We start from the raw sequence: 54,037 nt of genomic DNA, 5'->3' as shown, positions 1-54,037 counted from the left end.
TCCCACCTGGGACCCTGGCTCCTCTACCTTGCCTGAGCCTCGGACACGACTTCCTGCTTCCCCACTGGAATCGGAACTCTCCCTGCTTTCCCCTTTGCTCGGGGACGGGCTTGAACTCAGGAGGGGAGGGACTTCGCGATATCCCCTGTCCCTCACATCCACCCCCCTCCCAAGCTCTCCTTCACCCCTCCCCAGGCCCCCCCCCATGTGTCGGTGACGACTGGAAGCCTAAAAACTCGGTGCTCTCCGAGCCCGTTGGTGTGAACACCTCCCCCCAGTCCTGCGAGCCCCCCCCTTCCGCCTGGGAGGACGGGAATCCCAAAAAGTCCGTGGCGTCAGAGCTGGTGGGGGTAAAAATGTTTTGCCAAGCTGCTCCTTCCTCTGACTGGGTGGATCTTGGCGACACCCATACCTCATCCTCTGGTTCCTCAAACTCCGCTTCCCAGCGCCATGGTGAGCTGTTCTCCCGTGCCTCCTCCTCCTCCCCCTCCCTTTCCATGTGCCAGGGCTTGGGTCTGTGGGGAAAGAGGGCGTGAAATTCTTCCACCAAGAATTCCTCCTGTATCTGAGTGGCGGGAACCCATTCATTCTGGGACGGTGGAGCATCCTCCCATGCCATGAGGTACTCCAGGCCCCCCACCCCCCACCTTGAATCCAGGATGGCCGTGGCCTCATTGAGTTGCTCCCTGCTTTCCCTCTCCCCCCCTCCCTCGGGGGTTTGTTCGCTGTCTCTGAGCCTGCTGCTTTCCCTGTACGGCGACAGCAGCGATCTATGAAACACTGGATGCACCCTCATGTCCTCTGGCAGTGCCAGCCTGTATGCCACCGGGTTGACCTGTTGCGTGACCGTGAAGGGGCCCAGCCATTTGGGTGCCAGCTTTTTGCACCTCCCTCTGGTGGGAAGGCCCTCCGAGGACAACCACACCTTGTCCCCCACCCTGATGACCTCCCCTTGTCGCCTGTGGCGATCTGCCCCCTTTTTGTACGCTTCCTTGGCCCTCTCCAAGTGTTCTCTGAGCTGCTGGTGCACCGTCTCCAGTTCCTCTGCCCAATCCTCAGCCTGTGGGCCCTCCTCCTCCTCCTCCCTCTCCCTCTCTGGGAAAGATCTGAGGTCGCGCCCGTAATTGGCCTTAAAGGGCGACACCCCTGTGGAGACGTGCACTGCATTGTTGTAGGCAAATTCTGCTAGTGGCAAGCGATCCACCCAGTCCGTTTGCCGCTGGCTGACGTAGCATCTCAGGTACTGCTGCAGAATGGCGTTGACCCTCTCCGCTTGTCCGTTGGTCTGCGGGTGTCTAGCCGTCGACAAGCTGACCTCCACCTGCAGGAGGTTCATGAGCCGCCGCCAGAACCTGGAAACAAATTGGCGGCCACGATCCGAAATAACCCTTAAAGGTAATCCATGCAGTCTGAAAATGTGATCAACAAACAGTTTGGCTGTCTCTTCTGCCGAGACTGCCCTGGCACACGGTATAAAGTGACACATTTTGGACATGAGGTCCACCACCACCAACACTGCAGTCTTACCCCTGGACGAAGGCAGATCTGTGATGAAGTCCATGGACACCACTTCCCACGGCCTGTGTGGTGTGGCTAAGGGCTCCAGCAACCCTGGTGGCGCTGCTCTGACCACCTTCGCCCGCTGGCAGGTGGTACAGCCCCTTACATAGTCTCGAACATCTTCCCTCACCCCTGGCCACCAGAAGTGTCTCATGACTAGGTGAGTGGTCTTGTCCCTTCCAAAATGCCCCGCTGTAGGGTTGTCGTGCATCTGCTTGAGGACCGTACGTCGAAGCTGGGTGGTGGGTAGGTACAGCGCACCCTTGTAGAAAAGCAGCCCTCTGCGTTCTGCAAAGTCTTTTGCCTGCTCCCTCCCCCCTCTCAGTTCTCTGAAGATGCGGTTGGCAAATTCATCCGCTGCCGTCAGTGCTGTGAGTTCTGCCTCGCTCACCACTGCTGCTCCGCAGGACCATGCCGACGGGGGGAAAATGTGCCTTGGGGCTGGTGGCGCCTCCTCCTCCATGTACTCTGGCTTGCGGGAGAGGGCATCCGCCCTGACATTCTGCTCTCCTGGGATGTAGTGTATGGAGAAGTTGAAGTTCGAGAAGAACTCCGCCCACCGTATCTGCCGCTGGTTGAGCACCCTGGCAGTTCTCCAGAACTCCAGGTTCTTGTGGTCTGTGCACACCTGGATGGGGTGCTTGGCGCCCACCAGGAAGTGTCTCCAGTGCTGGAACGCCGCGTGGATCGCAAGAAGTTCCCGATCAAAAACTGTGTAGTTTCGCTCGGGCTGGGTCAACTTCCTGGAGAAGAAGGCACAGGGTCTCCACTCTCTGTTGGCGTCCAGTTGCAACAAAATGGCGCCCACAGCCTTATCAGAAGCATCTGTTTCAATGCGTAGGGGCGCGTCCTGAACCACGTGGAACAGGTTCTGGTCTGAGGCGAACACCCTCTTGAGGCTTTCGAACGCTGCTTGCGCCTCTGGTGTCCACCTGAACTTCTGCTTGCCTCTCAGGCAGTCAGTGATGGGAGCCGTAACTCGAGAGAAGTTCTTGATGAACTTCCTGTAGAAGTTGGCAAAGCCTAGTAGGCGTTGGGCATCTTTGCGCGTCCTGGGGCTGTGCCAGTCCAGGATGGTCTGCACCTTGTCCTTGTCCATTGCCAGCCCCTTGTCTGACAGCTTGTAGCCCAGGAAGTCCACCTCCTTGGTGTGAAACTTGCACTTCTCCAGCTTCACATACAGGTGGTTCTCCTTCAGGCGCTGTAACACCTCCCTGACGTCCTTCACGTGCTGCACTGGGTCGTTGGAGTAAATAAGGATGTCATCCAGAAAGACCAAGCATTTCCTGAAGAGTAGGGACCCCAGGACGTGGTGCATGAAGGCCTGGAAGCATGCTGAGCCCCCTTGCAACCCGAAGGGCATCACCAGATATTCAAAAGAGCCCAGAGGCGTGAACATCGTGGTTTTCCACTCATCGCCTTCCCGGATCCTGATCAAGTTGTACGCCCCCCTCAGGTCTAGCTTGGTGAAAATCTTGCCTCTGCGTGCCGCTGTCAGGAGATCATCCACTCTGGGCATGGGGAAAGCCACTGGCTCTGTCACCGAATTCAGCCGTCTAAAATCCACCACCAGACGGCGCTGTTGCGTGTCTTTCTTGTCCACCCAGAAGACCGGGCTGCCCCCTGCTGCCTTGCTTTCTCTGATGAACCCCCGCTTGAGGTTCTTGTCGATAAAAGCGCGCAGATCCTCCAGTTCCTGGTCTGACATGGCGTACAGCTTGGCTGGGGGTATAGTTGCCCCAGGCACCAGGTTGATCTGGCAGTCAAAAGGCCTGTGTGGGGGCAGGTGGTCGGACTCCGCTTCACTGAAGACCTCCTGCAGGTCCCAGTATGGTTTGGGTATCGCCTCACCCCCTTTGACGTGCATGGTGGCCACCGTGGCTATCGGAGGCCCCTCCCCTGGTTGGTGCTGCATGCAATGTTCCAGGCAAAAGTCCGATCCAAAAGTGATGCATCTCTGATGCCAACTTATGGAGGGGTCGTGGCGCGCCAGCCAGCTCATGCCCAAAACGATTGGGGGGTCTGAGATGGTGGTGACGTTGAATGCCAGTGTCTCTGAGTGCCTTCCAACCGTCATTCTCATGGGGGGGGTTTGATGAGTGATGGCCCCTCCCAGCAGCTCTCTGCCGTCAATGGTTGCCACGTGCAGAGGAAAATCCAGCTGCAGAAGCTGGATCTGGTGCTCTTCTGCAAAGTTTCTCGAGAAGAAGTTGGCTGAGGCACCACTGTCAATTAGGGCGAGGACCGTCAATGGATAGCCATTTGGGAGCGTGAGCGTCACTTCTAGAACCACTCCTGCTCTGGGAGGGGTGGGCTGGCTCTGCTCCTCTCTGTGCGGGTGGGTGGGCTGGGGCTGTTGTCTGCTGACTGTGCCTGGCTGCCGCCCCTTGTCTCCTGCAGCCAGGCTTTCCCGTTTCCCTGCTGTGGTGCTGCGTCAGTGGGGGAGGGCACAACCGTTCCCGCCTTTCCTTGCCACTCCCTGCGATGTGGGCAGTCTCTGACGAGATGCTGGGGGGAGTTGCAGAGAAAGCAATTCCCACCCCTTCCCTCCTTGCGTCTTGGCGCCGCTGGGGTTTGAAAAGCCCGCGCGCGCGCGCTATCAATCTGCATGGGTTCCTGGTCCTGACTGGCCCCAGGCGTGGCTTGAAAGGGTTGTTGAGGGAGTGGCTTCTCCTGCGACCGTGGGAACCAAGCCCGCTTTGCGCGCGTTGCTTGCTTGTCGCTCCATCTGGATTCCTGCCTCACCCCCACCGCCAGAGCCGCTTTGCTCAGTTGATCCATATTACTGGGCTTTGGACCTCTCGAGAGCTCATCCTTCACCTCCTCATGCAACCCCAAGTAAAACGCCGCTTGCATTGGGGCAGACTCCAGATCCCACCCCAATCTGTGCACCAGCATGGTGAATTTCGCCCAATACGCGCGAACTGTCATATTTCCTTGGCGTAAATTATGAAGTTCCTCCTTAGTCTGGTCCATATGACTATCGGACGAATACATCGTTTTCAAACCTTCTAGAAATAGTTTGACATTCTTCATGCAAGGATTCCTTGTTGCAATTAACGGTCTTAGCCACTCCCTGGCCGCCCCTGTAAGGTGCTCCACAATAAACGCTACTCTGTGCTCATCATCAGGGAACTCATCGTGGTGCAGCTCAAGAGCATACACAATCTCAGTCTCAAAGCCCTGAAACTCCTTCGGGTCTCCATTGAACTTGCTTACTAGGGTCCCGGCTCTCCTTCCTGGCAGCACTTGGACTTGGGGTGCCCCTCCCGCCTTGTTTTTCTCTGCATCCAGCTTGTTTTGGAGGTCTACCGCCACCGCCCTTAAATGCTGCTCTTTTTCCTGGAGCTCTCTCACCTGTTCCGCAAGTTGTAGCCGGTCGTCCTGGACCTTCTTAGTCTCCTCTTTAGCTGCCTTCAATTCTCCCTGCGCCTGCAGCGACAGCTGTTGCAGTTCTAGCTGGGCTTGCTCAGCGATCTGCCGCCACTTCTCCGCCTCTGACACGCTCATCCCGGCAACTCCAAAGTAGCCCAAAAATGATTAGGAGGTTGCTGTCACAGTGGCCGGAGTGGACTACTTCAGAGTAACGACGCTACGCAGCTCTGCATTTTATTCTTTTATTGGTGCTGCGTATTTACAGTGCTCAAGTCATTGCTATTTACACGGAGCGATGTTGTCAGTCGGTTTCAGAACCTCCTAATGGCTTTTGGCGCGTCTTTCTCCAACACAAAAGCTTTGGCAGACCCATCCTCTTGCCCCTCCTCTTCCTGCGTAATTCTGGAGTTGGGGGGATGGGTCTTCCCCCCTTACTTGCCCCTTCCTGTCCCACCTGGGACCCTGGCTCCTCTACCTTGCCTGAGCCTCGGACACGACTTCCTGCTTCCCCACTGGAATCGGAACTCTCCCTGCTTTCCCCTTTGCTCGGGGACGGGCTTGAACTCAGGAGGGGAGGGACTTCGCGATATCCCCTGTCCCTCACAATAACATTGAATGCCTTTGTCAAACACAGGGCTGGCAGGACCTTGATACTCACATGCTGTACATATACCCCCTAAGTCTGATTTTTTTAAAAAACAGCAGCAACAACAACAAAAAGAATCTATGCAGTTGTGTTGTATTGTAGGAAATGTTTCATTTGTGTATGTATATATATATATTGTAAATAAATAGGATGCTTCTATTTTTGCAGTTGTGTATTCCGTAAAATGAAAGTGCTGAGGTAGTCTGTCCATAAGAGTTATTTAAAAAACAAAAAATGTGTTTGTAGCCAAATCTGAATAGTAGCATCAAAGCCTTAGCTCTCGACTTCACTGAATTTGTCCTCTCCCACTTTTACTCTGTCCAGCTCTATTATACCATGTATTGAAGTTGCCTAAAGCAAATCCTAAGCTTATATAATGGTGTTGTTTACTGTAGCACATTTCTAAGAGCACAACTCAATGAACTGCCATACTTTGCTACTGTCTGCCATATAGTTCTCTTTGTTAACTGGAAGTAAAATGTAATCCTTTTGCAGTGCCCTCTAACCTTCTATGAATCTATGCTGTGATACAGAGCTTCATGTGTGCTTGGATGTGTCCATAAACAAAGAAACTACCTTATATCAGCTCAAACCATTGGGCCATGTTAACCCATTTCTGTCTGCTCCAAACTGGCAGCCATTCTGCAAAGTCCAAGGAAGAGGTCTTCCTCTGCTGCCTGAGATCCTTCAATTAGAAGTGAACCTGAAGCAATATGCTTGTGGTTCATCCATCCCCTACATACAACACTTCCAGTCCCCACTAGACACTTTAGCTATACATTGGGAAGGGAGGCTGCTTGCAGACTCAACCACAGCAGATCTTCAAATCAGGATGCTTGAGTGGAATACATCAAGTTCTGCTGTTGACCAGATTCCCATTTTAAATACTCTTGTATAAGAAACAAATAAAGGATATTAACAGCAATGGATGCAAATGGAAAAACTTGCAGGTTGCATAGTGATTTGTGGCCAACAGTGCAACCCCTAAGCTGGAATCCTAAAGGATCCTCAAATTATGAAATTCTAAGGACACCATAAGAAGTAGCAGGGTGGGTAGGTGGGTGTGAAGGCAGCCCCTATACAGAGCAGGCAATTTTATATAAAATGTCAACACTGCTTATTGACTGGCACTGGGTTCAGTACACTATTTTGGGAGCAAATGAACTGCAGGGAGCGGGGAGTGGCATTTCTTTGTTGTTGCTTTTGCCAGCATTCAAGGGGGTGTAATCACTGTTCTTCAATTATGGGAGTTGTGTGCTCCCTTCTCCATGTTAAGGAACACTCCTCAACCCACCCCAAAAAAGCACCATAGACCTGTGTTTGTGAGTGTGCATACATACCATAGCCCTCTTAAGCTCTGAATCACAGCCTAAAAGTGGGATCAGTTCTGTGAATGATAGTTTTGTATGAGAGCCCAAGGAAATTATGCACCATGTTCAAAGAAGCACTGAAGGGCATTTTGCTAGCAGCATTGTTTGTTTGTTTGGTCTGCTTGCTGGGACATAAGCCAGGCCTTAAGTAGAACTGTGTTATGTGGCAAGCTGACTGTGTGCTCTCAGCACAGAGATGAATCTTACCAGCTGAATTGGTCCTTCATTTAAATCAAAATTGTAGTCACAAATATCTTGCGTAACATATTTTTAAAGCTGGAGTACCTTGTTATTCAGTATTTCAATGTTGTCCTACTGATTTCCAATGGATCGTCATACATTTACCAGGCTTATTTTGTGAGTATGAAATGGCAGGACCTGAAGCAGCACAATTTTCAAATGAGCACAAATATCAAATGTAGGGGTGGAGGTATCTAAGCTCTTGCTTTTTAAATTATGGCATTGTTTATTCTCTGGTGCTGCAGATAATCCAACAAATTCGGTTTAAAAAGTGAAAAATATCCCATTAAGAACTGAATGTACATTGTTTACATTAAATCAGTTTTCTAAAGTCCTAAGCAATGTTTTAAGCTGAGTGGTGTCCACTCAGGTTATTAAAAAAATACTATTAGAAACATTTTCCTCTGGCTTCTGTGTCATTGTTATCTGTGTTGTTCATATTTAATGATATAAATGTAAATGATGATCTGTGTAAATAAAAACAATGTAATTCTGGAATTTTCTGTTCTCATTATAATTTTTAAACATAAAAGTATGGTCTGAAACAATTAGATGCATTAATTTTAAGAGAAGATTTAGGTCCATTAACCACACTTTGGGTGTTAATGCCCTAGTGTTCCTCAACATGGGAGTGAGGACACAACACCTAGTCTTCGTAAGAAAAGTGCAACCATTTGTAGTAGCAGTCCCCAACCTGTTGTCTTGTAGACATTTTGGACTACAAGTCCCATCATACCCAGCAGGAGTTGTAGTCCAAAATGTCTAGAAGGCAACAGGTTGTGGAAGTCTGGTCTACAATAATTGGGTCTTCACTCACACAGCTGTACACAAAAGTGCTTTGCTGAAATGCTGTTTGAATGAAAAGCAGGGAGCAAGGTGACTTGACATATCCCAGATTCTTTCCTCATGTTGACCAACAAGAGAGCATTAGCTTCAAAACAGAGCTTCAGGTGGACAAGCTGAAGTAGCAGTATTAATGCTAGGGTTCTCCTCTGCCCTGGGTCAAGAGGGAAAATGCAGGAAATGTATGCTGCAGAGTTTTGTCAAGTTTAACCTACATCCTGAACCAGCTCTGAAATGGATAACAAACCGGGTATCCAGGAAGGATATGATGTATGATGGCAGATCAACAACTGGCCATTTGCAACCTTTAGGATGGTGACTAAGGTCTTTGTATTCCAGGGGGTGTTTGAGATGACAGGAATTGCTGTCTGCTTCAGCTGAAGCTTTTGTGGCTCCTCCTCTGGGAATCTTTGATCAGGTTTGCTATTCTGAAACTTCAGCCTTCATTTTAGCAGGCCTGGCATCATATTTGGGCAGCTACTGAGTCCCAGGCTGTCTAGTGGGTCCTGCCTGCCTGCCTCTCCTCCCTCCATCCAGTGGCACTGCCACCAGTAGTACTACCACTAGGACTCACTGCACCTACAAAAATGGCAATAATAAGAGAAAACTGATACACAAAATCATTGACATCTCAATGTTGGTGCACAAGTTATTTAGATATCCAAAGGTGCCCAGTGGCTGAATACGCTTACAAACAATAATCAGTTTTGATTGTGGGAGAAAGCTAGATAATTAATCCTCCAGCTCTCCTCAGCCCTGCTCTCATCAGTTTTAACCAAAACATACCCCACCTCCCCTCCCCGTTGCTTAAAAACAGTCACTAACAGCATGATCCTAAACATATCTATGCATAAGTACATCCCATTTAGTTCAATGGGGCTTGTTCTCAGGTGAATTTGCTAAACCATGGCTCTGTGGATGTTGTTGGGCTACAGCTCCTGTTATCTCTGACTATTGGTTATGCTGGCAGAGACTGATGGAAATTGGAAGTCCAACAATATCCAGAGAACCGCAGGTTCCCTACCTACCCCTGGTGTATAGGATTGCAGCTTAAAGGAGCTGGTTGGGGGTCCTCTGACTGGCAGCAGCTCTCCAGCATTTTAGAAAGGGTTTTCTCCCAGTCTGATCTGGAAGGATTGAAACTAGGACCTTCTGATCTGTTGCCCTTCCCCTTAAAGAAAGGGTATCTTTAAGGAAAAGCCTTATCTAGTTCCATGGCAGCCTCCAGAGGCAAGTCTGGCAGCTTCCTAAAGGTACTCGGATCTACAGCTCCAAGAAGGTAATGGGGCTGAGCAATGGATTTTCTACTAGCAATATCTAGGCATTTTCCCATAGCACTGAAGCCACAGTTCTGATCCTAAGGACAATTATAAGGTAAATATGTGGACAAATGGACATATTAATGGACCAATCCATGTTTAACTTAATCATTGAAGTTGTAGTCTTAACTCCACATACCTGGGAGAAAGTCCCATGAAATGTAGTCAGACTTCTGAATATGTGGTTTGAATTGTGCTATGAGGTTGAACTCCTTGCATTTATTTTTGTTTGTGAACTTCCATTGGTCATGTGCAGGCACAGGCAAACTCGGCCCTCCAGATGTTTTGAGACTACAATTTCCATCATCCCTGACCACTGGTCCTGTTAGCTAGGGATGATGGGAGTTGTAGTCCCAAAACATCTGGAGGGCCGAGTTTGTCTATGCCTGGTCATGTGCAATAACTCTAAAGAACTGGTTTCTTCCAACCCTTCACAATACAGCCTTTCAAAGCTTAGTTTAACCAAGACTTTTCAAAGTAGACTGCTGAAATGCATGATATCTACTTTGATTAATCTTCCCCTTCCAGCTTTTCTGCTGTTGTTTACTTTGATTGGGTGGAGTGCTGAATACCTCATCTATTCTAATTAGCACAGTGTGGATGGCTTAGGTTAGCAGAGATGATTCACTGGAGCAATGCCCTATTTTTCATGGACTTCTGCTTTCATTGAGGCTGTGTTTCATGGATATTCACACACACACACAACATTCACATTTGTCTTCTAGTTTTCCTCACTGCAAGAGTGTAACGAAAAGCATTCTCCCATCCAATGCCAATCTTTAATTACACTTTGCAAGTCTTAAAATGGATTTTCTCCCCTTACTTAGTCATGAGGCTCTATGCTTCCTCTAAGCCTACAAAGACAGAATTTTCTTCTTTGTTGCTTTTTATTTTATAAAATCATTTGTATTCTGCCTCTCTTAACATAGCCCACACTGAGCAGCAAACATATAAAAAATAAGAACATCATCTTAGATAGCATCTTAGGCCTCATGAGGCTGGAAATTTATTCTGGTGAAATGTCAAAATGGTTATTTCTGCAAAGTTAACTACGGTAAGTTCATTTATTTGTCTGCAAAGCTATTTTGATTGCAAGAGCTGCTGTTCTATGTCTGATTGAGTGCAGGGAAATAACTTTGCTTCCATGGAAACAAATCTTGCCTCCTGGTGGTGAGTAGATAGGACCATACTTTATGCTACCAAAATCTGTGGCTAGCAAAGTTTTCCCATACATTTTTTGCTATACAGATCAGCCTTACCCCATCCAGTGTCCTTCATATGTTTGGATCTAGGACTCCCATCTTCTCCAGCCATAATTACCAATGGTCAACGTTGGTTAGTTTTAGTCTTAAAACACCTGAAAGGCACTACAGTGGTACCTCGGGTTAAGAACTTAATTCGTTCTGGAGGTCCATTCTTAACCTGAAACTTTTCTTAACCTGAGTTACCACTTTAGCTAATGGGGCCTCCTGCTGCTGCTGCTGCGCCGCAGTGGTGCGATTTTTGTTCACATCCTGAAGTAAAGTTCTTAACCCGAGGTACTATTTCTGGGTTAGCGGAGTCTGTAACCTGAAGTGTCTGTAACCTGAAGCATCTGTAACTCGAGGTACCACTCTGGATGGTGGAAGCCTGATATAGACAAATACCATATTTTTCTGTGTATAAGACTGGGTTTTTTTCATTTACCAAAAATTAGGTTTAAAATTGGGGCTTGTCTTATACATGGGTAGTGCTGAGGGGTGTTTACTTAATTTGGAGCCCCCCAAAATAGGGGGCGTCTTATACATAGGGGCATCTTATACATAGAAAATAAACATAAAATCGCTACCTCCTTTGAGAGCCCTAGCCTTAAGCATCATGGAACAATCACTAACTCGGTTTCTCTTTTAGTAGCCCCACAATTTCCTCATGTGTGACTAAGGATATCTGAATTCTGGTGTTGTTATATTTATTTTCCCAATGGGTCATTACTTTCCCCCACCCTGCGAGTTGCAGTTTCTAAAAAAAGCAGCTGCAATAGCTTTTCAGTTGTAGTATTAGATAAAGAACTTGAGAATTGTTTGTTCTCTTTCTAGAGACAAATTATGTTGTGTATATCGATATCTTTGCGGTAACTGAACAGGCGTCATTACATACGTCAAACTACATCCTTTAATTGCAATGAGTAAACTGCAGCATGAACTCCAGGTAGGAAATGTTCACTTCTCTAGGAGAACAAACTTGCCCTTTGCCAAAAGAAGGAACGGAATATGTAAAACATTTCTAATACTTGATCTCCAAAGTTATTTAACAGCATTCTGGTCACATCACTCTACTGTATAAATGTGTTGTGCAGAACTTTGTTGTTGCATCTTATTAAAGAACTGAGTCAAGAAATCCAGAAATGTTAAATATCACATAGCCTGCTGTTTCATCAATGTTTGGTCAAACAGGAGAAATGGTGCGTCCAACTACAAAAAAAAAGTATAGCAGAAAGGACAATGAAAATAGGAAAAAAAGTTTTATATGCACATATATACTGGTACATAGGCAAGGATAAAAACTAAAAATTAATAATCTAACTAAAACATATATTTTGCAGTAAACACTGTGCAGTCTGCACTTGACCTGAACTGGGTCTCACTTGCCACCAGTGATGTTTGGAAGCTTACGGACAGACCTAATGAAATGTTGCTACAAATTATAGTTATTTCTTTGCAGATATATGACCACAATGTAACAATTGTGTAGTCATTAAGTATATATTTATCATCTCATGTCTGGTTTAAAGTCTGTTTTCCTTGTTTCCTTTATTTTTAAGCAATTATGTAAAGATTTAGAAAATTGTTTTACTTAGGGGTCCCTCATAATCTGTAACTTACTGTAGCTGTCCAGCAGCATCATAAGCAATAAAAATGCTGTCCTTAGGCTGCAATCCCATACAGCTGTATCTGGGAGTAAGTCCCATTGAACTCATTGGGTCTAACTTCTGAGCAGATATGTATAGGAATGCACTATTAGTCTGCATTCAAACTAGTGGGAGCAGTTTATTTTCTTTGAATTACCTTGAGTGTCTTCTTAAGAAAGTTGGACTGCTCTCATTTAAATTAATAAGCAATATTCTCAGGAAACATGATAAACTGATTGCTGATTGTTGTTGGGCTTTGATCTCAGTGAGCAATTAACTGGCATGCTTCTGGCATTGACACCATAGGGCCATGTTCTTCATGCAAGAAGATAATCCAAAATGTTCCCATCTGATGCAATAAGATCCAGAGATATTGACATAAGAGGGAAACAGTATTTGCTTTATTACAACATCCTCCTTAGCATTTTTTTAAAAGAGAAAAGCATTCTTTTCACATCAGCCAAACAAAGGTTATCTTGGGGAAACGTAAATAAGAAGCTACACGGTAGTTTAGAGTTTCAATTATATGCATGACAATTAATCAGAAAATAGGACTAAACTTGTTTAGAGAACCAGTGTGGCTGACAAATGCGCAAAGTGTGACACAGTCCTTTTGTGAATTGCCTGGTTTTTGGGGGGTGGGGATGGCAGAGGGCTCTTTGTAAAAAGTTCTTTTTTAAAAATAATTTTTATTGAATTTTACATAGAGAAAAAAAGAAAAGAAAAAAGAGAAAAATTTAAAAAAGAAATACAAGAATACAAAGAACAAAAATAACAATATTTATCACCTCTTATTCTTCAAACTTCTTCACTTCCCCTTCTTACAGCCCTTATTAATAATTAACTCTTACCATTTCCAAATCTTAGCTAGACATCATGAAATTACGTCTTATCTCCCATTTAATAACCTTATTCTTAAATAATTCTTATTCATTTTGTATAGAAGAGTGAAGGAAAAATAGAAAAACCCAAAATAAAAATAAAAATAAAAAGACATAAGACATAACCTGCTCTGTCCCAATCTAAATTTTGCTCAACCCTTCCCCCCCTGCTGTATTCCCAACATTTTATCTTCAATCTCATTCTCTTTCTGCCCCCCACCTGCTTCCTTCTCCCCCTCTCTCACTGGGGTAACAACCTTTTTGTTTTTCCCCTTTTTGGGGGACTTTTGGAGTCCCTTCCCTGTTCCACCCCTCCCACCGGTGAAACTGGTTTCTTCTTCATCCTCTTCTGTCTCAAAAATCAGTTCTGTTGAATCAGCAGTCTTCTCTCCCGTAGTTATTGCGTTTCCTTCAGGATTGCGGTTCTCCTCTGTCATTTCCAGAATTTTCCCTACAGTCAAATCACAGCATGCGTCTTCTTCTAGTCCTTCCCCTAGTCCTTCTTCCTCTTCTCCCTCTTCTTCCTCTCTGAATTCATATGGATCATCCATTTCAAAATTCAGTTATATTAATTCATCAATCCTCTCATCCATGCTTGTTGCAACACCTTTAGGATTGCGAATCTCCTCTGTCATTTCCATAATTGTTATCAAAATCAAGTCCCACTGTGTACCATTCTTCTCACAGTTCAGAACCTTCTCTTCCTTCTTATTGGTGCTCTCCGCCTCCATAATTGTGGCAGAGCAGGAAGTGGTGTTATTGTTTTATATTTTCCAAATTCAAAAAGAATATAAAGTCCTGTCTGAACTGGATCCAACCTCTATTTTTTAACTTTTTCTCTTATTATTCAGTCTCAAATTTAACACTGAGTAGCCTTGAGGTCTATTTTTTAAAACTTCCTCTTTTACTTGTCTGCAGCTCTCAGCCTCAGACTTGTACAAACAATCACATTCTTTTCTATTGTGACATCACAAAGACGGCTAGCCAATCCTTCCTTTGACCCGACTCCAAGTTCAGGGGGGGGGGGTAATCCCCTTTTTGTAAAAATTTCATGACTGATCTGAGTGCCACTTCCTGTTTTACAATGAGATTTCCCAGTTCAAATCTCATCTTCAGCATAAACACACACACTAAGCAGTCATAAGGGGGAACTACACACAACCTTAAATACATCCTTGCATCCAAAGTGTGTGTGTGGGGGGGTATTCCATTGTATGCTTAACCCCTTAGATAGAATTCCCCTCCCTCAGTGGCCATTTTGTGGTTGTGTGAAAGAAGTTGTATGAATCTGCCACTAATTAACCCTCTTGTGTGTGTGTGTGTCCGTCCCCCCCATCCCAAAGAACATTGCCGTTCAATGGAAAATGAAGTCATGCTAGAGGGAATAAGGGCAGGTTTTGTTTACAACACTAGATATCACTTGATTTGCCTCTCTTTTTTCAAATTTATTTATAGCTACCATACATAGCTTTTCATTCAAATGGTGGCCCCAGTGTGAAATAATATGGCAGGCTTTATATCTGTAACAACGCACACAGAGGCATGCCAGAAAGAAAGCAGCTAAACTAAGCAGGATATGGTAGAATTTAAAGAAATAGCCCTGATATAATACACAGATGTGCATTGTGCCATTAAATAGTAATCAGTGTAATTTCTGGCTGTGCTCATTTTGGAGCTTCAGAAAGGTGTGAAGAATCTCTCTGCAGTTACAGTCTATTAATATTAGGCAGGCAGCTTAGTTGTACTGTTTTCGATGCCTGCTGAAATCTTTGGCTAGGTTTTCCCTTGGCTTTTAAATGCAGAATTTGGCTAAAGAATTTCATTAACTGGCTTACATTGATTACAGCCTATTACTAAACACGTAACATCTCTGACTGCAAAAAAGAATAAGCCTGTTTCATATTTTGTGACACTGTTTTGGTGCATGAGTTGGTCCATCCCATGGCAAGATGATTTTATGACCCACAAACTTACTCCCTCACTAAATTTTAAATATGTTTGTGATTCATATTTGCAAGGTTTGTAAGAGAGAAACCCATAGAAAGTATATTGTTAAATGTGTGATGTACTGCCATCTTGTGGCAGCATTTCTACAACAGAGCTTCAGGATTCTACAGTGTGAAAATCACATAAGAAATTTCACTGAACAAGGGACCGCAATAAAACAAGGATATATATCCAACTAGCACAGTACTGAATGTTTCTTTTATCCCAGTGGAGCCAGAAATTTTTCCAGTGTGTAGCATACACAGACATTTTATTTTTATTTTCATTGTCTCAACTTTATCTAGGACTGGCATATTTGACTGTGATTTTCAGATTACACTGAGATGAAGCTAATTAACACAACTTTAATACTTAGAATTATTTTATCATTAGGAAAATGAATGCTGTGCCACAGACCTTTCCTATTCCCTATTGTACTTCCTGCCACTCTCATTTTTCCTTTGCGTCATGCACTTTTAACTCCAAGGGATGTTTTAGTGCTATGAATTACTTCCTTTTGATATAATTTCACCATTAGTATTTCTACTCCTTTTATTCCTTGCTCTCCTTGTTATTCCATAGATGCATACATCCAATTGTCTTGCTGCTGTGAATATAAGGATAAGAGCTTATCTTTAGCCCCTCCTATTTCCCTGGCACTTTTTCACTTTCTTGAAGAAGACTTCCCTCAGCATCAGCTTATAATCATTTCTAATGAAATACATTTTTAGGCATATATTGGAATGTGCTGTGAAATTAGGGACATCATCACCAGCAAGAGCCCCTGATCAGTGTTCATTGGCAGTGCTTCCATGGATGCCAGACACATGATTGCCATTTGTGGTGTGTTGCTAGTGTGGTGTAGCATTGAGACTTGGGAGATGCTAGCATTCAAATCCTCACTCAAACATGCAGCCTTGGGCCAGTCATAGTCTCTTAGCCTAACATACCTCTCAGGGTTGTGAGGATAAAACAGGAAGACGGAGAACCATGTACGCCACTTTGAGCTCTTTGGGTGAAAGGTGGGATACAAATGCAATAATAAAACAAAGAAACCAAGAAACCAAATAATACATTCTTGTGCTGTTTTGAGATTTTCAGGACACTGTGTTTTCCCCTTCCTTCCTGGGCTGAGTGGACATAGGATATGGGTGCATATGTCCTCATGCCTCACATAAACACACTCTGTCACTGGAATATAGGGTTGCTCAGTTATAATTCCCCTTATCTTAAGTGTTTTGAATGGACAACAACAATTTTATATAAGGCATGAAGGGCAAGGACATCTATTCCCAAGGAGACAGCACAATCAGTACAAATAACATGACACAGATTAGTGCCTGAATGACAATCTGCATTCTTGTTGGGAGACTGATGTCTCCCGAGGAGTTAACACAATCTCATCCCCCCCTCCACAAGTTTATAAATATAACATAAATCGTAGATAATTATTTCACATCCTGTTTCTTTGCTGTCCTAAACACAGGAAAGCTTTCTCTTCACAGCAATTATTCATGCTTGTTAATAATAAGAGTGTGCTTTTGTCCCCAAGGCTTCACAGCTATATGTATCCAGCACTACTGAGCAGCAGTTATTAACATCCATGAAAACCTATACAATTTATCCAGTGACACCACAGATTCTGAACCCCCCCCCCCAAAAAAAGTGCAAAGCAAAATAGAAACCTGCTATCTCCTGAGATTACACAGACTTATTAAATGAGAAGTCTTCTCAAAAATCACTCCACAGTTGGCCATTTAATGTCATTGTCAGTTTTGGTGCAATTCAAACACCCTATCAGCTGGGATGAAGGAGGTTAGGACATACGGTAGTGCAACAGGCCCCACCCTAGAAGAGGGGAGCTCATTCAGAAACCCCCCTCTGCCACCAACACAAGTCCATCCACCAGTGCACAGACAGTGCATAAGAGCCACACCTGCCACATCCCAAAAAAGGGATGACCTGGGATGGGGGCAGGACATACTGGGAAGAAGCCAGCAATCTACCACATCCAAACCCTCTTCAGACCATATATATATAAGATGCACTAAGCATCTTCAATCTTTTCAGACCCACAACCTATTTTAACCCAAACATGTATTTGGAGACCATTTCTTAACATTTAACCATATAACTGGGTGTTGATAGTGCTCCTGTTGTGACCCACATTGAATCAGGCCATGACCCACTCGTGGGCCCCAATGCACCAACTGAAGACCAATGTTCTATATCTATACCATCAAAAGACATGGTACACAGGGCCCCACTTCATAGGAAACAATAGACTAGGGCCATTGTGAGAAAATTGGGGGCCCATCCCACTTGCTAGTCACACCCATGCTGGCATGAGACTTCTCTCCATGCCCAGATGGCACTGGCAGGATATCAACCCAAATGAACCAGCCATAAATCACATGATGCCTCTCGTGGCGTGGAACTGTGCCACACACACTTCTTATGGGGACTTTGAGTGCCAGGAGGGGGCACTATTGTGGAAGGGCACGAACACTGGGCACTTGGTGGAAAAAATACCAGCTTTGGAGCAAGTTTGTTTCTTCAGCACAGGAACAAACACTGCTACCGGTATTGCTGACATTTCCTTCCTAAACTTCACTCCCAAGCCGTCACACGGGCTTCAGCAATGGATGCTGAACACTTGCAGATGTGTGGACATGCTCCATCTCTTCTCTCCTGGTGGAGAGGGAGAACTATGCTGGCTTGCCATGCCAACACCTGGAAATCACTTTTTGCAACCTTCACTCCTGGCTCTGTGCCTGCACCCTCTGCTGCAAGGCTGGGGAACTTGTGCCATGCTTTGGCAAGGCGAGAGACAGGGAATACAGCCTCATGCCACTAGGAGTCACCCTGCAGCACTCTTGTTGCAGAGCCTCACAGCTTGGCAGGAGCAGCCCTTGCTGCAGGATCACATCACCCAGCAGGATGGGAAGTGCAGTCAAGCCAGACCAGAGCAAGGGGACTCCAAACTCAGGCAGCCCCTGCAAGACAAAGGGGACCCCAGCAGAGCACAGAAGAGCAGGAGAGAGGGAGCACTCAAGCCTGAGGGCAAGGAGGGCAGCTCAGCATAAGAGCTCAGCAGAGTAGCAAAAACCGAGAGTGACCTAGGATAAGAAAGCAAATAGAAATCCAGTAGGAATCCACAGCCAGTGGAGTTGGGAACACAGTGGCAGGAAGTGGCTCAGACCATGTGCAGAAGTATGTGTGCAAAGTCAGGCCCAGGTTGTAAGGCTGTGACAACAGCAGGGGGCAGAGGGCTCTGTGATGACCAGGGATGGGGAAACAGAGGGCACTGCAAGCTTGTAATTCAGCATTTGAAGCAAAGTCTCCCAAGGGTTTAGTGGCTACCAGAGGGCATTAGGTTTTGCAAATGCAGGTTCAGAATGATCCTTCAGCTCAGCTGTGAAGTTCCTTGGATGACCTTGCACCAATCAGAATCTCACCATCTTATCCCATTCAGCTGCATGCAGGGGGCAATGCTAATCTTGCTTTCTCAGCTGCCAGCGTGAGAAGCAAAGCCCTCACACCTTGATTACATATATCTATGGTAGGCATGGTTTACGTCTCAGTCTAGAAACCTGGGCAGATATGTATCTTTATGTCGTGAACCGCTGTGAGATCTACCGATGAAGTGTGGTATAAAAATGTAATAAACAAAAATATATACCTGATCTTTTAAAGTTTGGATGCCAGGGACCTTCTGCATGCAAATCATGCACTTTGCCATTGGGCTGCTCCCACCATTCCAGTTATGGGGCAGATTATGTAGGGTTGTCGTACACCCTCTTTTTCCAGGACGCATCCTGTTTTTCATCATATGGTGATCCATAGTTAAAAGTAAAAGTCGGCAAACGTGTGCTCTTTTTTGCTCTTCAGAATACAGCAACCCGGAAGCTGAACATTTTGACATGCAGCCTCTTAAGGCTGCAATCCTATACCTCTGGGTGGGTGGGTAAACTTACAGATGCCCTTGGACTACAACTCCCATCATCTGTGACTGCTGGGGAGGCTGCCTGGGGTGCCAACTTTAATAAAATAGGGGTGGGGGGTAAGCCCAGCCCCACATCATAAGCCTGGGCACACGCACACTATTTGAATGGTAATATTTATCACCTGGGGAGGGGGACAGCCGTCTCAAATATTTTGGTGGCGGGGGGGGGGGGGCGAAGGGACCTCGGCCCCTAGGAATTGGCTCCTATGCTGCGGGCTGATGGGAGCTGGAGTCCCACAACAACCTGGGGGTGAGCAACAGGCTCCTCACTTCTGCTAAGCCCGCAGCGGGGCTTGTTTCCGAATGGACGTGCGTGAGGTGGCGCCGTGACGTATTACGGTCACGTGAACTGTCTCGCGTGAGCCCGTTTCTCACGGTTAACGGCCGTAACCGCCACGGAGCCAAAACCACATATGATGTTGTTGTTGTTGTTGAGCAGGGTGGGAGGGGGGCTGTCAAATCCTTCAAGAGGCCTCCACGTGCATCAACAGCCTACAATGCAACTTTAAAAAATAAAGCCACCTGCGCAGGCCTCACCATGACGCAGCAATAACTCTGCTGCTGGCCCATCACTCACTCACTCACTCTCTCTCTGACTAGCGCCCACTTCCCCAAACGATTCAACTACTGTAAATCTCTAATTCGGGATTACGTAATGCTCCCGTTTGCGCCTGCTCTTTTTTTCTTTTTCTTTTTTTTTGGGAGAAAAATGGTCGTATCGTTTGCGCGTGCGCCTCGCGCCTGCTCTCTTTCAGCCCTCCCCTGCTGGGGAGCTGGAGGACCTTCCCAGAATGCCCTTGGGTGGCGGCAGCGGCCGATCTGCTTTGGGTCTCGTTGGCAAGACAGCGCCGCGCGCCTGCAAGCCCGTCACGCTTAAATCCCCACCCACCGACCCTCTGCGGAGAGAGCTGATTGGGTAGCGCCGCCGTGCTTTCCTCTCTCTACGGGTAGGGAGGGAAAGTGAGGGTGGGGAGAGGAAAGTGGAGGAAAGGTGCGCGCGCGCGCGCGCTCCTCCTGGTCGTCTACCGTTGCCGCGAAGGGACATGTGACCGGGGGAAAGCGGGCTCTAAGCAGAACGCGCTGTGGAAGCGGCCTGCTGCTGCTTCCTCCTCCTCCTCTCCCGCCTTCTGTTGTCGTTGCCGCTGCCGCCGCGGGAGGCCTTTCCTCAGCCCGGCGGAGATCGCGCGCGCGCCACGGAGGCGCCAAAAGGCTCTGAGCCTCCATGTTGGCTCCGCAGTAGCCGGAGTCCCTTGACCGCGCGACCTGCTCCTGCGTCCAAGCCGCTCGGTCCGAGGCGCCGGCAGGTAAGTTGTGTCGGCTTCGTTCGACGCGCGGGGAAGGAGGCGGCGAGGCCGGAGCTGCGTGTGTGTGAGAGAGAAAGAGAGAGCGGAAGGGAAACAAAGAGGAAGGCGCCGACGGCCAGGCCTCGTCCGCTTCTCCTCACAGAAGCTGCCCCGGCCTATTCCCTCGAGGCTCGGCGGGGCCTGGTGGCGAAACGCCCCCCCCATCACCTCGCCTTGGTCCAGATCGTGGCGGCAGGGGCCTTTGGAAGCTGGCGGAGGCGGCTCCGTGGTCGGGCAGCCGGTCATGCGATCGGCTCGTCTCGGCCCCAAGCAGGGGAAGATAGTTTCGCTGCCGGAGGAGGCCAATCCCGAGGTCTCCTCTCGGTGCGCAGGAGGAATTTCTCCTCCAGGAGCGAGGCTTTGCTGACGCTTCTCGTCGTAGCCGAATAGCCAGCCCGTCCCGGACAGTCCTTTGTTTAACAACTTCTCTCTCTCTCTCTCTCTCTCTCTCTCTCTCACACACACACACACACACACACACACACACCTCTTGTTTGTGGGCTGGAGGTCACGGCGAGAAGTTGTTAATCTTTGGCCTCTGGACTCCGCGCGAGCCCGGAGAGAAGTTTGACACTTGCGTTTGAATTTGCCTTTAAAGATAAACGACCCCCCCCTTTGTGTGTATGCCGTTTGTGGGATTACTGAAAGACGCCTTGTGCATCGAGCGTATGGAACAGGCATAGGCAAATCCCGGCCCTCCAGATGTTTGGGACTACAATTCCCATCATCCCTAGCTAACAGGACCAGTGGTCAGGGATGATGAGAATTGTAGTCCCAAACATCTGGAGGAACGAAGTTTGCCTATGTCTTGTACGGAAGATAATACTTGGGAGGGGAAAGTACAGAGAATACTATTAAATTCCGTTACCTGAAAGAGGTGTTGGAACGGTGTTTGCAGTGTTTATGGATACACGAACTGAACTATCTGGCCAAGGGGAAGAAAAAGGCTAGCGAGAATTAACTCTTAGTTGTCTATGGTAGATGTTTATTTAAGGTACCAGAAAACTTTCACTTTCTCTTTCCTGTAATACAAGAATAAGGAGTTTGCTTCTCAAACCTTTTCTGTATTTTCTTTTGGATCATTTTGAGAACCAGACATCTCAAAGGCATTTTGAAGCAGCCAAATCCTGATCATAGGATCCCTTGACACATTTGATGCAAGTTGTGTTTGATATTCCAAATTCCTCTTTGTTGTAGTTGAGTATGTAATGACAATGGTGGTGTCTTCACATTCATGAATGAAAATGCCTATTGGGGTGGATCTTTGTGCGTGTCACAGGCTGTTCTTTTGAACTGAAATGATCACATGATGTGTATGTAGTCTGAAGGATTCTGTACTGGCACAAATGTCTCAAACTTCATTGTCCAATTCACAAACAATGTTGATGCTTTTCTTGTTGGGTCACAACTTTATGCTATTACTATTATCTTCTTGTTATTATGTATTAAATTTATATATTGCCCTTCTTCTGAAGATCACAGGACAGTTGCATGTTTGGCTGCTCAGCTGGTTTTAAGGAAATGTCAGGATTGATATGAACAAGACCTATGATTTATGAATCATTGTCTTATTAGGGTTTCAGCTCTCTGCCTAGAATACCACAGTAGGGGTGAAAATTGAGCCCTCCTAATCAAATGAGAGGAGGGAGGAAGCTGAGCTGGCAGAAGGTGTGTGTCTGTAGGGGCAGGTAAGATGAAGGGCCTGGCCAGCCACAGGTTTCCTGTGCCTGATCTACTGTCCTGTTATGGGTTCTCTAACTGAAGGTTGCATAGCACATGTCACTGGGGAGCAATTCGGTGTCAAAATTTGGAGATGAGATAGATCCTTAATTTCCTTTGCAATCTCACCTGTCTGTCTCTCTTAACTATGTGCTTAATTGTACAAACTGCTTTCTTTGTGAAGGCATAGCAAACAGGATGGATTGAATATCTATAAAGGTGTTGGGGAAGCTGAAGTAGTTGATTGCCAGAAAACCATTGGTTATAAACTGCTAGGAGATATCTAATTATGTCATAAGGCACAAAAGCACACACCTCCTCCCACGTACACCAAAGCCACAGTTAAGCGGTATGTTTTGTTTTCATGGAAAGCAAGGACAGGAAGTGAAGGGAAAGTATGTTATTAAATTCTTAGAAAGTTTGTGAAGAAACTTTCATAAGTAATCCATAGGTAGGAAATGGGGGGGTATGGCTTTTTTTTCCTAAAAAGGTGTCAGTAATCTTTTAAGCTTCATAGCTGGCTCTTTCACTAAAAACTAGTCTTTTCATTCCTTAAGGCAAATGTATTCTTGGTTAAGTCCAGGCTTCCCACCAACTTGTCCTATTTTATGCTATCACAGGAGGGTGGGATTGTGTGAGAGCCTGAGAGGGTAGCCAGGTGGTGACATTATCTGGCTGCTATTTTACCACACTGAGGTGCAAGCTCTTCCCAATAAACTATTCGCTGTTCTCCAAAAGGATGGGGCTTGTGAGGAACCAGCCCTTCTACTCTGCTTCTGGGCTTAAGGTTTCCCCCCAGCATTCAGAATGAGGAATGAGCAAGTAGGATGTTAGAAATCTGGGTCCTTGCCCTATGCCAGGAATGTCCAACGTCCAAGAGACTGCGATCCACTCCCACTAAAAAAGAAAGAAAAAGGCAGTGATCTACCCAATTTTTTTGGGGGGGGGCGATCCATCAGGATCACACGATCAACCAGGGATGCCCCGTGATCTACCGGTAGATCGCAATCGACCAGTTGGACATACCTGCCCTATGCCATGCCCAACTCTTTGTGAGCTGTAGCAATAAAAGTTGTGTCCATTTTAACCCACATGTTGTCTCACAGTTGGTCTTCCTTTCCCATACCACTGCACTCTATGGACACAGAAAGCATTCACATATATTAGCAGAAGATAATAGGGAGTTTGATGGCATTATTGCAAAGGAGAATGGGTTGGTGTGAGAGCATAGTGCTTTACGCAGCTTCATTTGCTTGTTGTTTTTGACTTTAGCTGGAGGGAAACATGTTAAAGTTACTAGAGGCATTTGCAGGACAAAACTGATAGGCTGGTAAAGGGTTAAATGTTTTCTTTTCACTTTCTAATTCGACATGTGTTGACACTACTGTACAGTGAAAATAAGGGATTAGGAACCCCATAATTCCCGTCAAATGTGCCATTGATTCCCCAATTTTTGCATCCTTGTTTAACTTTTGCTACTTACTTAAAGCTGCAAATCTGTTAGGAAGTTTGTCTTATTAATAGTTTTTTTAAAAGAATCTTAAGAGTAAATTGTAGCAGATAGGTGCACTGGAAAACGTATAAAATCCAAACCACCTCCGGACTCCATGAACATTCTGAGTTTGCCTGTACTCAGTAGCAAGTAACATTTTGCTGTTTATATTTCAGTTCAGTTTAGTTTTATTACAGCAAAAGCCAGCAATACAGAATAACATAATTCTGAACAAAAGAAAATCAGCAATAACATCACCAGAAATAAAACAATTACACAAAGGGAATTGCTGTTTATATACTGGTTGGAATCTAGAGTTGCTTTAGGATTGCTCATTGACTTTTGTATAAGTAGGATTTTTTATTTCTAACAGCAGTCTTTCTCTCCCCCTTCCCCCATGACCTGGATCAGAACTCTGGAGGAAGCAGCTAGAGGAAGAAACACATTTTTTCTTTAGACATTTATACCCTAAAACAAAAAGCTTTAAAAAATGCTCAGCATGCATTTCAACATCAAAAAATGTTAGCTGTGTGGCCTATGGTAGAAAGTTCCATGGCCTGGGTGTTATTACAGAGAAGGCTCCCACATACCCCATCAGCCATCCTTAGCAGTGGGTCATGAAGTACCGTAGGCTGTCCTTTATTGATGGATGAAGTTTCAACTTCTTAACCCATATTCATTCTGTTATTGATTGCAGGCTTCAGTTCTTGCTTGTCAAAAGATACATGTTGATGATTGAGAGGGCAGCTGTATTGATGCTAAAATCTTAATCAGTTTACCCCAGTCTGCAGTTCTTCAAGAATTGTTGTTTAGTCGTGTCCGACTCTTCGTGACCCCATGGACCAGAGCACGCCAGACACTCCTGTCTTCCACTGCCTCCCGCAGTTTGGTCAGACTCATGTTCGTAGCTTCGAGAACACTGTCCAACCATCTCATCCTCTGTCGTCCCCTTCTCCTTGTGCCCTCCATCTTTCCCAACATCAGGGTCTTTTCCAGGGAGTCTTCTCTTCTCATGAGGTAGCCAAAGTATTGGAGCCTCAGCTTCAGGATCTGTCCTTCAAGAATAGTCATAAGATAAACAGCACTGTGCATGTGAACCTACACATCCACCTATCATTTAAGAGATTAGAGTTGAATTTAGGAGTGTTCTCTAAAAAAGTAGGGTAAGTTTAGAAAGATGACCCCAAATTGAAAATGTTTTGAGAATCACTGTTTTGATTAACTTCTTGTTAAGGGGAAACTGACAAGGCATTGCATTTTCTCCCAAGATAAGTTGGTGGCTCAAGGAGAATCGGCCTGTGTTTACATTTTTATTTTCTTGTACTCATGATTATTATTCCTACTGTTCTGAGTTTGGGGGAAGGGGAATAACCAGGCCAGCTTGGTAATGATCCACTAATTATGGGGCATTAAGATAGGACCCAGGTGGCACTGTGGGTTAAACCACAGTCTAGGGCTTGCTGATCAGAAGGTCGGCGGTTCGAATCCCTGCATCGGGGTGAGCTCCCATTGCTCGGTCCCAGCTCCTGCCCACCTAGCAGTTCGAAAGCACATTAAAGTGCGCGTAGATAAATAGGGACCGCTCTGGCGGGAAGGTAAACAGTGTTTCCGTGCGCTGCTCTGGTTCGCCAGAAGCAGCTTTGTCATGCTGGCCACATGACCCGGAAGCTGTCTGCAGACAAACGCCGGCTCCCTCGGCCTATAGAGAGAGATGAGCGCTGCAACCCCAGAGTCGGACACAACTGGACCTGATGGTCAGGGGCCCCTTTACCTTTTTAAGATAGCAAAGGGAGTGGCTCTGTGCCACAGGACAAATGAGTGGGCTCAACTGCCTGTTAATTTGAAAGACAAAAGGCCAGAGCAGAGTTGAGTGGTGTGAGCTAGAAGCTGGATGCAAAAGCTGCAGGCTGGAAAGGCAGAATGAGGTAGAGCAAGGCCTGTTTTCTGCTGGAATCCAAGGCTATGGCTATGGGAGAAACAGGACCCTTTGGGGTGTTGATGTTTGAACCCCTCCATTGTAGGCATAGGTTGTATACACAGCACATGTAAAGAAACCAAATATTCCAAAGACACCAGAGTCTCCACTGTGCCTCATTCTGAAGGAAACACAAACTCTATCTGAGTGCCTGCAACTGTACGTTTAAGACAATCTAGTATGAGATACAATGCCCTGGTCCTATGCATTGGGAAATCATAGTTACAGGAAAGAAAATAAAATTCCTTGAATGTATGAGGGCCAAGAAATTGAGACTTGTGGGTATAGGGCATTGGTATAAATTTAATAAATAATAATTTTTAAAATTCGATAAATTGAAGCAATGTCTGATATATATTCTTGTTATAACACTGCCTCTGTTGGAGTTGTAGGGTTGAAATCTATGGCATATTAGGAGGAATATAATCATTATCAATATTTTGCAGGTTGTATTTCCTAAGCAGAAATGAAGAATAAAAAGCAGTGTATACAAAATGCTGAAGATGAAAAACATGAAGACACAGAAGGTAGCTAATATTGGTTGGATATTGTGATAAAGCAGATAAGATAATAATAAACAAAGTGGAACAACATATATCACTTCTTTTTAGCATCCTCCTACCCCAACATTTCCAGATCTAATAGAGAAAATCTAAAGCAGGGGTCCCCATACTGACTGTGCTTCGGGCCGGTGCCCGAAGTGGCGATCGTGTGGCGGGCCGGAGGTTAGGGGAGTGCACGCCAATACAGGTGCGCACACACTATTTCCGGCGCACTTCTGGGTCGCAGGAGCACCAGAAATAGCTTGTGCGCATGTGCACGGGCCTCCAACCCGAAAGTGTGCCGGAAATGATGCATGCAGGCAAACTATTTCCGGTCCTCCTTTGACCCGGAAGTGGGCAGCTGTGCTGCGCCGCACCGCACTGGTAAGAGCGGGTGGTAGCAGTGGGCGGCAGGGCCTGATAAATGAGGCCTTCGGGCCGTATCCGGGCCCCAGGCAGTAATCTGGGGACCCCTGATCTAAATCATCCTTTGTCATTTCTGGTTTTAGCTGATTAGAGATGGTGCCCACATTTCATGGCCACTTCAGAGGGGGCTTCTGAATAGGAGAGTATGTGAAAACTTGGTAAGAGGTCCTTTGTACTTCAGGACATGATGTCTCCTGTTGATGTTGCAAACTTACATTTGAAAGGGCTGATCCACATGGTCTGTTATTCTGGAATAACAACTCATTGAATCTCTTTTAACATCTGATTTGTTTACAATATCTGACAAAATAAGCTGCTCTTACCCCTGTCCTTGACAAAGTTCTTGTGTTGTATGTTATTTTCTGATATGCAAAGGGTTATAGAGTCGGTTCGCTAAGAAACACACATTGAAGATCAAAACTGTAAGGCAGGGATGACTGACCTTTTTCAGATTGCGTTCATAGTTGGCCAACCTGCAGTTCACATCTTGCATACATACACTTTTGCCATGCAGACATATGCATGAAGCTGCAAAGTATCCACCCACAGGCACTCATCACACATAGATACATATACTGCACACTCATTCCCCATCCTCTCAGCCTTGTGCTGTGATGGGCCAATTTCTTCACTGTAAGGCTAGACTGCACGGAGAGGTTTAAACCTCTCAGCTCAGCACTGAGAAAGGTCAATTTCTCCACTGCAGTGCTGAGCTTAGGTGAGAAGTTTAAACCTCTCTATGTAAGTGTTGGAGATTCACCACAGCTTTCCCTCTCATCTCAGTAGTTGAGATATTGCTTCATTACAGCATTGGGCTGTGAGGAGAGGTTTAAATCTTTCCCAAATTAAACATCTACTCGCAGCTCAGTGATGGAGAGGTTGCAGTGCTAAAGAAGGGCATGGCTTTCCCAGACAGTAACTTGGTTGGGTGGGCTGGATTTGGCCTGCGAGCTTGCTATCCCTGATTTGAGGGGATGTTTCTGCAGCATCCAGGAATTTAATGCCCATGTACAGGTGTGGTATCATCTCAAGACTACTGTTTTTGATTTTTTTATATTATACATTGTGTCCCAGGTGAATTATTATCTATTCTAGACACTTGCAGGCTAGCCAGGAAAAGGTATTGTCTATTTGGCATTTGTTGGTTTTTAAACGGTCTTAATAGGGTTTTAAGAAATTATAAAGTCAACTTTATTTTTTAAAACTTGAAAAAAAGGCCTAGAAGATTTCGTTTTAATCATAGGAAAATTATTGCACTGTTTTTGAGAAAGCTATTTACAAAAAAAGAAGATATTTGAACAAAATTGCACCTTACAATTTTATATGCATGTAGATCACATTGATATCACAGTGATTTATAATTAACCTGTGAAACTAGTTGACATATAGTGGTACCTCGACTTACGAACGACTCAACAACCGAATTTTTCGACTTACGAGTGGGGCAAATGGCCGCACGCTTACGAATTTAGTTTCCAATGCATTCCTATGGGAAATCGCGTTTCCAATGGCACTTTTCGACTTACGAATTTTTCGACTTACGAAGGTGCCTTCGGAACGGATTAAATTCATAAGTCGAGGCACCACTGTATATGTGGTAGTGACTACTGTCATAGTAACTTGTTTAAAAGCTTCAGTAATTCCATGTTGTGGATGGTTTGTTGTTGGCCACTGCCAATAATAGGCCAGAGCAGTTTTCATATTCACATCTAAAGGCGCGCACACACACTCCCCCTAAATCTTGGCCTGACCTGCTCATTACCTGGTGGTTGGTAAGGACGAAATGTTGGCTAGAGGGGATTATGATAATCGCAATATTCAAAATTCAACATTTGCATTCTTGTTGGCTTCAGTGATACATAATGAACATAACTGTATTTCAGACCTAGCTGACAATATTAAGACATTTTACTGTTAACTTACAAAGCATTTGGGAGTCAACTTTTTAGATCCGCAAGTTTGAACAAAATTGCATATCAGTAATTATTATGTGGCATGTTATTTAAGTGGATATTGCTACTACAGACTTCACAGAGCTTTTACATTTTATAACAGGTGAAGAGAATGAAGAAAACTGCTCCTGTTCTTCTAGCTTTCTCTCTGATGAAGATGACAGGTGTCCAATCTGTCTAAACTGCCTGGCAGAGCAGGAGGTTGGTTTTCCTGAAAACTGCAGTCACATCTTCTGCATGACCTGCATCCTTAAATGGGCTGAAGTAAGTATAGGTGGTTCATGGGAAACTTGTAAACTGGCTACTTAAATGCTTAAAATCTTTTTAAAGGGCAATATTTCTCCTGTCTGTTGGAAGTTAATGTTGTGAGTTCTTGATAAATGGTTTGTCTATTTTTCTTCCCAAATTCTATAGGTAATTATTGTGTCTCCTTTCCAAAGTTCTTACTGTTGCTTTCCAGGGAAATCTGCTAAATGATGATCACATAGTACTGACCTATTTTCTTGCAACTTTGTAATATTGTGCTTTGTTACTGTAGACTTCTTTCTTTGCCCATGTAGCTAGGCTTATGCAATATAACATTGTTGCTTTCAGCATTTTGCTTATTGTGATGAACAACCCAGATAATTGTAGAGATTGAGAGAACTTCATAAGGACCTAAAGTCTTATCCACATCATATGCAGTATTATAACTGATGCTTATCCAGCTTCTTAGAAATCTTTTTGGAGAACTACTTTTTCTAGGCAACTTTTATTGCTGTGATCACTTATCACTGTGGCAGATATTATAAAGCCCAGAACCTAAATGCATTTATAATATCATGTCCTATTCTAATCAGTAGGACCAAATGTTTCTAAAAGTCAATGCAGTCATACCTCGGGTTACGTTTGCTTCGGGTTACGTACTTTCGGGTTGCGGACTCCGCAAACCCGGAAGTATTTTTCGCTGCACGCACGGTCTACACATGCGCAGAAGCGTTCTGCGCAGTTCATACATGCGCAGAAGTGCGCTTTCGCGCTTGTTTGGGTTACATACTTTTCGGGTTACAAACTGCACCCCGGAGCGAATCTATGTTCATGGCATTCCTTCAAGTATTTGAAGCTAATTATCCTGAATTGTGGGGTGTGGGTGGCGCAGTGGTCTAACCCACAGAGCCTAGGGCTTGCTGATCAGAACGTTGGCGGTTCGAATCCCTGTGACGGGGTGAGCTCCTGTTGTTCGGTCCTAGCTCCTGCCCATCTAGCAGTTCGAAAGCATGGCAAAGTGCAAGTAGATAAATAGGTACCGCTCCGGCGAGAAGGTAAACGGTGTTTCCGTGCACTGGTCTGGTTTGCCAGAAGTGGCTTAGTCATGCTGGCCACATGATCCGGAAGCTGTCTGTGGACAAACGCCGGCTCCCTCGGCCTATAGAGCGAGATGAGCACCACAACTCCAGAGTCGTTCGTGACTGGATCTAATGGTCAGGGATACCTTTACCTTTACATGAATTGTGGTCATGATAAAATCTTTAGGCCCTCTGCTTTCAATACACAAGCCAACAGGCCTCAATGGTAGAAAAACAGTGTGGCAAGCAAAGCCCATGCCAGCAGGCATTGCACTTCTGCACAGGTTGATCTTGTTTAATGAGCAGAATGTGTGACTGGAACCAGGTGGGTTGAGAGGAGGGCTCAGATCTTGCAGTCAGTCTGCATGTCAATACCTAGAAGGGTCTCGTAGGTTGGTTGTAGAAGAACTTCCTAGTTGCTGGATCTGAGTCACTGCTGTGTGGCAGTCTGTGGCCCTTCCCATTCCTCAGGAGGGAATGATATGAATATTACTGCAGTAAGGACACTAGGGAGTCAGAATTCAGTTTCTATTGTGCCCCTGCTTCCACCACTCTTTGGAGACCTGGGTTTACCACTCTGCCTCCACCATGTGACTTCCTGGTTGCTTGCTATCTTATCTAAAGTGCAAGATCACATCTTTATTTTATCACCTGTAGGATTTCCACCACACACACCTGAAATATCAAACATGTCTGCTTTCATAATTCCTTTTATATCTTTGTTGTCATCATTTAATTCCAAAAAAATCATTTATTCACCTTTTACCATCCACACACCAATATGCATGCACACACAGAGGTGTCACATTTGTGTTCTTTAAGAACTCTTGGGTGGATGTCATCTGAACCCAGTCATTTGTTTGTTTTTAACTGGTCAACAAGGCTTACGTCAGCTTTCTTGGTGCTGTGTCTCAACCCAGACTGGTAGTTGTCTTGCTCCAAACAAAACACAAGTTGTAGTTCGTGTTTGTGTCTTACTGCACATGGTTTGTATAAGAGAGACCAACCACGATTCCAGATTCAAATGTAGCACTCAACCAAGCCATGACCCAACTGTAATAGCAGCAGGACCTGGGGAGTGAAGTGGCAGCAATTTGTGCTTGGAGAACCCACAGACTACTTGTTCATTCCTGCTTAGCTATGCTTTGGGTTAGTGTTACATCATAGCTGCCAAGTTTTCCCTTTTCTCGTGAGGAAGCCTATTCAGCATAAGGGAAAATCCCTTTAAAAAAGGGATAACTTGGCAGCTATGGTGTTACATGCAAAGTGGACCAGAATTCTCTTCATACAGGACTGCCACTATTGATTTGAAATAAATGGACATGACTAACTGAGGTCCATTAATTTTCATCATCTTCTCCTGAGTAGAACTGTCATGGACTAGCTGCTGACAATAACTCAGTTGGATGCAACCCTCAGTCCTATGGATTTGGTTGGTTTGAAATTTAAATAAATTTCGTATTATAAACCCTTTGCTACAGGTGCCTTATTGGTTTATGTGAGAACTACGGTAAACCTTTAATCAAAACTGCCTCTCCTAGGAGGAAAGGCTATTATTTCTAAAATATCCTTAAAAATTAAATTGCTGTTGATTTGCAACCCAACAGATCAGCTTGCCCTTGCTGATTGATCAACTAATGCTTTAATTGATTTACTTATTAAGCCAATTACCATCTGGAGTCTTAAAGTCAAAGATTCCAGGGGAATATGCATGCTGGTTGGTTTGAATCAAGAGATTCAAAAACTGGACAGACAATACAGTTGTTCCTTTTTTTAAAAAAACAAACCAACCTATTTCTAATGTTATAAAATAGTGAGATGTGAACAAAATCTTCTTTCAGACCAGAGCATCATGTCCAGTTGACCGCAAACAGTTCCAAGCTGTATATAAACTAAATGCATTAGAAGACTGCATAAAGGTAAATTCCAATGTTTATTTAATTTATATTTTGTGTTTAGAAAATTACCGTCAGAATAAATTAGCATTTTGTTCTTCAAAGATCTGAATACAGTGGTACCTCGGGTTACAAACGCTTCAGGTTACAAACTCCGCTAACCCAGAAATAGTACCTCAGGTTAAGAACTTTGCTTCAGGATGAGAACAGAAATTGTGCTCCGGCGGCGCAGCGGCAGCAGGAGGCCCCATTAGCTAATGTGGTGCTTCAGGTTAAGAACAGTTTCAGGTTAAGAACGGACCTCCGGAACGAATTAAGTTCTTAACCAGAGGTACCACTGTAATTATTTGGTCACTAAGGCAGGTTGGATGCTGTTAATGGCATGTTCTAACTTTGACCAAAACGCATTTGTTTAAACCATTTAACCCTGACAGAAGGAGTTCTTCTCTTTTGTGGAAGATGAAGTCTATATCCAACCCATTTTTTATATACTTCACAATTATTTCTCAGTGTTGGTAAAATCATACCATTTAGCACTCAAATGATTTCATATTTTATTTGTTGGCAAGCTGTAATTCCCAGCACATGTCAAAAAGTTTTAGTGTTTAACTGTGATTGATTTGCAAAGCAGATGCTGATTGTTCTTTTCGATTAATTGCAGATTTGAGCAAGGGGAGAGATTGTTCTCTCTGTTTTGTCTTTGCAGAAGGTAAAAGCAGTGTAATACTTCGGCTGCTTCTGCAAGCATAAGCAAAACCCCATTCTCCTGAGTCTTCTGCCATTTGCAGAAGAGGTGGAGCAGGAGAGAAAAAGAGAAACACACATTATTTTTTATTCAACCTAGGCTTCCCTTTTACTCCATACCCCTGCTTCTCTAAAACCCCATAATGGTGTTCTTATCAGGATTCTTCCAAATACATGATTTCTGGGAAGTAAACAATGTCTAAATTTTAGGACCCATGTTTATTTAATAATAAAAGGCTAAAATCGTATTTGCTCCAAAATGATAAACTAGGAAGACATTAGGAGTGAAATCCATGGCTGTCATGCCATGCACAGAATGGCTTTTGATTTAGCAGAGATGATCACTAACAGTGATTGTTTTAAACTCTGCTGTCCTGCTATATTTCCCTATGCTCCCGAAAACCAGTTATGGAAGTTTAGGGGACCCTTTAAAACTTTGTGGATAGTGGTGTGGGGAGCTACAATAGGAATGGGAAACTGGAAAAAAATACCCCTCCCTCTTACATTAGCAGATTCCTCCACGGTCAAAAGCTGTTCTCTGAGCAGGATGGCAATAGCGGATTTCAGCCTGTTATTCAGTCAATATCTTTGGAACACTTTCATATGGCAAATAATGAGAACTTCATCAATTGTCTACCGTAGTAGCTTATAATAAAAGTTTTATTATTATTACTTTTTTTTGATGTTTTCAGAAAACAGCAAGACAGGTTTTTAGTTTTTTTACTGGTAACTCTACCCAAGCGTGTGCTATTGAGCAAGCTTCTGCTTTGTCTATTTTCCTAGAATGAGAATGTCTTGACCCAGAGTTCCTTTAGAACAAAGCAGTGTGATGCTATAAATCAGCATTGGCATTTTTATATCATGTATTAAGTGAATAATGCTTTAGGCTGAATCACATAACTACTAGGTTATAAATATTAGAGAAAATGATTCGGGAAATTGCTGTACTAATTTTAACATTCCTTACAGGTTCAAATAAAGGAACAAGTAGGCAAAAAAGATGACCTACTTAGCTGTAATGAGGGCAAGTATTGCCCTGCAAATATGAAAAATTGTACAAGGTTAGTAATGAACCATTCCTTTACTGTTGATGTCATGTCTAGTTCGTTCATAAACATTGATTAGATGTGTTTCAGATTGATAAGGATGATACTAATAAGTAATACTCTGAGTACTCCCATAGAGATCAAAAGACTTGCTATTTGAGTCTGTTAATTTGTTCTGGGTTAAGAGTATGACTAATGCTGAATATGATATGACCCTAAATAGGCAATATTTAAGACAATTTGCTGAGAAAGGAGCCATTAGATGGCATTGGTTGCTATCACCCTTTACCAGGATTAATCTTCATATTCTTTGGAGATAAGCAACAGTTTGTTACTGTACATTTAAGTGTCCAGAGTATCATAGCTGTTTCATTCTTTAGATCTTGGATGTTAAAGATCTTTAGGGTGTTTATAGAGTTCATTCCTTTATGGGACACACTAAATTGATTGGGATGTAACTGTTTTGTATGTGTTTGCAGAAAACAGGAAAATGCAGGGAAAGTGCATTTAACGGCAATCTCCTGTAAAGGCTGGAACCAAAAACACAGTAAGTTGGGATTTTTTTGGTCACTAACTTGGCTTCCCTTTGAAATTTCAAAACTAGATGTTGCTAGTGCTTTGGATATATTTGATAAGCTTCTATCAAATTAATGGTTTCTAAGCCAATTTCAGCAGAGCAAAGAAGTCTTGCGATGTTATATCTGATTGTGTTTTTCTTCCAAAGGGCTTTTGCAGTAGTAAAATGTTTGTGAAATTCTTATGTTTAAAATGAAATTTAATCTACGTCTAATTGCCTCAATGCTAATGATTATCAGATTAAAGTGAGATTGTGCATTTTTTAATCATTATAAAGGTTCTTCAAACAAAGAAGAAGATAAAAGTTCTATTTCTATGAAGAAAAATAAGGTTTGTTCAATTATTTTATGTTTAAAGGACTAAAGGTTACTGAATACATTTTTGTTTAAGGCGGCTTTCCCTCAAGTTTGTGCAATGACAGTACAAACTGGGGGTCTCCAGAGTCTTAGGCAGAGGTCTTTCCCATCACCTGCTACCTAACCTTTTAAAGTCTGTGCCTAGATAATTTTTTTGAAGTGCCTAATTACGATGAAAAAAACTTAAGGTTGAACTTGGGACTTTCTAAATGCTCTGAGTCCTTCCCTGCCACTCCATCCTAGTTTGTAGATCTAGCAGTGAAAGTGAGTTTCAAGACCTTGTGAAATGTGTTGCATGAATATATTTCTGTCTGTGTCTCAGTGCAGTTTAGATGGCTTCTGCAGTTATATGACTAGAATATAAATCTTCTTTCAAATGTTCTTACATCTGGAACACTTTGTTTTTTGTTTTATGAATATTAGATGCAGAGGTAACCACAGTGTTTTACATTTAAAACTTTATTTTGTAGCCCAGAAGACAAACCTGCTCAAGCAGATTTCTCAGAAGTAACTTCTGTGGTAGATTTTCTTCTAATAGTAGCTTCAGTGGAGAATCTCCTAATTACCAAAATGAATGGTCAGTATTGAATCTATTCTTTACAAAGACTATTGTAATACTGTAAAATGTTAATATGACTCATTTGACTTCCTGGGAAAATGGTAGATCTAGATTAACTTTCCCCCCTCACATATAAAACCACTGTAGAAGAATCTACTCCAGCAAGAAAAGATAAATATGTAATTGAGCCCATTCTCCCAATATTATCTTTGCACATATTCTAGAGCAATTTTTGTTCCATCTCATTCAGCATTGTCAACCCTGATTGGTAGTGTCTCTCCAAGGTTGCAGTTCTTCCTAGCCTATCAGGAGATACCAGGCATTGAACCTGGGACCTTTGACATGTAAAGCATGATCACTACCACTGAGCTACGGCCCTTCCTCTCCTTATATGCTAAAAGTTGTAAAGAAATAGCTTGATGAGTTCTGGAGCTTTAAGAAATCTTGCATGTGTGCCTCAAATCTGCCGTTTTTAGAATATGAGTGTGTAACTTCTTCTCCATTGTCGTGTAGTGTTGCAGCTTTGTGTATGAGCTGACACTCAGGAATTGCCAATTCAAATATTACATCTCTCTTGAACACTTTAGGTGACCTAAGGAAGCCAGTGGCTGTGTTTTGTCATAATGCTAAACCATTGTGTTGGATTGTATATCAGCCTAGGGGTTGTATGCTCCCTTTTACGGTGTGACAGCAAGGGACAAGATAGGAGGCTTCTGATTTAAGAGTGACTGCAGTTCAGTGTGTTTGACACCTAAGCAGTAGTTAATCTTATCTGTGGCATTTGAAACAAGCCAGCTTTATAAACCATGGTTAAAATGGGCTTAATGAATAGGCTTGTTTTAATGAACTATAGTTAAGATTAACTGCATTTTGTCTGGGGTTTAGATATCATAACAAGCAGCATTTTTAAAAAAATGGAAACAGAAACTACTGAAATCTTCCTTACCGCTCTGCCAGAGCAGGAGATGGGTGGTGGCAGGCTGGAGGGAGGAAGCACATGAGCCTTCAGATAGATCAGTTTGTCCTTGTAATGTTCAACTTTGCTGCAGTTTTCTTTATCTGAATGAGACCAGTATCTGTACCTCAACCCATACAACTGCTGCATAAGGATAATACTGACCCACCCACTTTGTGAGACTATTAAGCGTTATTGAGAATTAATATAAAGTGTACATGAATGTCAATTATCATTTTCCATTCTGGAAATAAGTGCACATTTGTATCTTAAATATATCTGTCACCTTGTTAAGATGCACATCAAGGCCCTAAAATTTATTTCAAATTTATGTTCCAGTATACAGATCAGCAAAATTGACACAATGATCGGGCATAAGAGAAGAGAGCTGGAGTTGTCATGTTCTGTACTAGCTAGTATGGCAAGGTAAAGCAATCAACTGGTTAAGAATTGTTTTGTTTTGTTTTTAAATGCACTTTGTCACTAGTGAAGCTATAGTCACAATATCTAAAGAACAATAACAAATGGGTTAAACTTTCAATAGTATTTGAAATTGTGGTTTTTTTATTTACATATGATTACACAAAATAAAATACTTATATTTTATGTTGTGAACCACCCTGTGATCTTCAGAAGAAAGACGGTATACAAATTTAATACATAATTTTAATTATATTAAAATGTGCTTTGCTATATAATAGTTTGGTTCTGTCTACTATTCTGAATCGATAGAACCTCAGTTAAGCAAAGCGTTTGTCTGGTTTCTTGTTTTGCATTCGGAATGCTTAAAACCTAGGATCATCATATTGCTCATAATAAGATAAGAGGAATGCAGTAATAGGAGTCTGGTTATATTTTTATTTTTTGATTTGTAATGCAGAAACCTAACATTAATGAATATTTGGGACAATGATACTTGCAGGCAAATTCATAATCCAGGTGATTTAAAAGCTAGTAATAGATAGATATAGATCACGGGTGTCAAACACAAGGCCCGGGGGCCAAATCCGGCCCGCCAGACCTCGTCATGTGGCCCGCCGAGCGCCCCAGCCAGCGCGACCCACAAAGCGCCGACAAACAGCTGGGGCCGGGGGGGGGGGGTAGAAAGGCGGCCGGAGCAGTGCCGCATGGAGAGTCCCGAGCCTCTGCGATGCAGCAGTGCTCTGTAGCATTTTGAATCCTCTTCCTCCTGCCACGGCTCGGCGCCTGGAAACAGCTGCTGCTGCTGTTGCTGCTGTTGCTGAAGCACAGACAAAGCACCCAGCAGCGCCGCGTGGAGGAGGAGGAGGATTCAAAGTGATACAGAGCACTGCTGCGTCCCAGAGGCTCGGGACTCTCCGCACGGCACTGCCAGGCACCGACCCAGCAAGCCGCCTCCTCCTCCTCCTCCTCTTGCCTCACCTCCTCCTCCTCCTGCCACCCTTCCTTCCTTTCTTCCTTCTGTCCTTCCCATCTTTCTTCCTCTCCCTCATTCTTATTCTTTCTTTCCCTCTACTTCCTTCCTTCTTTCTCCCTTTCCGTCTTCTCTCCCTCTTTCGTTTTCTTTCCTTCTTTATTCCCTTCCTTATTTCCTACTCTTCTTTCTCCTCCCTCTTTCCTTACTTCCTCTCTCCCTCCCACTCCCTCTTTTCTTCCTTCCTTCCTTCCTTCCTTCCTCCCTCCCTCCCTCCCTCCCTCCCTCCCTCCCTCCCTCCCCTCCCCTCCCTCTCCCTCTCCCTCTCCCTCTCCTCAGAAACATAGGATGCTGCTTTATACTTCTGGCCCTTAAACCCTGGAACCAGGAGAGCAGTTCCAGTGAGTCAACCTCAGCCAGTCCCTTTGGTGAAGGGTGGTGGCTCACTGGCAGAACATCTGTCCTGCATGCAGAAGGACCCCAGTATCTCCAGGTACTAGTAGCTCTGCAAAGGTCCTGCATGAAACCCTAGCGAGCCTCCACCACCCAGTGCAGTTACCAAAAATCATTTTTCAATAAATTGTACAATAATTGTACATTTGAATATCTACTTGCCATTATTCTGACTAGGTTTCTGCTTTCAATGCTAGTTATTACTTACATTATTACAAAAAACAGTAATAATTGAATGCAGTGACAATAATTTATGATAATAAAGAGTGGACACATAGTCCTACAGATACAACCGGCCCTTTGAGGGTGACCAAACTGCTGATGCGGCCCCCGATGAATTTGAGTTTGACACCCCTGATATAGATGGATAGATAGAATTCATTTTGGAAAGCAAAAGCATTTTCTATTTTCCTATTCCACTTCAGACCTTTTAGAGGAGTCCAAATCCTCTAAGCCCAAAAGGACTTTGGCCAAGATAACAAACTTTAAATCCAAGAAGGGAGTCTCAATCCTTCATGTGCTTTTCATTATTATTTATCCAATGGATACAATGTGTTTCTATGTGGCCTTATGTGATTCCCCACCAGCCCCCGGTAGGATTCTTCCTGTAACTCTTGTTTTTATGTGGGTTAATTTTTACAGAATACCTTCCATGGGGTGTGAAACAGAGATGACAACCTGCTGTCTGGTTTCCACTTCTGTAGTGGGAACTCGTTTTTTGAGAAGTTCTTCGCCTTTGGAAAACTTTGGTAAATTTTTTTTGTAAGTTTTATTTATAGTTCATATAAAGCAACATTTCATTAATTCCTCCAACTATATTATGTGATTTCCCCTATTTAAATACAGTGGAACCTCAGTTTATGAACACCTCGGTTTATGAATTTTCGGTTTATGAACGCCGCGGACCCATCTGGAACGGATTAATTCACTTTCCATTACTTTTAATGGGAAAGTTCGCTTCAGTTTATGAACGCTTCAGTTTATGAACAGACTTCCGGAACCAATTACACCCACGTTTCAGTTTATGAACGCTTCAGTTTAAGTACTTCACGATCCCGTCTGGAACGGATTAATCCACTTTCCATTACTTTCAATGGAAAAGTTTGCTTCAGTTTATGAACGGTTACTCCGCGGACCGTCTGGAACGGATTAATCCACTTTTCATTACTTTCAATGGGAAAGTTCGCTTCAGTTTATGAACGCTTCAGTTTATGAACAGACTTCCGGAACCAATTGTGTTCATAAACCGAGGTACCACTGTATACATTTTAAGAGTTAATTGTCACATTGGTATGAAGTATTTTAATTTGAAATGTCTAAAGAATGTTCAGGTGTAAAGTTGGTTTTTTAACATAATATGGGAGGTGGCTAAGGTAAAATGTGCAGACCTATTTTAATCAGGCCCTAATTTCTTCTCTCTCTACCATGCCCCAGGTTATAGAAATTATTTCACTGCCGGTTATAACATTTCCATGCGGATAAGTTAGGGCTGAACAGATCCTAAATTAAGTCATTCTAAGCATGCCTATAAAATGTAGTCTTTTTGAGGTTATCCTGCTGAACAAATAGATACTTGCAGTTCAGAGGGACTTGAGCCACATAGTTCTTTTCAATAGATATATAGATTTCTGTTTATTTTACTACCTTAAACAGAATTCCTGCTTCGTAAAACATTTTCCCTACTAGGAATATACAGAATACATATCTCTGTGTTGCACATATGTGCACACAGAAAGAAAGGAGAGAGGTTATTTTGAGGAATCATAAGTTCTTTTGAGGTAGTGTGTCCGTACAGTGTTCCTCAGTCTACCCTACTTTTTCCTGTTCATAGTGATTCTATGAACCAGAATAGGAATATAGGCATTAGGGTTGACACAAATTGATGAATGATTCTGCACATATTTGAGCTTCATTCTATTTAAGGGTGGGGACCTGAGTTAATGGCTTCATAGAAGAAGTCCGTTTTATTTTAGGCTTTAAAGAATGGGGCAGAGATGGGACCATGAGCATTTGGGGTGAGGATACAAGGGCAAAAAGGGAGAATAGATTTCTAAGGGAGTAGAGCCCCCTTCACACCTGAAGCACATTAATACCAGGGGCATGCTGCTGGCTCTAGCTCCAGCCATGCACATGTTGGCATGGATTTAGCTGCAGTGATCACATAACAGATGGGTCTTTGCCAATGCATGGATGTACAGGGATGGACATGCAAGCTTGGAGTGAGTCACGTATGAAGATTGCTCAGATAGTGAGCAGCAGCCAAGCCAGTGTTCTTGGTGCTTTGTATATAAAGTATGCTAATTTAGAAATTTGATCTGAGTTAATTTATTTGAAAGAATAAACTAAAATAAGACATAACAGGCAAATTGACTCTTGATGAAATGGCAGTAGCCCCAGAATAAAGAAAAAGCCTAGCCAAAGAGGCAAATACTGAATTAAATGTGGACATTTCTAAAATAAGTAATGTTTGCATTCACCTTACCTCAGTACATTAAACATTATTTCCTCCTCTTCCTTTAATATATATATATATATTAGAGTCTTCAGAAAAGGGGCATGTTGTTACACATGTCCAGGAAGGAGAAGAGAAAAAACAAACTTCTGGTGCAGCTGGCACAAGAGGAACAAGAAGGAAGGTCTCGGATACTACACCTATAAGAAGATCTGCCCGGAATGCTAAAACTGAAACCTCGAGTCAGTCTCAGAGTTCACCAAAATCCAGCAATTCTGGATGTGAGGCCAGTGGCGATGGTAGCTCATTTATGAATGCTGCCTCTGCAGAATCTGAGAAACTACCTCCAAAGCGGAAGGCTAAAAGAGGAGCTAAGCAGAAGGAACCTGTGGTTAAAAAGAAGCTCAGAAGTTCTGGACGTTACGGAAAACCATCTAGCGATCTATTAGATGATGAATCTGAGACGGAGGTAACAACAGTACTAGATAAAAGCAATCTACCCGACAGTGAAAATACCGCCACTGGCTTGAGTCACAAAAATGATGTAGAAACAGAGTCTGCTAATGGCTTAGAAAATTCCAAGGACTGTGTGACGTGTCAGGAAGATCCTACAGGAGATGCTGGTGAAGGGCAGGCTACTTTAGACACTGGTTCCTGTGATCAAGATCCTCCTTTGCTCACCCTAGAGGGAGACACTGAAAAATGTGAAGTAAAGGAAGACACTGAGTTTGAAAATAATGGATGTCCTGCTTTTGAAGAAGTAGATAAAATTTATAGTGCTTCTAGAGAAGATACCTGCAATGATACAGGAACACTTACTCATGAGCCTCAGGAATTAGGCAGTCCTATGAAGGAATTGCCGGAGAAATTGGAACCCGTGGCAACAGCAGATCAGCCTTTGGACAGTCCCAGGAATGAAATCCTGGAGAAAGTCGAAAGCGTGGCAATATCAGATGATATGTTGGCTGATCCTGAAAATGAGTTGCTAGGTACAACCGAATCTGTGGCAATAGAAGATGAGCCAGCTCCTGATCCTAGAAATGAATTCCTGGGAGACATTGAACCTTTGTCTGTAGCAGATGAGCCTGTGCCTAGTCCAAGAAATGAATTGTTTGGTGAGTCAGAATCTGAAGCAATAGTAGATGAGATGTTGGAGAGGCATGAAAAGGAAATGCCCGAGAAGACATTAGCTTCTCATTCTTCTGAGGATAAATCACCAGAAGAAATAGGATTTGAGGCAGTAGCCAAGGAGCCATTGGAAAATACCACAAGCACATTACAGAAGCTTCCGGTGTCATTGGAAATGGAAGGTATGAACACTGTAGAAAAAGAAGTCCGTGTACCCACAGAGAATGAAAAAGATAATGATTTATTAATTACAATTTCTTCAGAGAATACGTTCAATCAGTCTTTAGAAGAGGCTAGAGAAGATTCTAGAACCAGTTCATCACCCAAGTTGGAAGACCTTAAACATTTTAGCGAAGACAATAATGAGATAGTAGCTATGGAGTGTGACTCATTTAGCAGTGACCAGAATGAATCTCGGATAGACCAGCCACTAATGAGTGGTAGTGTAGAGCAAGAGGCAACCTCCTTTTCCCATGAAACTGAAAACTCAGTATCCCTTTCAAGCTCTTCTGACAAGAAAGAAGAAACAGAATGCTCCACAGAACTTAAAAAAGATAAAAAGACCAGGACTAGGAGATCAAGATTTCATTCTCCATCAACAACTTGGTCACCAGCCAAAAGAGAGGGGAAAAGATCCCAGTCTCCATCTCCCAAGAGGGAGATTGTGGCTGAAAGCAGGATGTCTCGATCTCCTAAAAGGGATGTTTCTAAAGAAGGGCGCAGATCTCTATCACAGTCTCCGAAAGGAGATCCTCCAAGAGAAGAGAAGAGATCCCCATCCTGTTCTCCTAAAAGAGAAACTCTGAAGGAAGGGGAAAGGTCTACGTCCCAGTCTCCAAAGAGGGATCTTATGAGAGAAGGGAAGAGGTCACCGTCGTCTTCTCCAAAAAGGGATTCTCTCAGGGAAGGAAGGCGATCTTCTCGGACACGAGCTAAGGAATCCTCTCCAAGGCACAAATGCCGATCTCAAAGTAGGGATAGAGATAGTGAAAAAGATGGGCAAAGAAGAGATCATGAAAGAGAGAAGAGTAGGAGGAGACGGTCACAATCACGATCAAGGTCTCGATCTAGGTCAAGATCGAGGACAAGAAGCAAAGGCCCTTCATTCCCTAGAAATGAGAGGGATGGCTATTCACCTCCCAGGTGGAAAGAACGGTGGAGAAATGATAGCTGGAGAAGTCCCAGAGGAAATGACAGATATAAAAGAAATGAGCAAGAGAAGCAGACAGAGAGTATGAAAAGAGAGAGGGACAGTTCAAGCAAAGAGGCTGACAAGCAATCTTATTCTGACCAGCATAGGAAAGATTATCCAGACTGGGTTATGGAAAGGATAAATTCTGTTCCCGAAACAAGGAACAGAGAGGGGGACAATTTTAAAAATCAACCGTGGGATGAAAATAGGCAAAATGATTCAGGGCCTCCATGGAACAGAAGCTTTGGATCAGGTTGGAATTCAAATCGCAGCAGAGGTGGCCGTGGCAGAGGTGGCCGTGGCAGAGGTGGCTTTACGTATGGAGATCAGAGTGAAAATCGCTGGCAAACTAAGAAGCCGCACCCGGGGAATGCAAATAGTTCCGGAATTGAAAGTTCAAGGTTTCCAGAGCACCAACCATACAAACGTAAGATGGAGCAAGACTTCTCTTTTGATACACCTGCTGATAGATCTGGGTGGACTTCTGCATCAAGCTGGGCTGTGAGGAAGACTTTACCAGCAGACGTACAGAATTATTATTCCAGAAGAGGAAGAAATTCGTCAAGCCCACAGTCTGCATGGACAAAGCCAGAAGAAGTAGCACCTGAGCAAGGTATTTATTTTCCCCATATTAACGCATAAATCACTGGTTTGGGATAGAGCGGGCAGACAGTCCCTCTTTTTTTAATTCTAAGAATGCTAGATGGGATGGTTAACTTTAGCTTCTGTGGAACTATCCCACCTTAAATATTCACAGCCTTGCTCAAATGGTGAAGCCGTCAAAATGGTGTATGTTCCACTTTCCTGTTCACCCACTATAGCACACACGCTTCACATTTAATGTTGAATAAAACTTTGATTTTTGGGGTGCCCTGAAAGTTTCAGTATATCTATTCAAAAATTTGTGTTAAGGTATTATAACTATTCATACTGTACAGTGGATAATAATGTAGCTGGAATATATATGCTCAGTACAACTCTGTGGAAAAGAATTTATTTTATGTGGAGCACACAATAATACTTTTAAGAGAACCCTGTATTGTATGTTAAGTGAGTGTCAACGAGAATTGATTTTTCATTGATTGTCCATCCTCTGCAGCCTCCTCTGCTCTCTCTTCCTTCCTCCACTTCCCAAAAACTACTCTAGAGGGCTAGGGAGCTTCTGGAGCAGTATGCTAGGTAGCATTGGACTTACATCCATTCAACTCCCTAGTCCCATATTTTAGCCTACATTGCAGAGACAGCAAAACAAAAGCATATAAAATAACAAGACCAGACTACCACATGTGCTCTTTTTGGGGAGAGAGAGAGAAATCTGGGTTCCAGATTTAAGATGATGATATTAGATACCATGTATGGACTGCATGCCCTCCATTGTGCTCTGTTTTTTGTAATGCTTTATGGAACTACATGTTTTCAAAATGTCTTTCCCCCGTCTGATAGATCCAAACTTCAAAGACCAAGCCAGCCAACAAGGTGAAAGTTCTCAACTACCTATAAACGTGCTGCAGCCACAGATGAATGTAATGACACCCGTAAATACGCAACATCAGCCAATGAATATCTTCCCCTATCCAATGAGCGTCCCTGGTCCTATTGTGAACATTCAGCACAATCCATTTAGCCTTCCTCCACCGGTGCCCATGCATCTTCATACAGGAGTGCCTCTCGTGCAGGTAGCAGCTTCAGCCAATGTGTCTCAGGGACCACCTCCTCCACCACCACCTCCACCACCATCCCAGCAAGTTAACTATGTTGCTTCCCAACTGGATGGAAAGCCGTTGCAGGTATATCCTTTGGTTGTAAAAAAATAAATAAATGTTTTAAAACTGACTTTTGAAACAGGGTTCAGTTCTTGTTATGTAAATATGCATTTGGCTGGAAGTTTTCCTTAAACAAATTAATGCTGTAATTAGATTGACTCAGAAGCCCATTGGGAATTTTTGTTGTTGCTTGAATCATTCTTTAGGAAGTCCATGGAAGGAAAATAACCTGTCCCTTCTGTCACCCTGTACACCATCCACAGTTGTTCAGGATTGCCCTCACCTTAAGCCATAAAATATCTCCAGTTATCCTTTGTTAGTTAACATTTCTCTTCCATCATTCTAATGGGGGAAAGTATTGCTTTACACATTCTTTATACAAAAGGAAGAGAGAAGGAAGAGGAGCTTCAGTTTCTGGCCCTGTTCGTGCATACTGTTGTGTGGCTGTCATCCCATCTGCAGTGGGACAGGGTGATGGTTTATGAGTTTCCACATGAGCAAGAACTGCTCCCAGGTTAGGTGCCTGCCTTGCTGTGGAAACTTAAAACCTTTGTAATCTTCCCAACCCACCTGGTTGCTGGTTGCAGACATTGCTGCTTCAGAGCAGAGTCCCCAGCAGTGTGGATACAGTGACTTTGCAACAATGATAATGCATGAATTTGGCCTAGTTCATATTATTTTTAAAAAACTTATATGTAGTCTGGTGAATTTGTTTCCCCCGTTGTGAAAAAATTCATTGGCAGTAAATTCATATGCAGATGGTTTTTAGGGGGGCAGCAACAAAAATTGTTCACAAAAGCCTAAAATCTGGGTCCAGGATAACAGCCAATCCCATATGTGTGCGTTTACTCAAGTCCTGCTCCAAGAAATACATTTTTGTGTGTGTCTTTATATGGAAGTGATAATCTTCATAGTTAAATTCATTTACATATCATTTGATATACCCTACTTATAAAAAGGAACATGAGAATATTGGTCATTCTTTGTGTGGTGATCAGTTTGTCATTACTTTGAAGAGGTTTGCTTTAAGTTAATATTCCTGGCTTGGGTGGGGATAGCAAAGTTTTGCTGTCTTTCGTATCGTAATCAGAATGTTAATCTCTAGGGTTCAGTTCCAGAAAGCGTAATCAAATTGAAACAAAACCAACACTGAAACAATGTCTTAATGAAGAGGTAATTGTGGGGTCGGGGTGAAGAGGGACCTCATTGGGAAACCCTGACCCAGAGAACATGGAAAAGTTGCCCGGCCTGCACTCCACATCTAAACCTGTTGCAATTCTCCATATCCTTGCGAGACTTGGGTGGGTTAGACTTCCTTCCACAACTGAAGAAAACATTCATGTGAAGTCCAGTGTTCATGGTGGATGAATAGTCTGTCTTCGGATGATATGAAGCAGGAGAATGGGGAACCCATATCTCTTAAGATGATGGATGCATCAACCCCAGCTAGCAAGGCCAATGGTCAGGGAAGATGGGAGTTGTAGTCCAGGAACACAGATTAGCCATTCCTGACTATATAAAGCAATATGCCTGGGAGGGGAGCTTTCTTCAAGATCTTGCTCGGCTGCCACATCTCTGTTGAAGCACAAGTACCTATTCTGAAGTGCTTCTCAGAAAAGGGCCTCTGCATTTGCTCAACAGATACCACCTTGTGAAATGTTTGCTGCTGTAATTGGCTACTTTTGGAATCTGCTCCTCCTGCATCTGTCCTGGACGCTTTCTCATTCTTCCATCGCCATTCCACAAGCATGGTATCTGGAGTGAACCAGAGCAGGATTGCAAATCACTGCTACTGAAGGAAGAAGACTCAAGTGCTTACACATCTTGTGCACTGCTTGCTCCATATAATAGTTGGGCAGCGCTCATATCTTTTATCACAACTGCCTGATCAAAGTGCAAAGCCAGAATGAAGGGCTTCTGTCTATTACTGGTTGGAAAGAAAGTTTGCATTCCTAGGTTTATGGCTGCCTATTCTGTGGATTTCTGTAGTGTTTTCATTGTCGCTCTGCCCAGCTGTCAGTAGATCATTGAGAGGCTGCCTTCTCACTGGTTCCTTCTGTCTTTACACCTGTCCTGGGTGGTGAGCTTTGGCTTCTATCCTAGCTGGCAAATGTTTCCTTCTTACATGATGCAAGGGAGTTCAGTCTCTCTATCTGCCAGGAGCTCTGCAGACTGTTCTCTTCCCTCCCCCCCAAGTCTGCAGAAAACCCCCTTAGCCTGCATTTTCACACAAATTGCCATGTTACTAAGACTATTGGGTTGCAGAAAAGAGGGGAAATGGTCAGTGTCACAAATAGGATGGATTCTGTAGTTAAGGCTAGCCTCAGCTGAGTTGAACAATCTCTTTCCACCTATTAACTATCTCTCAGAAATGTTAGAAACACCCAAGAACTAAAGGTTCAGGGCAGGAGCGTTGGATGCAACTAGTTAACATATTAACTTCTGATAACTTTTTAAAACAGGCTATTCCTAGTACTTCCCATGTTGCCAACAACATGAGTACAACCCTCTTGCCTGCTCCAACAGCAGCTGCTCTGGGAAGTGTGGAAACGGTTCAGGGACCAAGTTCTGGTAATGCAACATCATCAAGTAACATCAAATCCTCTAATGCCGCTGTAAAATTGGCTGAAAGCAAAGTAAGTGTAACGGTGGAAGCCAGCGCAGATAGCTCGAAGAAAGACCAGGCAAGTTCAAAGCCAAGAGCAATGTGCATAATTCTGCAATGCTAAAATTGGAGAGAAATAATTATTTACCCTAAGGAAATGGAGAGGATGTCATCTTTCACCTTCCATTTAAATCATCTTTTTAGCTTCCTAAGAAATCATAAGGTTTCTTTTGGGGGGGGGATTATAGACTGACCTTGCAAATAAGTTAGTTCCACCTCATTAGAGAGAAAACTTACCAATTTGAAGGGGGGGGGGAATGCAAAGGGTGGGAGGGGTAAAATATCAGTATATACAAACCTGAATTTGTTTACTGTTTTCACAACATTAAACAGATTTTTTGAAACTTGAAATATAAAACTCTTATTTGGTTCTAGATTCAGGTAGGTAGCCGTGTTGGTCTGACACAGTAGAAATATATATATATAAAACTGCCCAGTAGCACCTTGGAGACCAATTAAGTTTGTTCTTGGTATGAGCTTTTGTGTGCATGCACACTTCTTCAGATACTGTATACAGATACTAAAGAAGTGTGCATGCAAGAACAAATGTAGTTGGTCTCTAAGGTGCCACTGGACAATTTACATACATACATACATACATGTATGTATGTACGTACGTATGTATGTATGTATATGTATATGTGTCTTATTTGGCATATGTATGAAATTTAAAACTATAAACACCTCTGTTTTGTACAAACAAAACTGCAAACATACCCAGTTGTAGTTCACTTTCTTCTGTGGGTCTTGATTAAAGTTCTCTTCTCACCCAGATTATTTCTCTGAGGCTTTTGCTTCTGACCTTTGTATTCCGCATCAAGGCAGGGCAACAACTTGCTTGTTTTTCAATTGGTAGCAATTAAAGTAGACCATTTCAGGGGAGAGGTGAAAAGATTGACCACAAAGGAGGCACCAGATCAAAAGAACATGTGAATCTGGATGCTTCTGGTATCTCCATTCTAGACCATAGGTGACCAGAAGACGACAAGCAACAATTCACAAGCAACAAGGTCTCGTATACTCTCAGGAAGATAGCAGCACCCTCTAGGTGCAGAAGTGCCTCTTGGATTTGATTGTTGTAGACATTCTCAAGTCAAAAAATAAAATCTTTGAACAATATTTAAAGCTTTTTCAGAGTTTCCCCCATAGAGAAAAGTTTTCAATTGGGTTTCTTTTTCCTGGCCTTCACATGTATGCTACCCAATCCATACAAGTGCTGGTTATTTTTGATGAAAAGAGGAACAAAAGATCTAAATGTTGTGAAAGGTTCCTTGCCTGGTTGCTTAGAGTCAGCTGTTATTTGCCACCAGCATCCAGGTGGCTGTTTACAAGCCTTGTAGACCACTAGCAATGCTTTATTGAACTCGCCTATCTGATAATCCTTAGATGAATAAAACTAGAGGTTGCAATGGTTTTGTAGTGTCAATGAAGCTCTCCTCTAAATCAAAAGGTAGTATGTTTGCATTGGTATGCATCTTAAAAGCAAAAGTAGTCATGTTGGTCCATTAAAAAACAAAGAAACCCTAAAATCCTTAGTTGAGCAATAGTTTTTGGGACCAACCAAATTTTCACAAAATTGGGGCAAGCTTTCCCATTCTCCAGAACTGTTCTTCATCTTACACGGTTATTTCAAAAATGTTGGTTTGTGTGCCTTTTTCCTAAGTGTAACACTCGTTTTCCTAATTTTTCTAGAAACTGCAAATTCAAGAAAGAGCTGCGCAAGAAGTGAAGCTGGCTATTAAGCCTTTCTATCAAAATAAAGATATTACTAAAGAAGAATATAAAGAAATTGTGAGAAAAGCTGTAGATAAAGTAAGTGATACACTATTACTATCAGACTGCATTTAGCAGTCTGCATTCTTCTAACCTTGAAACCTGTTGAACAGAGGAGGCAAAGAGGTGAGGCTAAGTGACAGGCTTATTGCTCTGGAGAATAGTTCACACAGGAGTTTGTTAACGGAGGTGAAATAAGTAGTTATAATTTAAGCTAGTCTTGTACAATCTTTAACAATTCTTCGTGAACATGATAATAGGTTATGGAGAGAGTGTGGACTCAATATTTTATTCAGCTTGTAGTGTCCCCCCCCCCAAACGGAAACCTTTATACCCAGCCTGCTTTTAGAATATCAAAAATTGTTCTTGCTTATCTGATGGCCATTAACAGTCAGGGTGGAGTTGGGGATATTTTCCTACTCCCCTGGGAAACTAGAAAGGCCTGGTGAAGCTTACTCCCCACCAGATACGGCTTACAAGGGTAATTTATTGAGATCATATGTCCCAATAATTATTTACTTTCGGTGTGATATTAAGTGGTATGGTTGGTGCTGGTTAACTTAATGGTTGTGTGTTCTGTTTTCATGTAGGTCTGTCATAGCAAGAGTGGGGAAGTTAATTCTGCAAAAGTGGCTAATTTGGTAAAAGCTTATGTGGACAAATACAAACATTCACGGAAGAAAAATCCAGACGAGGCAGTTTTTGCGGAAAGGAAATGAGCGCAGGTGGAATATGCCATCGAGATGTCTGCAAAGTGCAATTTTGACATGGACTATTAACTAAAAATAGTGGGTTGAAATATGATTTTGATAAAATTATTTTTCGATATAGTGTATAATGTTTTGTTATAAATAAATATAGATCAATGCTGCAGCTTCTTTATCCTTTTTGGAAAGGATATGTAAAGAGAAACTAAAAGGAATAAAGGAGAGTGCCCCTCTTATTAATAATATACAATTGTGTTGAATGCCACATGTACAGCATTTTGGTTCAAACAGTAGTGTATAAACACAGATGTTTGTCAAAATACAGTGACTTGGACAGATATGTACAATATATGTAAATCAGTCAGGGGAAAAATTCAAGGCAGATTTTTCTTTAATCCTCCTGCCAATGCCCCCTCCCCCTTTTTTCAATTCCAATTAAATAAAGTGTTTTGCCTCAATTTACAGGCTCAAAATGTGTGTTTAAAAAGCACACTCTTTGTGAATGGAACAACTCACAAAAAATCTACAGAAAATTTGTTGCCCAGAAATTTGGGCATCATTTTCCTATTGTAACACCAAATAAAGGCTATGCTGCTTGTTGTTTTGTGGCTTTTTAGTTCTTTTTTGAGTTGTTAGATGAAATAAAAGTTCTAAAAGGCATGGTGCAGGCAACCAAAACCACTGCTTCATCCTCAAACTAGTTTTGGGAAATGACATTTGAGTCGTCCTGTGAGTTTGAAAGATATTCTGTGCTTGATTTTTGTATATGGGCCCTAATTGCCTAACTTCAGTTTTGTCTTTTTATCTTCCATGACCCTGAGGAAAAACGTTCTGCTTGCAATTAGAGGTGGATTATGTAACCAATAGCCTTAGTCAACACTACCTGTGGCATACCACTGTCAGTTTTGGTCTACTGTAAGCAGCTGCTTGTAGTAGGCATGAGATGTAAAAGCCAAATATAGCAAAAATTGTGTCATGACGAAGGCTGCATAATAGTTTGCCATGCTCTTTCCATTCTGACCTCCCACTAGTATAATGCATGCGGCCTAGTCTTTTATTTGAGTTGATCTATAAAGTGTTAGACGATGCATGGTGGTGAAGGTAGTGCAATTGCTAGATAGGGCATTAGTAAGCATAATGCACTTCTACCTGAAATGGCTTGGTTGGACTTGGCATTGATTTTTCCAAAGTGTAGAGAAGTTACCACTAGCTCCTTCAACAGAAATGAAGAATTAAAGAAACTAAAGGGGCCTTGGTTTAATAATGCTTTGAAACAAAGTGCTATTACAGTGCAGTTAATCCTCCCAGGGTTTCATGGCAGCGGCTGTGGTCTGTACCACATGTGGTACACAGCTGATGATTCAAACCATTTAGCCATGTGTTCCTGAGAGCCTTCCCACTGGTGACAAACTCTAAGGAAGACCCAGGGCTGAGTGTGAAAGGAATACTGAACACAGCTGTGTAAAGAGTTAGTTCACTTTATTTTTCAGACAAGGACTTGTTTGCCTGTATTTTGTGTGTAACTAAAGATAATATTTATCTTGTGGAATCTTTAGTGTGAATATTTCTCCTTCCTTTTTTTTAAAAAAAACAGTCAAACACTATGCTGTAGAGTTTGTGTTAGACTAGTAGATATTCCAATGATCTTTCAGCCCAGACTGGCTAGCACTTTTTGGAGGAGAAACAAACACCTCCTGTAGCAAATTGTACCCTGCCATTTATGTAATCACACCATATGTATTTATGCTTACTACATTCTTTCAATTATTGAAGATGGGGTGGGAGTTCATATCTTTCTGCTGTATACCGGTCTGGTGCAGATGTAACATTGCCTGATATTGGCTGAGCTCGACTTTTGCTTCTCTCCACCTCTTTCCCCCTTCAGACTTGAAGGCTTCCCATTTTGCAGCGCTAATGAGGTTCCATTTGGTATGCACCAAATACATTGCTAAATGTGATCTGCTTCCAACCAGAGTTTTGAAACCTCCTCCTAACCATGGCTAACTAACTTGGTGCAGATATAACAATAGCCAGAGTTAGTGCTGGGAAGGAGAAGGAGGGAGGGAAAGTCTGAGCCTGAGGCATTGCCAGCTTTAACAATGGTAGAGAGACTGCAAGACGTTATCTGCACTGAGCCATAACGTTCCCTCAGGAACTGTTTTTCTTAAGAGTAACTTCATGGCATGAAGGTTTGATACGCCTTCCACATACTTAGGGAATTTAATATTTCTGTTCTAATACTCCTGCAGCACAACAGAGGCAGAGTTACGGCGAACCCTGTATTTACTGTATTTCCAGTCCCAATGAAGAATATTGACTAGTATGTGTTCAGCCTCCATCTGCGTCCGGGCTGATGAATCTGTGGCCCTCCACAGATTGTTGGACTACAAGTCCCATTGCCCCTTACCATTGGCCATGCTGCCTGGGGCTAACAGGAGTTGTCAAATACCTGGAGAGTCACAAGTTCCCCTGCCGTGGTTTACACAAATATTTAAAAGTGGCATCTCAAGATACGCAGGCCTTTAAATGATGTGTTCAAAAATGCCAAGCATCACCTATATAGGTATTCTGATCCCACAAGATCAGAATGGGATTGGACTAGATGACCCTTGGGGTCCCTCCCAACCCAACTATTATGTGATTCTAAGAGAGTACTCATCTGTTGCATTAGGCACTGTATGTGCAGATGGGTGTTGTGTGGCTTCAGAGTGCATCCCGTGGCTAGATGAGCAACTGGAACAATAGCTCTGATCGTTGTGTTAGTCCTCTAAGCATTTATGGTGCCAGTCACTTGGTTGATTGCAGGCAAACTGACTGCATCTAGCCTCACCCACCCACCAGTGACTGGTGTGTCAATGCTGAAATGAAGCACTACTTGCCCACTGGTGTGAAGTGCATACATAACTGGAATGGGCCTGCCGATTCTGTTGCTCTGGGAAAATCAGCTGGGCTTGCTTTCACCTGAAGACACTTGAGAAAACGTGGTCTTAGGTACACGGGCATTTATTTGTTACTTTAAGGCTGCAATCCTCCACACACTTAAAGGGGAGTAAGGCCCATTGAACTAATTCAGAAAGAGCTATTGAGTGGAGATGCATAGGGTCAGCCTTCAAGAGAGAGTTCTTTAGCTGCTGACCGATATCTTGTTAATCTCTTGTTGGTGTCATTTTTCAACAGTTTCAATAATGCAGAAGCAAACCCAGTGGGCTGAAATTACTGTGAGAAAATTGATAAGATTAGAACATCATGAAATTGTATTAAGGGGGAGCGGCAGGTGCACTGAGCACTCCATCCAGTCTTTCCGTGTGCATGTGGCTTAAATATGTCTTCTTCCTTTTTTTTTTTTTACAAAAATTAAATAAAAAAACAAATCAGGAGCACAGTGGCTGATTTAAGTCCAGGCTGTGTGATGTCTGTAGCATAAGGCTGGAATAAAAAGTCTACTGAAACAATATTCTAAAGAGTTTTATGTAGTTCAGAATATTTTCTAATAAATTCTTTTGACTAAGCGGAAGGAGTCTGGCTCTTTTTAACCTGTGTTGGTATTTCCCAGTTATTTCCAAACACTTTCCTGGTATCAATGTCAAGCTGACCATTTGGTAGTTACCTGGGTCATCTTTCCCCTGCTTTTTGAATATGCAGACAATGTTTGACTGCCTCCAGTCTGCATGGTCAAATATAGACAGAGGATCTGATACTACATCTGCAAACTTAGGGGCAGCTCCTCATGCCCTGGAGATTTAAGTTCATTTAAAGTAGCTAGGTGTTCCCTTACTACCTCTTTTCCTATACTGGGCTGCAGCTCCCTTAGGTCATTCACTCTGTTATGTCTAGGTTGGGCATCACTTTTCTTTTGCGTGAAGACAGAGGCAAAGTAGGTGTTGAGCAGTTGTATACTGTTCCTTTGTAATTTCCTCTTCCATTTATTCCACATGCCCTTAAATTTCAGCTCATCTGTAAGCTTTTTATGCAGCTACACTGGTTTCTTTAGATGCCTCCCACTTTTCTTTCTTGTTGGAATTGTCTGCATTTGTGCCTTCAATATTTCACCTTTAAGATTAAACTCCCATCCATCTTGGACTCCCTTCTCTTCAGAGTGTTTCTGATAACAGGATCTCCATGGGTTCTCACTGAGTGGATCCTTAAGCTTTTTTCTAATCAGTCCTCTTAAAGTCCAGAATGCATGGTGATCAGGCTGTAACATAGCTGCTAAAATGTCTCTGTCTGTTGGCTGTGCCTAGGTGAAAGTGCTTAAACCTGAGCAGCAATTAATATGTGTATGGAGAGTTTTTTTATTGCTACTGTTGTTTCCCAATTAAACCTGCTTCCTAACAAACGTTCACACAGGTCCTTACGCTGCCTTCTGTGGAAAAGTTATTTCAGCTTCTACAACTTTTATGTTGTACAGTATAGCCTCACTTATATAATGCTGGCTTTCAGCTGCTAAGCATACACACACACACAAACACGTTGAACAAGCTTTAAAAAAATGG

General features: G+C 43.3%; 1 protein-coding gene across 3 annotated transcripts; it reads left to right on the top strand.

Annotated features, from left to right (window-relative positions):
* Positions 1–20,062: 20,062 nt before the first annotated feature.
* Positions 20,063–50,152, top strand: SCAF11 (SR-related CTD associated factor 11). Of its 3 annotated transcripts, none has more exons than XM_035127112.2 (15): positions 20,063–20,417; positions 26,089–26,169; positions 28,666–28,826; positions 31,729–31,806; positions 33,496–33,587; positions 34,052–34,119; positions 34,426–34,478; positions 34,975–35,081; positions 36,358–36,444; positions 38,507–38,613; positions 40,403–43,249; positions 44,080–44,423; positions 46,862–47,035; positions 48,757–48,876; positions 49,428–50,152. In XM_035127112.2, the coding sequence occupies exons 2-15, from the start codon at positions 26,109–26,111 to the stop codon at positions 49,554–49,556; spliced, it is 4,428 nt and encodes a 1,475-aa protein (XP_034983003.2). In that variant the 5' UTR covers positions 20,063–20,417; positions 26,089–26,108; the 3' UTR covers positions 49,557–50,152. The 3 variants fall into 3 exon arrangements, with proteins under 3 accessions (XP_034983003.2, XP_034983001.2, XP_034983005.2); XM_035127110.2 differs by having other exon boundaries at positions 46,862–47,083; XM_035127114.2 differs by lacking the exon at positions 46,862–47,035.
* The last annotated feature ends 3,885 nt before the right edge of the window (positions 50,153–54,037 follow it).

This window comes from Zootoca vivipara, chromosome 10, assembly GCF_963506605.1.
Source record: "Zootoca vivipara chromosome 10, rZooViv1.1, whole genome shotgun sequence".
NCBI lineage: Eukaryota > Metazoa > Chordata > Lepidosauria > Squamata > Lacertidae > Zootoca > Zootoca vivipara.
Note: the sequence above shows the minus strand (reverse complement) of the source record. Positions and strands in the feature narration are given on the sequence as shown.

Excerpts from the sequence above, each read along its gene's own strand:
- SCAF11 (XM_035127110.2), top strand. The coding sequence starts at position 26,109 with ATGAAGAATAAAAAGCAGTGTATACAAAATGCTGAAGATGAAAAACAT. Across the intron at positions 31,807-33,495 it reads CATTAGAAGACTGCATAAAG|GTTCAAATAAAGGAACAAGT; the intron begins GTAAATTCCAAT and ends CATTCCTTACAG. Across the intron at positions 35,082-36,357 it reads CCTAATTACCAAAATGAATG|TATACAGATCAGCAAAATTG; the intron begins GTCAGTATTGAA and ends TTTATGTTCCAG.